Here is a 72,089-nt window from a genome sequence, read left to right as displayed (position 1 = left end):
CAGCCATTGAAATGCCACTGTGAAAGCATGGCCAACTCATAATTACAAAAATGCTTCACTTTATTAGTTTTTCCACAATGTTTCTTTTCTTTGGGGTGATACATGCTTTCTTTGGCTCAGGGTTGAAGATTCCTCTTTCTCTTTCCGCTGCTCTGGGAGTGACATCCAGGACACATAATGGTCTTATTTCCTGAGAAGCTGCTGAACAACGTCTTGTACATATGTTTCTTAAATTCAATTGAATCGTCTTTGCTTCTGGTGGTTTTCCCCATTTTCTTGTGTGAACTCATGATGTATGTTTTCCTCTTATTTCAGAAACATTTAACATAATTAAAAGGCAAAAGTCGGAATGAATCCCAATTGGTGAATTAAATATTGAAGTTGTGTTTAATCCACAATTAAACAAAATGAGATGAGTGGTTCATAAAAAGATAGAAGCAAATCCCCAACAGGCCTTTATCTCATCCTGCTCTAATTCCTTCCTCTCTAATTGAACACCGTTTTGTTGCTTTTGGGAATCCCCATGGTTTTGCCTCATTTTACAAATATGCAGACCTTTAAACTTTTTAACACTTTCTTCACCAAGACCCCTAAAAGCCTTTAAGAATTCTGCAATTTTCTGTTTTAGCTCAAACACTTTATCTGCCTTATAATTGTGTCATTTTTTGAAATTCTAGCAGTTTTGATCATCAGATGGCGCTTTTCATTGGTGGGTCAGTCTACCACTTAGGTGCATACTGAAATAGCTCATCAACTATTTGACCAATCAATCGATCAACATACTTTATTAACCACAGGGGGAATCTAGGTTTTTGACAGTTGCACAATATTGGAATACAACAACAGAAAAACGTTGATGGAAACCTTGAAACGTTGTTAGGAAAGTTGATGGAAACCTTGATGGAAGCGTTGTTGATGGAAGCGTTGTTGATGTAACGATTTTGATGGAAAAGTATTTGATGCAAGCTTTGCCCGAACAGTCCTGAAGCCATCGATGGAAAGGTTGTTGTCAGATATATCGTGGTGCAGCCATGTTTCCATAAAGCACATCAAACTACATTCCAGATATCTCGTCTGACTCCTGGCAAACAGCGTTGGATTGGTTGCTGGGAAGTTTTTTTCAGGCATTCATGGTTTCCAGAAGATGGTGCCTACCTTATGACCTTCCCTTAGCCACTGGGAGAAAGGGGGAGAGGGTTCTAGCTGATATAAATAAATTTCAGCGCACTGCCTATTGTTTAATAATAATAATAATAGATTTAATTTGTTAGCGCTTTTACAGGTGCTCAAAGACGCTTTACAGATATAGTGAAGAGAAAATAAAATAAAATAAAGGAACAACAAATAAAAATATAGTTCAAGTTAAAGTCAAATAATACAAAAACAATCACACATTAAAAGCCAGATTGAAGAGGTGAGTATTTTGAAGGTGGTGAGGTCAGTGCAGTCTCTGATGGGTTGTGGGAGTGAGTTCCAGAGGGAGGGGGCAGCGACGGAGAAGGCTCTGTCCCCCCAGGTCCGGTGATTGATGTGGGTGGGGATGGATAGGAGGTGGGCTTCTGATGAGCGGAGGCAGCGGGAAGGGGTGTGGTGGTGCAGCAGGTCTGTGAGGTAGGGGGGGGCCTGATTGTTGAGGGCTTTGTAAGTAATCAGGAGGACTTTGAAGTCGATTCTTTGACGGACGGGGAGCCAGTGGAGGTTCTGGAGGACGGGAGTGATGTGGTCTCGGGAGCGGGTGTGGAGGCGGGCAGCAGAGTTCTGGATATGTTGGAGTTTATTGAGGAGGTTGGATGGTATGCCATAGACGTAGAGGATGCTATTGCAGTAGGCAGAGGTTGCGGATGTGAGGGGGGAGATAGAGTGTGGCTGTCAATGGTGAAGTTGAAATTCTGGATGTCTTTGATACGGGATGGGGGGCCGATGATGATGATGTCTGATTTGGCACTGTTCAGTTGGAGATAGTTTGTTTGCATCCATGCTTTTATTTCTGAGAGACAGTTGGTGAGAGTGGAGTGTGTTGTGGGGGTGATGGTTTTTGTTGAGATATAAAGTTGGATGTCATCGGCGTAGCAGTGAAATTGAAGGTTGTGGCGACAAATTATTTTGCCAAGGGGGAGCATGTAGAGGATGAAGAGGAGGGGGCCAAGCACCGAACCCTGGGGGACGCCTTAGGACAGAAGAGCAGTGGAGGAAGTGCAGTTGTTGATGTTGATAAACTGATGTCTGTCGGTGAGGTAGGATTTCAGCCAGGAGAGTGCAGTGTCAGTGATGTTGAGTGAGGATTCTGGATCAGGGTGATCCTATTTCAGATCCGATCAGATTTTGAAATCCCATTTTTTGTGATCCAGGATCAGACAAGGCGGACAGATTTTGTCCCTGGAGTTCAAAGCAATTCAGGATAGGATCAGCCTGATCCAGATAACGACTTTTCAAGATGACTAGATCCTGAATATCAGTGCTTTAATCCTACCTAGTGAACATGAAAAATAATACAAGGAAGACAAGAGACCACATTGCAGACATCTATAATGTTTAATTATATTTGTAAATACATAAAGGACATCAAATCATAATGAAATTGTAATAAAAAAAAATACTCCCACTAGGGTAACAACAATAAAGCATTCATTCAAAGGCAGCTGGATCATCCAGGCGTGCTTTGAGGAGCTGAATTCTCAGTGAGGTTTCAGTTTGCTGAAGCCGGTACAGCTGTATTTGTTCTTCGGCCTGACGGATATGCATCTCTGCCCTCTCCGTTTCACGGCTCAGCAGAGTCTCGTAGGCATCATCCCTCTGCTCTGGTTTTCTGGTGCGCTTGCATTTTCTCTTTAGAGGTGGCTCTTGCAGTGTGTTATCAGGCCTGGCTGAAGGTCCAGCTTCTGGATCCACATGGGTCAGGAGGACCTCATCTTCAATGGTGTGTGTCACATCAGGTGCATTGACGACCTGAAATGAAAGTTTATCAATATACTTTATACCCCTTAATAAGAGGATCACAAGCATGCAACCTGGACAATTGTAGTACTAGGATGCTATGTAAGACATATAGCCATTGTAGTACTATGAAAATAACAATTATACAAGATAATAATTGTAGTTCTATAGGAACAAGGATAAAATCACACATACCTGCGACTCACCATCCAGTACAACGTTTGGTATTCCATGTAAAGATTGTGACTGCTGACCACCAATGATATCAAGTACCACATCTGTGTATTGTCCCCTTTTATGTGGTTTGTTACCCGTCTGTGGGTTTTTAGCCTGGCTGTGATCTTTGGTAGCTTGCTGCTTCAAATTCTTCCACCTCAACCTCACTTGGTCCACCGTCCTCTTGTGTCCAGATCCTGTGGCATTCACATTGTCTGTAACTTCCATCCATATTCCGCTCTTTACTTTAGTCGCTCCACCCTCTCTGTTAAAGCTACCAACTATGGAGTCATAATTGTTCCTTACACCCTGCAGCAGTGCATGGGTCTCAGCAGATGTAAAATTAGGCCCCTTTTTGTCCATCTTTCCAACTCAATGGTTTGGTCAGGTCAGCAATTAGTTTGATAGGTCTGGCCTTGCTATTAATTACATAATTAACCACAGGCCCTAACCAATCTGGACATTCATTCCAGGTGTGTATTTGCAATTAGTTGTTATTCAGAGACTGATGTAGGCCTACTGACTGAAACAACAGTCAGAACACAGTCATGGCAGGGATTGTTCACATCTTCCATGCTGGAAGGAGAGGTTACCGCCAAAGGGTCCACACCGAGTGCCCCAAACCTCTCCAACAGTACACAACAGAAGAACTGTACAATCGTTTTCGATTTGGACTTGATGACATCAACTACATTGCTGATCTGGTCAGGCCACAACTGCAGTGCAGAACCTTGCGGAGTCATGCTCTGACTGTAGAGGAACAGGTCCTCATTGCCCTGCGCTTTTACGCATGTGGAACATTCTATGAGGTCATAGCTGACAGCATGGGAGTCCACAGGACAACAGTGGGTGAAGTGGTGACAGCTGTGTCTGATGCACTGGCTCGCCTGCTGGATCACTTTGTGACTTTTCCCACTGATGGCCAGATTGCCAAAGTGAAGCAGAACTTTTTTCTTCTGGGAGACATGCCCAACACCATTGGGGTGATCGACTGCACCCATGTACATATTCAAGCACCTCGCCAGAGGGAGTGGGAATATGTCAACAGGAAAGGGAGGCACAGCATCAATGTGCAACTTGTGGGAGATGCTGACCTTGCCATCACCAACTGTGTTGTGAGATGGCCTGGCTCAGTCCACGATGCACGTATCTTCAGAGAGAGCCGGTTGTTCACTGAATTCCAAACCAACAGGCCGGATGGAGTTATATTAGCCGATAGTGCCTACCCACTCCTACCATGGGTGATGACACCTTTTCCCACGGCCAACACTCCTTCACAGATGCGCTACAACAATGCCCATGGAAGAACAATGTGTGCCATTGAGCGCTTGAATGGAGTACTGAAGAGGCGTTTTGCATGCCTCAACTATCTGAGAGTGGAACCCCAAGGAGCATGCCAAATAATACTGGCTTGTATTGTGCTACACAATATCGCTGTCCATCGCAGAGTCCCCCTCTCTGACATCGATGATCCCCCAGAGCCCCTCGCACCTGCTGATGATCTAGGCCCACCTATGGATTTCCCTCTAAATGAGAGACTGAGTGGTGGTGCAAGGTGAGATGCTATTGTCTGCAATTACTTTTGAAAGGTGATGACAGATGATGGACTTTTTTTTGTTGAAGATATTTTTAATTTAATCTAAATTACATTTGTGATTGACAATCTTTGTTGTGATACTTTCATGAGCATAAACATTTATGTCATCAACATTTGGTTGAAAACAAAATAGTCCACCACAAACGTGAGCAAAAAATGGAAAAATAAAATGTATTTTCCATGAAGGCTAAAAATTGTGTATTATTTCAGTTAACAAACTTTGCCATCTTATTTACATTGAAACATATTTTAAAATAAATTGTACAGTACATTTTGCTCTGGTAATCCACTGGAAATCCACTCCTCTGGTGGGATCAGGATAATCCAGTCTTTTGGGATCAAATTGATCCCAATCCTGTGTTGTCGGTTTGAACTACCCGTTTTGAAGATTTGATCCAGATTAAAGCTTGGATTGGATTTCCTGATCTGATCGGATATCAAAGTGATCCTAATCCTGTTTTTTGGTTTTGAACTCCCCAAAAGATAAATCTGATCCGACCAGATTGAGATTAAAAGTTTTGAACTCCTGGGCCCAGGGCCCAAGAGTTCAAAACTTTTAATCTCAATCAGATCCGATCAGATTTTGAAATCCCATTTTTTGTGATCCAGGATCAGACAAGTCCGCCAAATTTTGTCCCTGGAGTTCAAAGCAATTAAGGATAGGATCAGCCTGATCCAGATTACGACTTTTCAAGATGTCTAGATCCTGAATATCAGTGCTTTAATCCTACCGAGCGCCATCTAGTAGATATGAAAAATACTACAAGGAAGACAAGAGACCACATTGCAGAGACATCTATAATGTCTAATTATAATTTTTTATTTGAAAGGTGATGACAGATGATGGACTTTTTTTTTGTTGAAGATATTTTTACTTTAATCTAAATTACATTTGTGATTGACAATCTTTGCTGTGATACTTTTATGAGCATAAACATTTATGTCATCGACATTTGGTTGAAAACAAAATAGGCCACCACAAATGTGAGCAACAAATGGAAAAAATAAAATGTATGTCCCATGAAGGCTAATAATTGTGTATTATTTCAGTTAACAAACTTTGCCATCTAATTTACATTGAAACATATTTTAAAATAAATTGTACAGTACATTTTGCTCTGGTAATCCACTGGAAATCCACCCCTCTGGTGGGATCAGGATAATCCAGTTTTTTGGGATCAAACTGATCCCAATCCTGTGTTGTCGGTTTGAACTACCCGTTTTGAAGATTTGATCCAGATTAAAGCTTGGATTGGATTTCCTGATCTGATCGGATATCAAAGTGATCCTAATCCTGTTTTTTGGTTTTGAACTCCCCAAAAGATAAATCTGATCCGACCAGATAGGGATTAAAAGTTTTGAACTCCTGGGCCCTGGTGATCAGAGATGTGGAGATTGAGGCTGGACAGATGATGGATGGTGAGACCAGTGGAGCAGACCAAGTCCAGGATGTGACCACGGCTGTGTGTTGGGAAGTTGATGTGTTGAGAGAAGTTGCAGCAGTGAAAGGTTTCCTTAAATTCAGAGGCATATTTGCAGGTCGGGTCATCAACATGAATGTTAAAATCACCTAAGAGGAGAACAGATGTTTACAGTCAGATCAGCGACCTCAGATGCTAGAATGGAGTGCAAGGAGCTATTTTACAAGATAGTCAAAAGCTTCAACAAACAATAGCTAACAAGTTCCAACAAAGCACTTCGGTCAATGCTTTCAACCACTTTTGCACTCCACACCAAATGTTTATCCGTATTCAGCCAGAGCTGTCTTAGAATTGATTGGTCGATACATCTTGCCAAACAAAATGAATCCAGAACGCTTCCGATGCCAAAAATCCTGCTGCCTACAGACTACTTGCTGTTTATAGAGAGGATATTCAAATGTTAATCCGTCCAATACTTTGTTGATGTCCAAATACCTCAGCTCTAGTTTGTGCCTGGTTTAGACTAAGACCGTAGACATGGTTAACAATATACCTGCTAAACATCACAATGCTATTGTTCGTTGACATTGTCAAGTTAGCGCTGACTCAGATCGCAATAGGTCAAGTAAATCCCCAACATTCGCCGGGAGAAGATTCAAGATTTAAAGGTTTTATTGTCATATGCACAAAGCTACAGTGTAGAAATGGCAATGAAATTGTTCTGACCTGAGCTCCTCCAACAATGCAACATATATAATAAAATACAATAAAAAATAGTGCAAGAAGTCTATACCTGTCAATAGAAAATTAAATATGGTTTATTGTGGTGATAACTATTTATATAAATAAGTAGATTAATTTATAGCTGATTAGTCGAAAACGCTGTGGCTCTTCCAGTCACGTTCTGAACAGTGAATATGAACTACCATCTAATCCAGGGGTGTCAAACTAAATTTCATCGCGGGCCACATTCGCATAAAGGTTGCACTCAAAGGCCCGTTGTAACTATATCAATATATAATATATAAAATAATGTATTATATTACATTATTGCCTCTGAATTGGATTATTATCGGATAGGATAATAACTCAGTAATTAACTAAGTCTGAAAGCAGAAGTCTCTTCAGTGCGCATGTCACAAAACTAGAAGCATTGTGGGACATGTAGTTTATGGGCAACGTGCTTCTGTAAATCGGCCTGTAACCGTATAATAAACGTATTATATTCTTTGCAAGCTCTTGCGGGCCCAAATAAAATGAAGTCGCGGGCCGGATTTGGCCCCCGAGCCTTGAGTTTGAGACCCCTGATCTAATCGGAGATACAGGGTCCCTCGATTCAATAAGTGAGACTGAAGCATTCTTTGTGCTCCAGTCAACCCTCACAGTAAATACGCTAAAGACTCTTTGAGCTTGTTTTCTCTCACTGATCGTGCTGTTATGTTAAATGTTTGTTGTTTGTTTTTCATGTATTGTGTCTTGATATTTGTCTATGTTGATGTTACACATGGAGCTGCTGTGATGCAAGCCCAATTTCAGACTTGATCTGACCATTAAAGTTTAATCGTACAGTTGTCATCTGATACCCTTCTCTGTTCTTACTAGGCGCAGATATGCTGGGTGTCCTCGTCCTTCTGTCCCTCGCCTCCCTCGGGGCCCTGGTGCCCCCCCCAGGTTCTTCTCCTGTCCCCTGCAGACGCTGCTGTGATCACCTGGAGCCACCAGAGGGCAGCGGAGACCTTCCTCCCCCAGACACACAGCTCAGCCACAAGCCTGAGATCCGCACCTACATCAACATGACCATCCTCAAAGGTACTCCATGTCAGACCACCTTTTGTCTTGGTTGATGCTTTAAAAGTCTGCATTTGCTGATAAGCAGAAAACTCTAGAAGATTTTAGAGAATGCTGCCGGTTTTCCAAGTTATGCAATGACTTTCGAAACCCAAAAGTTATCTTTATGACATGAAAAATTCCTTGAGGTTGCTGCAACCTCATTGCTGGATGCCAATCATTTCTACACCCTACATTCCACTTGAAGAAAATATGTGGGAGTTAGCTTGATAAAGAAGCTTGATAAATTCAAGGAATTTTTCCCAGCTCACCCTTCTCTTTCCAAGTGTGTTTGACAATTCAATCAAAATTACTTTAACGCTTAATTGCTGATCAAAAACGTTTTTGTCTGTCGATCGACTCATTCTAGATGATCTCAACAGTTCATACAGTGTGAAGAACTCTTCAACTCAGCTTCAGTACCCAACAAGTTACTTACGTTTGAACTATTCACATCTTACACTGCACTGTAACTTGTATTCATGTACCTGTGTTATTCATGTTTTATTTTCTTTGCTTTTTAATGTTTATAATGTGTTTTATGCTCTTAATGTCTTTCATTTTTGTAAAGCACTTTGAATTGCCTTGTGTTGAAAAGTGAAAAAGCTAAAAAAGCTATAGAAATAAACTTGCATTAAAACACATCAATCGTTTTCTTAAATTAAACGTAACTTTGTGTTAACATATTCTTTATTTCTGACGGTAGTTTGACTATAATCTCTCTGTTTAGGTGACAAAGGAGAACGTGGCGACCGAGGAACTTCAGGTAAAAGTGGACCAGAAGGCCCTCCAGGTTCCAGAGGTACAATGGGCTTGAAAGGCACTAAGGGCCCGGCGGGGGTCCCAGGAGACGCCTGCAAAGTCCAGCACTCTGCCTTCTCCGTGGGCCGCCGCAAATCCCTGCACAGCCTGGAATCCTACCAGGCGCTCGTCTTCGACACGGTCTTCGTCAACCAGGACGACCACTTCAACATGTTTGACGGGAAATTCCTTTGCCGCGTCCCGGGGATCTACTTCTTCAACCTAAACATCCACACGTGGAACTTCAAAGAGACGTACCTGCACATCATGCACAACGACGCGGAGAAGGTGATCGTTTACACCCAGCCTAGCGACCGCTCCATCATGCAGAGTCAGAGCCTGATGTTGGAGCTGAAGCTGAAGGACGAGGTGTGGGTGCGCCTCAACAAGAGGGAGAGGGAGAACGCCATTTACAGCGATGATGTAGACGTCTATATCACTTTTAATGGATACCTCATCAAAGGAACCACAGAGGGGAACTAAAAAAGAGAGGTAATGCAGAAAGGCCGAGCATGAGACTGTTGAGCTCAGGTGGATGGAAAGCAAACTAATTGAAGTTTCACATAGACTCACTGAAAAATTGTTTCTTCTAAGGTTTATATTGAAATTAAAATAGAGGTTCACATCACTAAAAAACTGTAAACGTTGTCTTTAATTAAATGTATTATGTCACCAGATTACACATAACTGTATTAGGTTAGTTGAAAGCAATAATATTAAGTTTAACCTATTTAAATTGTATTGCTTTCAACTAACCTAATACAATTATGTGTAATCTGACATAAGACATAATACATTTAATTGAAGTCAATGTTTCCATTTTTCAGTGCAGGCTTCATCGTGGTGCTAAAATAAAAATGTCAATAAATTAACTGAATATGCTGTTTAAAGTATAAATATGTCAGGGTTTGTGATCTCAGGGTAATTTTTGTTATCCCTCTTCGCTTTTTTTCAGTAACTCGACATGTGGTGCAAAAAAAACGGTCTGTGTTAATGAAGCTACCACATTTATAATACTCTTGTGTATTGTTATCACACTAATGTACAGGGTTTTATACATAAAACTGTATAGTGTTTAAAATGTTATTAGCCAAACATGAATGCAGTTCCCCACTATGACCACTAGAGGGAAGTTTACACCCCACTTACGGTAAACACGTTGAAAATAAAACAAGCAAAACAGACGTCAGTGTTTCTGTTTATTTGAAAGTTTACATTGCTGTTTACGACATATTTAATACCGTTAAAGCCAAAGATAGCCGTCTTAGTAAGCTAACTCAAGTTTTTGTTGGTGTGTCTGAATTTACCATAAGGGTCAAAAGTTATTTCTGATAGTTGAGTGGAACCCTAACCCTAATCAGTTCAGCCTAAATTAAAGGTATATTAAAATTATCCCGGAAACAATATGGAGTGGATAAAAAATACATTTGCCCACCAATGCAAATACCGGTGGGTCCCACCTGTGAGGCATAAAGTGTTAGGGCTTGGTCTGTCTGGACTGTCTCCAAAAGGGTCTCATAAAATGAAGACAATGATAGTAATGAGCACAGTGACCCCTTGAGGATGTCACAGAGAGTTGCTCAGTAATAAAAGGTTTCTTCCCCTTTTTTTCTGTGCTTTCTGTCGTAGTTTATATACGTTATCTTTCAACTTTCTGATGACTGTTTGATGTCTCACTTATCATCCACATTATACTGTTATAAATGAAGACGGTATGGTTGTAGTTAGTTGGCAGGTTATTTTTTCGGAATAAATAACCAGAAGATTGCTCCACATTTCCTGTTCACATTTTTCTGGCGTGAACTGGAGCAGTTTTGCTTTCCTGTTGTCCTGATAAGAGATATTCTCCTGTGGCGGTTCTAGAACATTTTACATGGGGGGGCAAAGGGGGGGCAAGAGGTCATGCCAGGGTGGCATGGGAGGGCGGACAGTACGTGGTATTTTATACTGTATATAACCTTTTTATTGTTAATTCATGCCCTAACACAAGTGTTCTTAATGCACAAGAGAAACAAGGTGTTCAGACAAACAATCGGGTGCCCTTTGAGTCCCCCAAGCTTACCTCAACCATTTTAAATGAAAGGAAACTACAACATGTATTTTAAAGCAATGAATTAATGGAACAGGTTTTTTTGCATTACAATGTAAAACTAAATATATATTTTGTTTTTAAAAAATTGGTTTTCTTAGTATTAGACAGACATATTTGCATGTCCTCACTAAGCATTATTACATATTAATTTAATATCAAACCAATCAAAATGGCCAATTATCCCAAAATGTTGCTGCTAATATAATCATATGCTTGTCAACTTTAACTGATCAAAAATAAATTCTGAAAAAATACTTGAATTATCTATGAAATTGCAATATTGTCCCTCAGTTTGTTTCAACCCCGTCACGCCATACCATTTACCCTCCTATTAAAATAATGGATCAGTCCATGTGTGATCTGCATTGAGGGAATTACATCACAAAAGTGTCAGTTTCTTCTCTTACCTATATTTCAGTTTTTGTATTTTCAGATTAAGATTGACAAGCTCAACATTTCAACTTATAATGAAGTACACAAATGACATCACCCATCTCTTCAGAGAGCTGAAGGTGACCTGTGCAGCAACACATTTCAATCAATATTTGTCAATACTAAGAGCTGCTAGATTGTGCTGCTGTGATGGAATATGTAAGGAGAATAAGAACATACCATGTGGTCCAGCTGGAGTCTCATCTGCCTCCTGATCCCTGCCTCTGTCCCTCTTTCTGACACTTCATCTTTATTCCTCACATACATTTCTTCTTCTTCACTAATGTCTTCATCTCCTCCTCCTGCTCTGACCCTCCTGGTCTCTTCATCTCCTCCTCTTCCTCCCGCTCTGACCCTCCTGGTCTCTTCAGTGAACTCTCTTTTCCTTTTCCTCTTTCTGTTCGTCCTGATCACTTCTCATATGTCTTTGTGTTGTTGTTGAATCACTCCTATACTCTGGCCTGCAAGAGTCTACTTGTGAAAAGCACTGGTACAAATACTTGTATAACTTTACGCGTTAGGGCCATGTAGCCTAGCTAATATGTAGCATATCATAAATATAACATCAGAAAGTATTGATCAAACGCACACAGGCAGCTGTGTTTGGATCCAGTTTTTACGGTAAAGGATGTATCCTGGTTTCATTGATCTGGCCTCATTATTGTGATGTGTAGTTTACGTGGATTTAATAGTAGGCTACCGCGTAGTTTAGCAAAGTGATCGATCTCCCAGCTAATGCTGTCTGCGTAGTATTTTGTAACGTAACGCCCCAAATAGCGCCCGTCTGTTAAACGCTATCGATTCAAACGGCAGCGTTTTATTAATATTTAGTTTCAAGCTCTCGTCCTTAGTAAAAACAAAACTAGTGGAAAGGGAAATGCTCCCAGGGGAAGCTGATCCATAGGTGCTGGGAGTGGGACATCTCGCTCCCTCTCTGCAGCGGTGTGAGCCGCGGTCTGTGTGAACGCCGCTCCGCAGTTTAATGCAGGGCCGTAGCTGTGTTTTTAACGGGCCTAAAATGATATTTAAAATGATTCACTTTTAACTAATGTAATACTTGTTTTGTTGCTTGAGAAGCTTGTGGAAATAGTGTAGGTTTGTTTTAGTATAGTTTTAGGGAAACAAAAGTTAGGGGGGCAGCTGGGGGGGCAAGACTCTACAGTGGGGGGGGGGGGGGCAGCTGCCCCCCTTGCCCCCCCGTAGATCCGCCCCTGCTCCTCCCCCATTTCCACAAGGCTTTCATGAAGGGATTATTCTGCTTCGTAGTGTTGAGACAATATAATTAAATATTAAAAGGAGGTTTTGTGGCAATATTTTCTCACGTGAATTGTTTAGTTTACTGAGGTAGAATGGATGGTGAAACAAAAAGACGAATACATTTTCCATCATGCCCACATCCTTTATTTCTCTTACAATGAACAGATGACACGGAGGAAACTGAATGCTTTGCTTTTCCCAGTAGACGAGAGGAGGAACACTGACTCTTGTAAAGTATTGATATGAGTTACAAAAACATCATTCACAAAAATAGATTTGAGTTTTTGGACGTGTGATTGCATTTTATGCTGAGAACTGACATCAGGTGGTAATGTAGGACGAGGTTTGGCCTTTAAGCAGTTCAAAGCAAGAAAGCTGTTGAAGCGTCTGGTCGCTGCGGGCAAAAAACACACCACCTTTTCAAACTGTAATATTAATAAAGACTGAATTTCCCTTTTACAGAAGCAGCTTCCACAGGTTTTATTCAGCCAATAAATACATCCTTTCTATCCCTTACACAGTTCTTCAATTTCACGGTGTTTGCACTAAATACAGCCAAGAGCAACAGTAACAAAAAAAAAACACAAGAAAGGAACAAAATACAAAAGAATCTGACAATCCAAACACTGGTGAGTTGGGAGTGTGTGTTGAAATAGATCATCTGTGTGTTCACTTAGACGTACATGGAAAACAACACAAGTGATGACAGATTTTTGGGAAAACCAGCCATTAATCCCTTATAATTCCAATTTCAAATCAAGTTGTATTTATATAGCATATTTATAAACTATTTTTGGTCGAGCCAAAGTGCTGTACATAAAATAAAATTAGTCTACAGTAGAGACACTTTACAGCAAATACAACAGCACAGATTGTTCAGAATATCAGTATGAGAAAAACGACACCCTCTGTCCTTAGACCCTCTGTCCTTAGACCCTCTATCCTTAGACCCTCACATCGTACAAGGAAAAACTTCCAGAGAAAACCCACAGTTTAAGGGGAAAAAATGGGAGAAACCTCAGGGAGAGCAACGGAGGAGGGATCCCTCTCCCAGGACGGACAGACGTGCAATAGATGCCGTGTGTAAATCGAAGAGATAATACATTTTACAGCATATAGACCGAATGTTAGGAAATACATGTGTCTGTAATAAGAAGATGAATCCACGAGGATGTCAGCTACAATTTACCCAGAAAACACTAACTGAGACATTGAGGAGTAAAAAATACCCACACCGTACAAAACAAGTGAAGCAAAAGGCAGTAAGACAACACTGAGTCAAGTGTGTGAACATGTACATGTGCAGAATGATCAAATACAGTACAAAGCACACAGTAATCCTGCGTGTTACACGACACACAAAGCAACACAAGAGACACAAGCACACTGTAAAGAGTTCTCACATCATACAAACCCCCATAAAGACGGTAAAGCATTTCAGCTGAAAGGCTCTGCTGCTGTTTTCCTATTGTTTTATTTGAAGCCACAAGATAAACAAGGCCTGACATATCAAATATACCTTGTGGCTTCGTACAGATCTCACTGTATCGTGTTCAAAGTAAAAAGTCCTTCTACAAAAATACTTCTTTTTTTTTTTGCTGTGTAAACTTTTGCAACCAAAGGCACTATCTTATCTTCCACCTGTTCTGATATGAAACATGCAGCGCGATCCATGCTCGGATCACTATTTAATTGATCTTGACTCTAATACTGGCATTCATCTACAAACAACAACCCGACTCCTGGATTGATGTTATGGCAAAATACTGAAAAACACTGCCTCTTGTCACCATGTAATGTGCTCTTCTCCTTGCTACACAATACTGCGCCCCATGAAAATGCTGCCCTCAAAACATACAGTTTAAAAAAGTTCATATTTGGAGGAGATGGGGGGGCAACAATAGCTGCAGTCTCCAGGGTTACCCGATGTAAGTCAGTAACTGCAGTTTGTGCGTTAAAACACAAAGGTCCATAAATGCTAATAGTCAATAGTCATAGCAACACAACAAGCATTAAAACAAAAATATTCCCTTTGGAAATCTTTTCCTTTAAATACAGAGGCCGACCTGTGTTCATGCAGCTGGGATGATTTTTAAAAGAATGTAGAAACTCCAGTTGTGTGCCTCAAAGTAAGACAAGCTGCTGTGCTTATAAGACAACGCCATGCTGAAACTGGTAAATAAAACAAGCTGCTAAGGAGTTGTCTGAAATGTTTCTATTGATATAATCTAATGCACTTCTCCGCTTCAAACGATTGCACCAGGTCTGAAGAAGCAGTAGGGATTGTTGTTAAGGTAACATATGAGCATCCTCTATAAGGGTCTGGTCAGACAGAGTGCTTTTTGCAGGTTTCAAAACACACGGTGCACCTCGTTGCCTTTTTTTATAAAAGCATACAATTAAAAATGATTGTTGTTGTTGCTACGCCTCCACTGGATCCCCCGCCTTAGCCTTAATTTGTCTCTGAGCCTAGCAAACTCTAAAAATGTTAACCTTTAAAAAAAAATGTAATTAGTTAGCGAGTTGTTAGCTAGCTACCTTACCTATCCTAATAGACAGGCATAGTAGTATAGAGATTGCTTCCAGTAAAACCAGTTAAAATTAGTTATCAAACAAGCATCTTGTGGATTGATTGAATTTAACAATGCTAACGGTTCACTTTTGATAGCTAATGCTAACTGGCTAAAATGTATCGGCTTAACAAATGGGTTGAGTTAGCAAATAGATAGTTAGCTGCATTGAGCTAGATAGCTAAATAAAACAAGCTGCAAAATAGTTTCTATTAATATTCTCCAATCTGAAACGTATATGAATTATCAAGCAAGCAACGCTAACTGGCTAAACAGGTTAACAAATGGGTTGAGTAAGCTAACAGTCAGCACAGTTAGCTTCATTGAGCTAGGTTGCTAACATTGACACAACCACAGAAGCCCCGCCTCTTAATTCATACGATTAAACAACTAGGGTGAACCAGAGCCCTAGAGAGATATAGTATCTCTAGGGTGAACATTTGCAGTGCTTTACTGTTCTGAGTTCAAGTTCTTCATCAACAACAGTACTGCAAAAAGCGCTGTGTCTGATCCCGTCCTAATCTGTGTTTGAGTTATAACATATTTCCTCCAGGTTCTCATGTTGATAGTCATTGGAATGCATTTTAAAAAACATACATTAAATCCCTTTCAAGCCTCACATAAGCATTGCACAAAGTGTAATAAATAAGATGACAACTAGTGCAACTAACACTTACAACTAATCTAATAACACCTTGTTTTAACTAACTGCAAACATTTCCCTGTCGCCTGCATCTGGGTTGGTGTTGCACCAAATACAGTTTGGCTCTGTGACATCACATCCTGCTACGTATGACATCACAAATGACAGGTGCTGCATGACATCAACGTTTTGAGTTAAGGTCTACACTGAATGTACAACATGTAAAAACACACATCCTGTTTTCCACAATCCATATCTGTGTTTCTTAATTGTGTGCTTCTTGTTATCTTTATGATTTAAAAAAGAAAAACAACAATGGATATTAACCTGTCTCCACCTCATTAATGTGCTTCCTTAGAGCACTGAGTGTCCTTGATCATGTGTACTAGGGCTGCACAATTCATCAAAATGTAATCAAAATTGCAATTTGGACTAGTCTAATATTCAAATTGCAGGAAGAACAACTTTTGTTAAAAGGCCAAATATGTGTTAAATACAATTTTTGCTGAAGTATTGCGAAGCTGCAGAGATATCCGGGCCTAAAAAATGGTTTACTACAGAACCAATTACTTCTTGTAGATAGCTGTCATTGGTATGTATTTCTAAACACATTTCATGCTTTACATAAGCATCACACTTCGTTATGGACAATATTAAATAATTGATATGACAACTAGCGCATCTAACAAACTAATTTTGAATGGCCTACGTACTTCTTAACTCATCCGCTCACCAATATCGTGAATCAGATCGCAAAAATGTAATATTGGTCAAAATAATAGCAATTCTCTTTTTCTTCTTACCCCCAGTTTCCACTGGGTCCGTCTGCGTGGCGTCACGTCTGCGTGGCGTCACGGCTGAGTCGCGGTTTTGGTCCGACCTCCTCTAGCGCCATAACCCACCGGACGCGTCCCAGAAGTGTTTCAGAAGCGTAGCGTCGTGCGTGCAGGCTCGCAGTTTTGTTATTGATTCGGGCATCCTGGACATTTGTACTTCTACAAGAAAGTAAGTAGGCTACGTAGTTAAATGTTTTATTTTTGTGTCTGTTTAAATTGTGTTTATTGTTGTTATACATTTCCTATTTTGTTGTGTTGTAGTCTACAGACACAGTTAATAATAATTGTAATAGTCCACTTCCATGATGAAAACCTCGTCGTCCATTGTGCGTATCGTAGTGGAGGTGTTGTGATGAAGGAGGGGGGTCTGCTAAATTAGTATATGTGGGGGATGGGCCTGGCCCGGATGCTCACCTTTCCACTTCCTGCGAGGGGGGGCTGCCTGCCCGACCTTATGTTACGGCTGCGGCGCGGCAAAAATAGGCTTCATCCTAATTTTAGAGAAGCGCTGCGCCGAGCCGCTTCTGGGACGCGTCTGAGCCGTAACGCGGCGCGTGTGGTGGAATAGCACCCATTGACTAGAGTGGCCGCGATCCTTACAACCGCCGCGGCGCAGCCGTAACGCGGCGCAGACGGACCCGGTGGAAACTGGGGGTAAGTTGTGCAGCCCTAATGTGTACATTCAGTGTAGGTCATACAAGATTGGAGGACACAAAGCCCAGAACAAGGGGAGGTGTGTCTGCTGTTGGAGTAAAAGTATAAAGACACATTAAAAAAAGCACGTTCTGTGTGTGTGTCACTCATTGAGGATGGAGTCCGGCTTGTCGTATCCAAAGAGTCTGAAGTCGGGTTCGTACAGCTTGTACAGTTCTTTGCGGGTCTCCAGGGGCACGGTGTTGAACCAGTCCGCCTCCAAGGTGCTGGCCGTGAAGTTCCTACGGGATGTGGGGAACTCCACCACGTTGTCCACCTTCAGCTGGCGCAGCAGATGCTCGGCGTCCTCCTCCGCCGTCTCCAGATGGCCCACGAAGTCATACTGGATCTGGCACGGGTGGCAGAGGCGGTACACCTGCCTCCAGTGCTCGTTGAAGGGCATCTCCTTCTCCGTCTGCGGGTCCAGGAGGTACTGCAGGAAGTTGGGGAAGGACGGGTGGATGCCCATGCCGAACGCCTCGTCCACGGAGGCGGGAGGCGTCGGCTGGTTGGCGTAGCGACGCAGCATGACCTGGGCGAAGCGCAGGTAGAAAATTTGCGTTGGGCAGCTCAAATTTGTTCCGGTAGGCGGAGATGAGACGCACAAAGGGGTCACGAACGAAGATGAACTTGGTGTACTTCTTCAGCTTCACCTTCAAAAAGAATAAGAATTGTATTAATGCATAACATATATTCATTTGTATATATTATGTATTTAATTCCCAAGGACCATGCATACAAATACATTAATCTCAGAAAAGAGAAGAGATTAATTATGCCAGATTTGAGTTATAGCTAATTTCCATCAGTCCACTCCTTACACAAACAGGGGATTTAATCGAAAAGGGGCCCTATTATGCTTTTTGGAGCTTCTCTTTACTGTAGTGCGTTTGAGTGCATGTAAATGGTCTTCAAAGTCTAAAATCCCAAAGTTTCTCTCCAAAAATAATAAATACATAAATACACTTTCTCTAAAAATACAACTGACCACCAAGAATGAATAAAAGCAAGCTGTTGTGATAATATTATGATGTTTATTTATTAATTATTTTATTCTGATTTAATGAGTGTTCAATTATGTTTTACTGTTTTTAACCTGATTGAATTGTGTTGTGTAATTGTGTTAAAGTGATAATTTCTTATTATGCAAAAAGAAATACATGGTGGAGGCTAGGGATGCTCCGATCGCCAATTTCGGGGCCGATCGCCGATCACCGATCGCCGGAATCAGTATCGGCCGATACCGATCGCCGATCCGATCGAGTGGGCGGGGCCTAAATGGAAGATTTCAACATCACTTTAAATCTTCCATTTAAAATGATGTTTAAAACTGAGTTAATGGGGCTCATTCAATGGAGCTTCCACAAACAACAATCAACTTAATTATTACATTCAAATGATGTACATTATTCAAGTTTACATTCACTTTGGATAATAACACGGGAGAAATTAGCGGAAGCGCTCTCTTTTCCTCTCTCCCTCTCTCTCTCCCCCCTCTCTCCCTCTCCTGACAACCTGTCAGTATCTCATGCAGCTCACTGATCCAGTAATGAGTGACCCGACAATGAAGAATACATATATTTATAATAACTAGTTTAGCTTGTTCCAGAGGTAGATAAAATAGCTAAGTGTGTTAGGTCTAACTCTTACGGTACGTCCACACAGCAGCTTTTCAAAAATCTTGAAAATCTTGGAGCTGGGCGTGTCTGAAAGCTTGGGGATTTTTTGCGAGCAACGCGACCAACAACCAATCACATGAATCTCCCGCCCCCGACATACAAAGCAAAAAACCCCGGGGATTTTATGCGAGCAATATATATATATATAAACTCCCCAAACAGGCGAAAACTTACCAGTTTCACCCACTGTCTCTGCCACCTCCCTCCATGCCTGGTTCCTCCGGTTTGTATCCCGTTAATAGTTCTGGTCGTAAAGAACCGGGTGATTTGCTACCGTTTGCTACCGTAATTTCTCGTTTGGAATATGAGGAAATGAACTGCGGTCTGGTTCTCCCTGTGTGTGTGTTTCGCTGCGCTTACCGGTCCGGCGGGCGGAGCTGCAGGATTTCTGCTTCACACACGTTGCATATCTATGGGCATAGATATGTCTCATAATTATTTGTGTGAACATAAAAATAATTTGTGTGTAAATATGTGATTTGTAAATGTAAAACAACATCCACAAATGCATTTAAAAGATTTGCAAACTCACAAATACATTTGCAAGTGTAAAACGGATCTGCAAATACGCTAAATATGTTCACAAATAAAAAAAAGATCTGTGAATATCTCTTTAACATTTACACCTTTCGATCAGGCATTTGTGAATCCATTTTGTATTTGTGGACCAAAAATGCGCTTGCGGATCTCAAATCTCTGTTCACGGATCTCAAATCTCTGTTCGCGGATCGTCTTTTTACACACACGGAATTTTGAGACATATTTTCCGCCGGTCTCGGCTAAAATCTACTCGTGTCACTCGGTTATTTTCGGAAACCACGTGATGGCCCGCTGTTGACGACATTTCCGCATGATTTCAAAGTAAGAGCATGATGGTTTGTTTAATGCTCTGTTTTTGTATTATAATGAACAGCGGAACGTTAGATGCATTATTCATCACCATCACCATCATCATCATGTTATAGTGATACAGTTAGTTTGTGTTATTGGTTCAATATAGCATATATCGAGCACTTTCGTTGATGTTGAAGTGCAGGCTATACGCCACTTTCGGGTCCCGGGGGAGCAGCTGGCAGCGAAGCAGCCCAGATAAAACTCTTTCTTCATTGTTTGTTGTGTATTCAGTCAAGCGGGTCGAAGTTACAAAGCACTTCACATCTTATTAATCGGCCTAATTGTACCTTACCAGTGCAGTAATAAAGTAATCTGTAGAAAAGCACCGTATTTAGGTCAGGGTTATGGTGATAAAGAATGCATCTAACGTTCCGCTGTTCATTATAATACAAAAACAGAGCATTAAACAAACCATCATGCTCTTACTTTGAAATCATGCGGAAATGTCGCCATCAGCTGGCCATCACGTGGTTTCCGAAAATAACCGAGTGACACGAGTATATTTTAGCCGAGACCGGCGGAAAATATGTCTCAAAATTCCGTGTGTGTAAAAAGACGATCCGCGAACAGAGATTTGAGATCCGTGAACAGAGATTTGAGATCCGCAAGCGCATTTTTGGTCCACAAATACAAAATGGATCCACAAATGCCTGATCGAAAGGTGTAAATGTTAAAGAGATATTCACAGATCTTTTTTTTATTTGTGAACATATTTAGCGTATTTGCAGATCCGTTTTACACTTGCAAATGTATTTGTGAGTTTGCAAATCTTTTAAATGCATTTGTGGATGTTGTTTTACATTTACAAATCACATATTTACACACAAATTATTTTTATGTTCACACAAATAATTATGAGACATATCTATGCCCATACTTACCGCTATTTTACTGTCTTTTTCGGACACCTTAAAATAATGCCAGACCGGTGAAGCCATTTTGGCGAGCATGTTTTGCCGCACACAGAGAAAAGTGTCATGTATTTTACATCATGCGATCGGCTCTCGCGATCGGCATGTTTAGAGAGCACCGATCGATCGGTAGAGAGTGAGTATCGGCCGATATCGATCGGTGACCGATCGATCCCTAGTGGAGGCCATTGAAATAAAAACAATTCATTTACAGAAACAATTGTTTACCGTTTGGTGAGAGACCTTTAGTAAATAATGACTTTTCTTTGCTGTAGCCGCAGAAACACAGTGGTTCAGATTGGGTTTAATTTGTTTACTTGACCTCTGTAGTTCCAACAAAGCACTTCTCTTAGAGACACATTGATTATTCTGCTGGCACATTAATACTACTTAAGTGGGAGCCGACAACAGCCTCTGCTTATGCAAATTGGACCAGAGAAGCACCGGCACATTTAAGCTGCAGCCACACGAGGACGGTAACGGTCGTATCCGCTACAGTTCTCTATCAGATAGACGGTTCGGCCACACGAGGCCGACAGGGAAACGCAGATAACGATAACGGGTCCCAAGGTGGGTAGATCTGCGGACGAAACGCTCTGGGGGGGCAAACGGCTCCGTGTCTACGCCCTATAACGATCATTTCCTGATAACGATGACGCAATAGCCCCAGTGTTTCGAGCCAGGTCCCGGTATCTCGTAGGACAGCGCATCCAGCAGGAGCTTCCAGCTAGATTTGATCGATATGGACATGAACGCGAGTGAAGTCTAATCGGACAGGAGAGGAGACACGCAGCTCTGCATGATAACCTGCAGCTCGATGAGCGGAACAAAACACACACTTCAAGTTAGATCATCACCCTTAGCAATTTTAATGACCTCTCAAACTACCTAAACTAGTTATAAATAGGTTTATTTTTACTGTCGAGTCACTCATTACTGGATCAGCAGCTGCATGAGACCACGATACTGACGGGCTGTCAGGAGAGGGGGAGGAAAAGAGAGGCTCCGTCCTCCGTGTATTATTCTTATATTATTATATAGAGTCGTTATTCATTTGTTTTAAAGCTCAATAAATAACAAAGAAGAAATTTGACCATTTGTTCGGAAGATTTAAACTTTAACGGAATTGTTGATCGGCGAAACCCCATCTCTGCTGCTAAATCCAGCGCGGAGAATAAACAGGGGCAAATAATTCCCTAACAATTAATATATTTGAACTTTTTTTATTTATTTTGATACTTTTACAACTTTTTTGAAATTACGTAAAAATGAAATAAAAACGCTACTCTAAAAATAAAACTGATGACCCAGAATGAATGAAAGCTGGCAGGTGCGACAACATGATATCAGGTGTATTATTTGTACAGACCTTCATTAGGTGCTTAGCGAACTTGCCGTAGCGTTTCCAGAACTTGTTGAAGGTGAAGTGCATGCTGCTGTTGTGCACCAGGTCTTTCGGGATGGAGAGCGGGTCTCTCTGAGGAACGCCGTCCCGCAGCAGACTCTCACTCAGGACGATCATGAGGCGCTTCCAGTTACTGCACGCCACCTGAGAGAGGAACAGGGAAAATCTGACGTAAATACTCAGTAGAGGGGTGTGGGCGGAAAGTGGGAAGAAATAGGTGGTATTATGTCAGCTTTTCGGTAACCCTAACCCTAACTGGCAACTGTGTCCGGAAAGTGTTTTAGGTCGTGTAAAAATTGAAGAAATTCCAGTTAAAAATTCTCTACATTTATTATAAAAAAACTAAATGATTTAAATCAAAAGAAAGTCCCATCAATAGACTTGTGCATAACGCAAAAAAATAATGAATAGACATTCCCTCAGCTTTAGGCTTACATATATTCTCATATAAAATAGAAATTAATAAAAACTGAATAAACAAAAAACTGATTATTGCAAATAAAAAAACAAACAGTAAATATACAAATATTAACAATAGAAAGATAAATGAGAAAACACCATAATAGACGGACCTACTAAATACAGTACAAACGTAAGAAATATTAATTATGTGTGCAAAGTAGTTGTAGTTTTAAATATACTTTTTGTGTGTTGTATAAATTAAATGTTTGCAAAGCACACAGGCATTTGCGCACCTTGGGAACGTAGCAGTAGATGATGCCGTGCCGGTCGTCCACGATGAGGTGATCCAGCTCCTTGTTGGGAATGTCGTCAAAGGAGCGGTTTTTGCCAGGAAACACAACGCTGTCATTAGCGCACATCTCCTGAAGTAATCTCCGCCGCTGCTCCTGGTGTTGGTGAGGCACAGAAAGGTTTTTATTATTAGTGGTGCAGCTTTTTTTCATGGCCATAATTTGGACTGGAGCTGGAATTAATGATGGTTCTGTTGCTATTTAAGTATGCCAGTGAGCGAGCTGCAGGCTGACCTGCATACTTAAATACTATTTATGAATACTGAAATATTATCTATTAATTATTGTACATCACTAGGGATGGGTATCGTTTGAAATTTATCGATTCCGATTTCGATTCCGGTTCTGCTTATCGATTCCGGTTCTTATCGATTCCCCGTTTCGATTCAAAAATTGTAAAATAAAGAGGTCAAACGTTTAGATAACAAAAATATATTTATTCTTAAAAGCTTTAACTGAAATTGTTACTAAAAAATATACATGCAATACAAATGTATTGCACAATAGCTGTGCTTTATTTTAACTGAGCTATGCCTGTGGCAAGCTATTAACAGGCATTACACTTTGCCTTTTATTTTTATTTTTTAGTGTAGTGGAGCCTCACTTCAGAGTGTTTACCGCGACCTATCTTTGGTGTTATGAAGTGACTGAGCTCGTGAAATGTCTACGGGAGGGCGGGGGAGCATCGCTGCGGGGCAACTGTGGACCTCTGTCGCCTGTCAGCGCAATTTATATGATGCCGTTTAAAAAAATGAAGGGCGGTGCCGGCCGTCAGCGTACCGAGCCGGCCGTCAACGGCCCGCTGACGACCGGCCGTTCTGTGATTCTCCAGGTCCGCCCTGTATTCCACCGGGTCACCGCAACACCGCGGAGCAGACGGACCCGCTGGAATACAGGGTCTACCGCGTTTAGGAACCGTTAAGCAGAACCGAAATTGTGTATTTTGTATGGGTACCCGGTACCCGGCATTTTCTTATCGGTTCTCATCTGGAACCGAGTTTCGGTTCCCAACCCTATACATCACTGGCATATGAATTTGATTTTAAACCTTCCCTGCAGTGTGAACAATTCAAATGCATCCAATAAACCCAGCCAACTTTAATAATTAAACATTTACTACTACGGTAGGCTACTGTTCATTGTTTTGTATTTATTTAATCAATTTTGTATATAGTAATTTTATAATTATTCAGTATCCTTATTTTAGTCCACCAACACCCCCCCCCCCCATACATTCAATCCATGAATCCAGTCACACCTGAAAGGCCAACACTCTTGAATCATTAAAAAAGAAATCTCTCAAAACTCACTTTTTGCTTTCAATCTCTAATCAACAACAACAACAACAACAACCACACTTTACTTGCACTTGGATTAGGACTACTGTTTATTTATTTTTTGTTTTCTTTGTACGGTTTCTGTTTCTGATTGTATGTAAAGCGTATTTGAGCTCCAGGAAAAGCGCTATTAAAAATGATATGTATTATTATTATTATAATTTAAAGTCAACTTTATAGTCAATCTTTCCGTTTGTGTGTACAGACAGAGAGATCAAAATACCGTTTCCCACAATCCCGAATACAAATATGTATAAAATATGTAAATCCTATATATACACAACCAACAGACACATTTACACATGTGCACACATTAAGAAAAAAGCCGAACAATCAATATATACAAAATAACAGTCAATTCAATATCTTTGGGATATATAATGATAAATTCAGATATCCACCTGTCTCTCTCGGAGCTCGGCTGCCACAGGACTCAGGTGGATCTTCCACTCCCTCCGTGGAATGTACCGCTCCTCGGCCTTCTCTGATTGGTTACCAGAGTCGGCGGGGGCGGGATCAGTGGGTTCTCCGGTGCCCGGCTCCAGGAACTGGTTGACGAAGGCGTCAATGTCGGACAGGAAAGATGGCGTCCGCGAGGTGTGAGGCTGCTGGCGGGGGGGAGGGGGCGGGGGGATCCTGGGGCCCGGGGACACGGGGGTGTGCAGGTACAGGTGAGAGGCCCCCACATCGTCCCAGTAAATGATGATGAGGAGGATCATGAAAACCGAGCCCAGGACCACGAAGATGCGGAACATCCTGGAAGTTCCCATGGCGACTGTTGAATATATATTGAAGTTTTCAAATATATACATGTAACAGTTGTAATGAATATGCAGTGGTGTTTAGTGTTAAATATTTCTTTATAAATAATTTAGTATAATCACACAAATTCTGTGTTTTCTATTTAATAATTCTGTGTTCTTTATTAATTAATTAATTGTTCAATACCTAGGTCTAGAATCAATGGGCGGAACCTCCAGAATGTATTTACTTTATTTAGGAGACTATTTTTGTGGGACTTCCCCTTTCATATTGTGTCCCTCACATTTCCTCTTCCCTTTTTGTAAATGTTCCACGTGAGAGGAGTCAGTGTGAGGGATAACTCATTTAATACTGATTTGATGTAAATTGTCAGTGAATAAACGGAGATCGCCTCGACTGTATGCTGGTTCTGCTCTCATCCGTGAACAACACAAACACAACGCAGACACCGCTTACACACACACACATAAAACGGTCAGTCTAGGTGGCATATACAGTGTACAATCAAATGAATAGGCATGTAAATAAACACAGGTCAGTATACAGATGATACATGGATAACAAAGTACATAAATCTTCAAGATATGACGTGGGCTACTACACTTTATAATCTCCCATGGCGACTGTTACTGGCTACAGGATAACCATAGCAACTGGTAAGACTTCACAGGGGGAGCCTCTCTACAGCATGGCGGCGGCGGATTGGAGTAAGTTACCTGGGTCTTTTATTCATGCGGTCACCGGGGCAACAGATTGTTACAGGGTCACCATAGCAACAGAGTCCAGTAGCTCTCTCTCACCATGGCGATAGATATAAAGATGGAGTCTGTGGCTGGTTTGTTATCATCATGCTGCTGCTGCTGCACTGCAGGAAACTGGACATCCATGGATCGACTCTCACCTCTGCTCCATGCCTGCAGGAAGAAGTTATTTATTCCATCTTTATTTAAAGATAACATACAATGCTCATTTGCAGGTTCATATCAGTATTTAGTGTCTCTACTACATGTCTCCATGCTTTAATGTTCAAAAAGCTCTTCATTTTTCTCATACTGCCTGTGCTGCAGCACCTCTTTTCACCCTCTGTCTGAAACCAGAGCCCAGTCTGCTCTGATTGGTTAGCTGGTGTGATTGGTCAACTGCTTAGAGATGTCCCGCCCCTTAGCCTATCACATACAATATGTTGGAGCACTAGCCAATAGAAGTGCAAGTGTTACTGAAGTAAACAACGGAGTAAAATGGAGGCGTTTCAGGCTGGGATTTTAGCCCACTTACATGCACAAAAACCTATACAACACACTACTAACTCACAGTCCTCCTAGCACAATTGTTTCTGCAATCCTAGCAAAGATTTTAACATTTGGCATCAATTAATCGGTAAAACTTAGTGAGTAAAAAAAATGTAAACAGACAGCTTCAGTTTCAGTAATTACCGAGTACAAATCAATAGCGTTTTGGAGAGCAGACAAAACAAAATAATAGAAAGCAGGATTTCAAAAGCATGCCGATTATCATGCAAAAACAACAACAAAGGAAAGGCTGATATCAGAGTGAGGTTGCTCTTGCTCTCTGTTAATAAAAACATCTTGAAAACTGGAGCAATACGTGGGCAGGTCTGACATTTTATTGGCTTCAAATATTTGTACTGAACCTCCTTCACCTCTCTGAGTCGACTCTACTCCCACTCTCAGCAGTAAAATCACAAGTGCTTGTCAAAAGTTTGCATGCCAGGGGGCTCTGCATACCACAAAGTAATAACTGCTGCACTGCACAAGTATCCCGCTGTATCCATACCAGGCTTCCTATGGATTACTGTACAGCATCGGCACACTAAAATACTCGAGCTGAGGTAATAAAGGCCCCACTTTATACACCTAAAGATACGCTCTGCATGTACGAAAACACACTGAAGCTTACTGTGCTCATGCATTGCTGAAAAATGCCTATTTGTTTATAGAGCTGCAGATAAATGGCCAGTTCTACCTGTGGCTTATCTCAAACCCCAATCCATGTTTCCTAATTCCCACTTCATCTCCCGTTTTCTCCTTTCTGTGCAGTGTGAATGTCACAGGGCGTCGCTTTTCCATTCCGACACTTTTTCTAAATTCGGAGCCTCCGTGCAACAGTCCTCATATTATTCCCTCTTTCCTGGAGCTGAGAGGAGACCATTGACATGGAAAATCATCATACCCCTCTCCAGAGGCGGCAGACTACGCTCCTCTTCCTCTGTGCACACCAATGAACTCGATGCTGTGACATAACGAACATTAAATCAGGCGTTTTAAGGGGTAGAATGTTCTGTACGTTGAAAGTGAAGTACTCATTAAAAGCAGGGAAAGAAACTACTCTAGTTTTGTACAATTGAGATGAACTAGTACTTTAATAGAGTAGTTTCACTGCATACTAGTATGTGCATGAACTTACAATTCAGAGGAAACACTGCAGATCTTTAAATCAATGTTATTTTGAGATTTACTTTCAAAAATTATTATTTTTAAAATAGCAATAAAAATGCCTGTTGCAAGTTGATGCTTTCAGATGCCTTTTTTCCAGCCAACAGACCAAAATTCCATATATTTAATTCAGTTTATAGTAGGGGTGTAAGGGTTCACAGAATTCACAGTTCGGTATGTACCTCGGTTTGGGGGTCACGGTTCGATATGGGTTCGGTACAACAAGAAAAAGCAAAAAAAAGTCCCAAATGCATAATTCCAGGTTTGTTTTTTATTTATTTTGAACAGTAGTGCAAGTTTCAGTTCAAAAATAAGGAACTCTAACATTTTTAATAATTAACTTTATTACACAGTTAAAAACAAACCACAAACAGTAGCACACACACTCAGAAGGCCGTATTATCTATAATGGCTGAAGTCAAACAAAAAGGTTCAATAAGCTGTAAAACTCAAAAGAATGTCTTGAAAATATTACAAAATAAATAATAAGAAAGTGTTTCAATCACTTGCAATCACAATCAATACAAGCTGGGGTCCCCTTTTCAATAATGTACCCCCTTTGAAAAACATGTCAGCCAAGTACCCCCTGATAAAAAACTATTTGTTAGGGACAAAAAGCCTATATAAAGAGGTACAGTACAGCGATGCACCATCAGTGTCTGATTTATTAAAACAACAACCTTGTAACTGAGAAACACTTAGAGCTACATTTCAAATGTTACAATCCATCACTAAATTCATGGCAAACCAATTTTAACATCATGCAATAACACTAAGACGACATTAGTTGCATTGAACTAATCTTTTGAATAAGTTGTACTAACAATTTTGTGAGAAACATGGGCTTGTGCTTCACTGAGGGCTTTGTCATTCTGACAGGGAGGCAAACTGCAGTTATTACACTTCACGTTTTGAAATATGTACAACTTGACATTTAGCTTGAGCTGGCTTTAATACTTTCTTTATGGTATTCAAATTGGGCTCAAGTAGAACCTTTACCCATGTATTTTGCTAGTTCTGAAAGAATAATCAACATTGTGCATTAAATCATATACTGGTTTGTTTAACACCTTAATGTTTACCACATCATTCCATATTATGTTTTTTCATAGATTTGATGTCTTCGGTATTAATCTACAATGTAAAAAATAATCTAAATAAATCAAAACCTTCGAATGAGAAGGTGTGTCCAAACTTTTGACTGGTACTGTATGTGATCAAAGATTTTCAAATGCTGCAGCAACTGTCATGGGGGGGCAGTGTGTGTGCATGTGTGTGGGTGTTGTACATTCCTTCTTTTTTTACACCATAATTATTTCTCAATGTTCTTTCAATGAAACTGTCACCCTGTCATGGGGCGTGGACTCATTTGGCTTTGGTGATTGTTTTGGCATGAATTCAGTATCATTTAATTGAAATATGACTCATACCAGGTAATGATTGCACAATTGCATCTCTGTTCTCTAAGTCTACTATTGCATAATGGCGCAGCACAGCCGTTGAAAAACATATGCCAAAAGCTTCTGTTATTTATTTTGGTCTCTCGGCTTTCATGTCTATTGGCTTCTTAAAAACAGAGGGGATAAGCTGTTGAACTGCTGTTGTCTTTTGCCGGGCTCCGGTGATTGCCAAATATGGGTGATGCCTTCTGATAAGATTTAGCATGTTTGGCTTGTGTTACATTAGCATACCGCACCGCTGTCGAACAACGCCGGTGTTGTGTCAAATGATGCACCCCCGTTGTGAAATGCACCCCCTAGCCTGCCGTAAAAAGCACCCCCCCAAAAAAGATGCTTCTATTAATCCCATCCTCAAGCACTTTGGAGGGTATAGTTGTAGGACTAGTACCAATTAATGAAGCAAGTTTCCTGTATGTGACACGTTTATTGTCAGAGATAGCAAGGGGTGCATATCGTGGCAACCAGGCTGTTCATAAAAAGCACCCCCCAAAACAAAAAAAATTATATTAATCCCACCCTCAAGCACTTGATGTAAAAATAAACAATACATTGTAAAGCACAAGTATACAGACAGGACGTCACAATTAAATAAAAACATATATTAAAAAAAATTAACTGAAAAATAAGTGACGAATGAATGCAACATCCAGGATTCGACAACCCAACCATCAAAAAGACAACATAGAATAGCGTATACGTTCAAATGCGCGTTCCCGTGTCAAGGGGTGCATTTCACGACTGGGGTGCATCATTTGACACAACACCGGCACACCGTCCTCGTCCGAACCACCACTCGCACTTTATCGTTATTGTAGTCCACAGGGAACCCGAAATGTTCCCACACAGCTGATTTAAAAGAAGCAGGTGGGTCTTCTAGCTCCTTTGTGTTATCCATAGGTGTTATCTGAACTCGCAATACTAACTGTTCTTCTTCTTGTATTTTATTCGTTTTGTTGTGTTTTCTTCTTCTCCTTCATTTGTTGTTTAAGGGCGGCTGGCAAACAGCTTTTAGGCGCAATACCGCGCACTGGATTATAGTGTAGTGGATACTGCCCTGAATGACAGACTTTTTTCCCACTCGTTAAAAAAAAGGCGTATTCGTCGTGTGACTGCATGCACCGAACCGTGACGTCCGAACCGTGACGGTACGGGACGAATACAGTTACCGTTACACCCCTAGTTTATAGTGATAAGAAAATTTGAAAAAGCTGTAATACTCATATTGTAGAAGTAAAAAATGCTACACCTCGACCAACCATTGGAGTACAAATGTACTGACATATGAATGAGTTGATTATAAAGTAACCATGATCAATATCAAGGGATATTAGACTAGATTAGATTTACTAATCCCAAATTGAAAAAAATGTGTTTTGACTGCAGCATGTTAGCATGCCATTGAACATGATGAGTTAAAAATAGAATAAAAAACAACCAAACAAATCAACAGTAGAAAGATATCTCTATAGTAGCTATAGAATAAAATATGTTGAATCTGACACTATATTAGACCAACCTACTGCTAAAAATATGAACATAGGAGGACACTATATACAATGTGGAAAGCAGTTGCAGTTTTTTAATTCAATTGTAAATGGAAAATAAACCTTAAAACCATTTTTTCCGTGTTTCCATTATTTTTTCGGTATGTTTCCTACACTCGCAGTGCCAACACCATGTCAACAAGTCTCACATATAATTCAAAGTCTTGTTGCAGGCTATTAATAACCTGTTTTTCCCCTGGTTATTTCCCTCATAACTCGTCCATGCTTGTTCTGTTCATCTCCACCTCAACATACAGCAGGACAAGCGGTAAAAAGCAGCCGAGCAGCAGGATGTGCTCACCGGACAGAACAGATAAATATCCCCGGCAGGTCCGCAGCAGACCCGGGCACAATGTCGGCTTTGACGGGCAGCAGCACCGCGGGAACGGGCTGTTCGACGCTCTCTGCATGTGGAGCTTTTTAGTCACATTTACGTGGAGAACATACAGAGCATCCAAAGAAAACAACGAGATTCCTGACGTGCAGCCGCGGGTTTAATGTAGCCGTGTATCAAAGTAGTGCACAGTCAAAGAGCAACGTGCAAAAAAACTAAAATAGGCAGCATATGTTAAATTAGTTTTCATATTTCTTGTTAGTATTTAAGTTAAAAACCTCCTCACCTCTTTTTGTGTGAGCTCCCAGCGCCGCGTCATCCGCCTGTGATGCGAGACGAGTGCCCGTTTTTTTCTTCCAGGGAGATGGAGCGGGATCAAGTAGAGTATCGCGAGAGTTAGTACTTAATGTTTCTGCAGAGTGAGCTCATGAGGGGGGAAAAATCCCTTTTCTGGGTCAGCTCCAACATAGCATGTCTCAGAGTTAGAGATGATGTATGTAGACAGTCTCCCAACCCCTCCCTCCCCCTCCCTTTCTCCCCCTGTCTTCCAATATGAGCAACGTGCTGAAAATAACCTGCTGTACCTGCAAAAACAAATGTCATCTTCACTGAGAAAAAATCAGACTAAAGGAATTATAATTAGGAAATGTTGCTGTGGGGGATCTGCGTCTATTGCTGTGGCCTCAGGCTGAGCAGGCGGTTACAATCCTGTTATTTGTGAACTCTTTTCATCCTGTGACATCAAACACAGCAAGGAGCCCCTACAGAGCAGCTGATTCATTTGCACCCACCACACACACACACACACACACACACACACACACACACACACACACACACACACACACACACACACACACACACACACACACACACACACCACAGATCATTATAATCTGCATCCAATCAGCGTCACAATTTCACCCCTCTCCTTTTTTGCCTAATATAACTCTGTACCCTGGCATCAATTATACTCTGAAACACACACACACACACACACACACACACACACACACGCACACACACACACATACAGCATGAACACAGCATGAGCACATCAGATAAGAAAGCAATCTTAACAGAAGGAAGAGAAGGTGCCATCAAGATAATTTTTTCACAACATCATTTCAAAAAGATAACGGACATATTTATCATGTTTATAATCATATTACATTTTTACTTTTATATATTTTATTATTTGACGATAATGACTATGACATTGTACCATACAAAAGTGTGAAAGTATATTCAAAGGATTATATATATTAGCCCTTGTGTCTCAACACACAGAGCACAAATCTAGTATTGACTAAAGTAAGGCTTATAGTGCTTCTGATAGCAGTGCGTTGCAGTATGAGTGTTCACATCGCTGTATGCAGAGATTATACCACAAACAGGTTATTCTTAATCCCCCGCTGGCCAGCCCGTTTCACTCAATTTGAACCATCTGGTGGTTATGGCTTTGAAAAAACATCTTTCTGAAAATAGATTTATAAGCTGCAGAAATCAACGAAGTGACTATAGCCATACGGTTCAGTGAGTTATGGATGATACTGCTGGATAAACCCAGAAGGAGTTTTGAACAAACTGATTACATTTCACAGCTGACTTTAAAACATCAATACACTTTCAGTATTTGAGTTGATTTAAAGCTTATTTAAAACTTCAAATAACACGTTTTTTGGATGAAATACAGTATTTACAATCAATAGGATCAATGCAAAAAGTAAAGAGTAGTCTTTAGATCACATGTGTCAAACTCAAGGCCCGGGGGCCAAATCAGGCCCTTGGTGGATTTAATTTCGGCCCGCAGGATCATTTCTAATTACTATTAGATCTGGCCTGCCAGTATATTGCACGCACCCCTTCACTCCATCCTGAGGGTCTCCTCAGCTCAGAGCCTGAGCCCAAACATTGATGACCTTGCACCCAAGATGAGATGCCAAGTATCTGAACTAGCATCACAGAGCAGCACACTGAGTTTAATGGATGTTTCCTTCTGCACTTTCTCTCTCACGACAACAGGGCATGTTTGGTTTTCTCTTTGAGGGGAATAGTTTTGTTGAAGCTGTTGTTGGCCTGTGGAAAAATGTACTCATAAGAAATGACTCTGGAAAAGCTGCAGATAGAGCCATAAGAAATGAATGCAACTGATTATTTAATGTTTAATGTTGTTTTTATAGGCAATCATTTAAGCTTTGTTAGTTCCAGGTTTAATATGTGCAATAAGTTCATTTCAATAAGTTTTGCAATAAACATTGAACCAGTCCGGCCCTCGACTGGCACCCATTTTTTTTATTTTGGCCCACTGTGTATTTGAGTTTGACCCCCCTGCTTTAGATAAAGGGGTAATTCATGATGTTATAAAACTAATGTATAAAGATCATGATCCTTAATATGCAAAACATGTTCAACAAACTTGTATCCAATGTTTTATTCTTTATTTTGAATCTTGTGTTGGTCAATTTGGTGCCCCTAAAAATAATGTGTTTATTTTAAATAAGTTGCAAGGTGTCAAGATGACTTCTATTCATGCCAACCCCTAATCCCTCCTTAACATTAGTATATAGTAGCATGTTGTTGTTGTTGTTGTTGTTAAGATAAAGGGGTGAATCTTCTCTCTAAACGGCATTTCAAAAATATCTGCTTGCCTCTCTTGGCTTTTTTTTAAACAAAATTAAAGCTCAGACATTATTGATAAACTGTTGTGAGTCGTAGTTTCCTGTTGCCTAATGTGGGGTGAAGTCATTCTGTCCTTTTTTTTGTAAATGTGAGGTTTAAATGTATTGAAATGCGAACGACTTATGAGGTTATGTAACACTCCTATTTCTGTACATGTTTCGGGAGAAGCAATGCAAAGCAAATAGGTTAAAACAAAAAAGGTGTCCTATATAAATAGATAAGGTTGATGTGATTTAATTTGAAGTGACTTAAACCTTTAAAGTGTGAAAGCATAACATCTGCCACCAGAGGACAGTATAATCAAATTTCAGTCGGATGTAGCTGAAATGGAAACACACACGTGCACTTTGAACACTTCCCCTTTTACATTTTCCACATTAAATTAAAACAATAACCCTTTTTAATGTTTTCCATTTATTTATTTATTCTAAATCAAGGTAAAGACACACATTTACAAAATATATAATGCATTTATTTGAAGTCTACTGCAGTGCGAGTGTCCACACGTGCGTTTCGGAGCATAAATATGTATGTATAAAAGCACGATGTACAAGGGAGTTTTTATTGTTATAGAAGCTCATAGGGGACTTTATTCAAACTGAAAAAGGAAAATGAAATTCTATAAATAAATATATAAATTCTAAAAAAGCATTATATGGAGGTTATTTTAGTGATTAGGAAAATGAAAATCCAATTTGCATTTTCATTTTCACCAAGTCATATCATGGCTGTATTTAAACTAAAATGGAAAGAAACTATTTAAAATATCTTATTTTCTTTTAAACCTAATTTACTGCACAGTGAATTATTTTCAAATTACATAAAAAAAGAAAATCCAATAAAAAAAAAAAGTGATTTAATTTTTCAGGTTTAATAAAAATGATAATAATAATAACTTAACGCCTTTCAGGGGACCCAAGTTCACCCAACAGAAAAACAAGAGTAAAACAAACAACAGTCTAAAACAGTCTAAAAGTATAATTTTAATAAAGTCCCCTACGGGCTTCCATAGGGCTCAGCTACACACGTCTATCGTTGTGTACAGACAGTTGTTGTGTATCTGTGTGTGTGTTATTTTGTGTATTTCTGTGTGTGTCTACAGCAGGTCCTGCTCCACCCACACGGTCTTCTTCTGCTCCTCCAGGATGCGCTCCTTGATGACCCTGATGAGGTCGTCGGGTCCCGCCCAGGCCTCCGGCTCCACGCTGCCGTACAGACACGGGACGCCCTCCAGCTCCTTCACTTTGGCCCGACACGACTTCACAAACCCGTCCTCCGACTCCACGCGCAGAGGCAGCTTCCTGTGTGGACAGGAAACAGGAAGGAAGCAGCTCTGCGGTGTGAGCGGTTGGTTTGGTAATGTTTGGAGCACATGATCTCTGTACAACACTGGTTTGTACTTTACTTATAAACGTGACAACAGCGCAGTGTAAAAACATTCGGTTGCAAGTCCTACATTTGAAATTCTACTTAAGTAAAAGGACATAAATATTGAAAGCTAATTATGCACAAAGTAACTAAAAGTACTAAATGTACTCTTTCAGATGCTCAATAAAGTCTTCAAGGGGATGAAGTGGGATTTGCATATGCACTAAAGATAATAATGTGTACACACAGATGAATGTTGTGTGCAATAGAATTAAAAAAGTGTTTTCCATGACTCCACTGGTTCGCTTGCTTTGTTGCGAAGTTCACTATATTTTACCTTATCATTCTTACTAATAAATGATGCCTTCAAGCAAATCCATGCAAAACTTCATAAATAAAAAGTTATAAGCAACCGGACTGACCAGTGAGGGTCTTTCATTTATTACAATTCATCTAATGATTGTGATCATATGATGAGTTGTGATGATTGATCATGTTTTGTATTTGAAATCAAAGTATCTACAACAGATACATATATATAAATATAAATATTTCCCTCTGACTTTACTTAAAAGTACAATAATTCCCTACTGGCTTTGCAGTTTAACATCATTTCTTAGTTTAAGAGCTGAGCAAAGAGGACCTTCTCCTCCTTGGAGGTAAAGTGTCATGAAAGAAGTGACGTGCTGGCCTTTGGAAAAAGGATGTGGTTTGGACTTGTGGGTAAATATGTGACAAAGACTGAGGTTTGTCGGGCTTACCGTAACTTCTTGACATTTTTATCACAGATCTTGACGTAGATGATGATCGGGTAGATTTCTCTTCGCAGGAGATCTTTGACGCAGCTCAGTTCCGCCTCCAGCAGGCAGTGTTTCCCCTGGTGGGAGAAAATGGGTTTTAAAGATAATACAGATACTGTGACGTGAGACATGTGTGTGGCATGATTGAAAACATAGATGAATACGCAACACAGATTTAGAAAGTAAATAGTGGTATCATAACAACGAGAAAGTCCCCTTTGACACTTTTTACTTAAATATTGTCTTGTATGGCTTTTGTAAAAAACGTAGGAATGTGTGGTCATTCAAAGTCAGCGTGATAAAGTACAGAAAGACAGTTCATATTTATTTTATAATAATACATGTGTTTGTTTCCCTGGCAGAAAAAAAAGAGGATAACTAACATCGAAAAAGTAATAAAGAAAATCAGCATTGGCAAAAGTGCTAATCTAAACATCGACAGACAAATCTGTTCTTGCTAGGCATGGGATTAGCTGGTGTGACATCAACATCTCAAAATGGCAGCTCCTGTACCTGTTATCTTTTTTCAGTGGGAGGAAGACGAGACATAACGTACAGTCTATGGTGTTCACACACACACAAACACACACACATTTGTCTCAAACAGCCTACCTTAGATGCGACAGCCTCTATGTTTTCTCGGGTGATGCATTCAAACGTGGCTTGTTTCTCTTTGTAGTGAATGAAGGGCTCCACGTTCTGCTTCAGATGAAACTCTTCTTTTGACAGGGTGTCTAAACAAAATAAATGTCATGGTTTTAAGTATGCCTTCTTTTACTTAAAGAGTCCTCTCCTGCTGATGTTCAGGTGTATATCAGTATGTAGTGTCTCTACTTTAAAGAGTCCTCTCCTGCTGATGTTCAGGTGTATATCAGTATGTAGTGTCTCTACTTTAAAGAGTCCTCTCCTGCTGATGTTCAGGTGTTTATCAGTATGTAGTGTCTCTACTTTAAAGAGTCCTCTCCTGCTGATGTTCAGGTGTATATCAGTATGTAGTGTCTCTACTTTAAAGAGTCCTCTCCTGCTGATGTTCAGGTGTATATCAGTATGTAGTGTCTCTACTTTAAAGAGTCCTCTCCTGCTGATGTTCAGGTGTATATCAGTATGTAGTGTCTCTACTTTAAAGAGTCCTCTCCTGCTGATGTTCAGGTGTATATCAGTATGTAGTGTCTCTACTTTAAAGAGTCCTCTCCTGCTGATGTTCAGGTGTATATCAGTATGTAGTGTCTCTACTTTAAAGAGTCCTCTCCTGCTGATGTTCAGGTGTATATCAGTATGTAGTGTCTCTACTTTAAAGAGTCCTCTCCTGCTGATGTTCAGGTGTATATCAGTATGTAGTGTTTCTACTTTAAAGAGTCCTCTCCTGCTGATGTTCAGGTGTATATCAGTATGTAGTGTCTCTACTTTAAAGAGTCCTCTCCTGCTGATGTTCAGGTGTATATCAGTATGTAGTGTCTCTACTTTAAAGAGTCCTCTCCTGCTGATGTTCAGGTGTATATCAGTATGTAGTGTCTCTACTTTAAAGAGTCCTCTCCTGCTGATGTTCAGGTGTATATCAGTATGTAGTGTCTCTACTTTAAAGAGTCCTCTCCTGCTGATGTTCAGGTGTATATCAGTATGTAGTGTCTCTACTTTAAAGAGTCCTCTCCTGCTGATGTTCAGGTGTATATCAGTATGTAGTGTCTCTACTTTAAAGAGTCCTCTCCTGCTGATGTTCAGGTGTATATCAGTATGTAGTGTCTCTACTTTAAAGAGTCCTCTCCTGTTGATGTTCAGGTGTATATCAGTATGTAGTGTTTCTACTTTAAAGAGTCCTCTCCTGCTGATGTTCAGGTGTATATCAGTATGTAGTATCTCTACTTTAAAGAGTCCTCTCCTGCTGATGTTCAGGTGTATATCAGTATGTAGTGTCTCTACTTTAAAGAGTCCTCTCCTGCTGATGTTCAGGCGTATATCAGTATGTAGTGTCTCTACTTTAAAGAGTCCTCTCCTGCTGATGTTCAGGTGTATATCAGTATGTAGTGTCTCTACTTTAAAGAGTCCTCTCCTGCTGATGTTCAGGTGTATATCAGTATGTAGTGTCTCTACTTTAAAGAGTCCTCTCCTGCTGATGTTCAGGTGTATATCAGTATGTAGTGTCTCTACTTTAAAGAGTCCTCTCCTGCTGATGTTCAGGTGTATATCAGTATGTAGTGTCTCTACTTTAAAGAGTCCTCTCCTGCTGATGTTCAGGTGTATATCAGTATGTAGTGTCTCTACTTTAAAGAGTCCTCTCCTGCTGATGTCCAGGTGTATATCAGTATGTAGTGTCTCTACTTTAAAGAGTCCTCTCCTGCTGATGTTCAGGTGTATATCACTATGTAGTATCTCTACTTTAAAGAGTCCTCTCCTGCTGATGTTCAGGTGTATATCAGTATGTAGTGTCTCTACATGTCTCCATGCTTTAATGTTCAGAAAGCTCTTTATTTGTCTCATACTGCCTGTGCTGCAGCACCTCTTTTCACCCTCTGTCTGAAACCAGGTGGGAGACAAACTGGATTTTTGTATAATTGTTCTACTTTTGTAAATTTAGACTTGATTTTTGTACCTTTTGTTGAGTCGTACTTTGGTTGTTTTTATGTCCTTGTGCTGTGACAATAAGGTAATACAATAGTATGGAAAGTTATAAGTATCTTTTTTAAAGTAGAAACTGTTAAATGTATGTTAGCTGTAAAGTGTCTCTACTGTAGGCTATTTTTATTATATATACAGCACTTTGGCTCGACCAAAAATGGTTTATAAATGTGCTATATAAATAAAACTTGATTTGATCTGATTTGATTTAATAGTCACAACCCATTTAATACAGAAGGAACAGAAACTGCTGAGGTTTTTGAGGGAATCTCAACTAAACCAAGACATGACAGTCCATTGTCTTGCCAGATGTTAGACTGTGACCCAGCATTTAGTCCGACCCCACTGTGTTGCTCTCTGTATCGCTAAAAGAAGATAAATGAGGCTATAAACCCCAGTGTGTTGATGTCATCATCATCCTAGTTATCAACTGGGCCATCTTTCTCCCTGCCCCCCGTCTCTCTGGTTTCACTTATAACATTAACACAGTGCAGTACAATACCTGACCCAAATCCTGATAGTAGCTTTCTTCCCCCCCCCCCTTTCTACTCTTCTTATCCACTATCTCCCCGATCTTTGACTCACAATAGTTGGACACATACACCAACCAGACTGAAACCTTCCTTATGAAGACTGCGATGACATGTTTTACAGTAAATGTAAATGTCCCCTCATGTGTGTGTTTATTCCCATCACACACTGACCTGGTTTGCAGATATTATAGTATAGCTTTCTTCTCCCCCCTTTCTACTCTTCTTATCCACTATCTCCGCCATCTTTGACTCACAATAGTTGGACACATTGGGATTACACCAACCAGACGGAAACCCTCCTTATGAAAACACTGAGATGACTGTCTCAATCTTCTGCTCCTTACAACCCACTGCCTGTGTTTTAACATGTTCTTTTGTTTTGTTTTGTTTTAATGTTCTGTATTTTAAATTGTTTTATTTAAGTATCCCAGTAATGTCTGTTGCATGTTTTAAATGTATTGTATTTACTTGTTTAAAATTAAATGTGTTTTAGGTTGACTTTTAAAATCTGTCCAGGGACTACAGATGAAAAATAGCCTCTTGGCTAACTCTGGCACATTTACAGAAGTGTTCATTAATGTGCACTGTCCCTGTTAAATAAATGAATACACATGTTTTACAGTACATTTGCTTGTTTATTCCCATCTTACACTGACCTGGTTTGCAGGTATGATAGTCCATGGCTCCCCCACTGTTGAGTATTTTCTGGATGATGGTTGTGCCAGAGCGGCGGGAGTGAAGAGGACGGGCCTCCTCCTCTGGGTCCGCTGGGGAGTGACGGGGCTGTAGGGGATCAGGTTCAGACCCCGGCTCATCTCGCTGTCCGGGTCCGCAGCGTCTGTTAGCACACACCCACACAACAAGATTCAAGACTCAACATTCAAGGCTTTTATTGTCATTTGTACATAGCTACTGTGGCGGCTCAATTTCCAGTTCAGTTTGAGTCGCCGAGAGGCTAAGCTTTGCTATAAGCTGTGACGCGTTTTCAAAGAGAAAGTCCATACTGAAGCAAGATAGTTTGACGATATTTAATAAACAAAATCAAAACACAGTAACTATAGGGACCAAACGGTCAACAGAAAAAATGACAGCACAAGCTGACCCTCTGTCATCCGCACTCGACATGAAACAGGTGACCTACAGTATATACACAAACCACACCCATGTGACAATTACCGGAAGTGCTCAACAAACAAATAAAAGTGACGTAAACAAATAATAATAATAATACAAATATAAACTCAGGCTAGGTAGCATTTTGGCTCCTACAGCTACAGTGTAGATATGTCAATGAAAATCTTAGCTCACAGTAATAGAAATAAAATAGAAGACCTGTATAGACTAAAATAAAGCTTTGAGCCACTGAGGTGCCGCTTTGTTGATGTGATTGACACACTAAGAAAACTTGTCTGATGAATAAAAGGTCCCATGTGAAAGTTTCCAAATAAACAAAGTCCATTTATTTATTGTAAAACTGTTTGTCCATTAACACAAATCAGCTTTTCAGTACCCGTACAAATTTGACACTCAGAAACACGATAACTTATCTTCAGAAAAGTTACCTCTGTATGTGTGGTGTGTGTGTGTGTGTGTGTGTGTGTGTGTGTGTGTGTGTGTGTGTGTGTGTGTGTGTGTGTGTGTGTGTGTGTGTGTGTGTGTGTGTGTGTGTGTGTGTGTGTGTGTGTGTGTGTGTGTGTGTTTGAGGTCAAAAACTGTTATACTTAACAGCGCAACCTCTGTATTTAAACAGACATTGTTTCTTACTAATATCATGAGCGCTAAATGGCTCCCACAAGAGGTACACATGAGGGTCGACAGAGAGAAAATGTAGCCTGGCTTAAAGTCTACGAGCTATGTTTTTTTTAAATGTATATATTTCAACCAAGTGCCAATTTTCCCCTGTGAAAAATGAAAGCAATATGGAAGTAACAAAAACTGCAGTGCCCTTAATGGCCAATTGGGGGTGGCTCCAAAAGGGAGTCAATGTGCTGTGTGTAGAGTGTATCTTAAAAAAAACATTTATTTGTGTTGCTCGTGCTCGTGCTGAGTCCTGGATCAGTTGTACTCACCTTCTGGTCTCAGCGCTTCATAACCCTGCCTGGGTACCGTTGAGCTGCCTGAGCAGTTGATGATCCTCACTCTCTCACTGCTGTTCATTCGCTTATACTTGATATCCACCCTGCTCACAAACTGCAAATCAAAACAGACACGGACAAGTATTATAGAACACAGCAGTGAGACTATTCATTGTTCAAGACATGTATCCTTAAGAGACCAAACTGTTTTTCCTTTTTGATATCTCAACTGCAGTACCTGTAGTATCTGTGTGAGGAAGATGCTGGCTCTAGAAACTCGTGGAATGGCTTTAGGATCAGACGACGGGCTCACTTCTTCTGGCTGTAAATTAGTCTACGTATTAACTCATTTGAGATATGAATGCCACATATTGAAATATAATATGTGTCGATTGTTTTTGCTTAAATAAAGGTTATTTCTTACCTTACTGTTGCGCTGGATTTCATTCTCTTCCTTTCCCCCTCGACACACCAGCTTCTGGATCTTTACCAGGAGCAGCTGCTGGGCCCTACATTCACACACACACACACACACACACACACACACACACACCACACACACACACACACACACACACACACACACACACACACACACACACACACACACACACACACACACACACACACACACACACACACACACACACACACATACACACACACCACACACACACCACACACACACACACACACACACACACACACACACACACCACACCACACACACACACACACCACAGCATTGAGAGGGAGTTTGAGACTCTTAGGTGTGTGTGTGTGGTGTGTGTGTGTGTGTGTGTGGTGTGTGTGTGTGTGGTGTGGTGTGTGTGCGCGTTTGTGTGTGTGGGTGTGTGCGTGTGTGTGTGTGTGTGTGTGTGTGTGATATTGTAATCAGTGAAACTTTACATTCTGCAGGTGTAGCCCACTAAAGACCCCTCCTAAACTTTGCATGGTTGCTCATCTGTTACGTTTGCTCAAGATCCTGTACTGTACTAGAGCAGAACAGATGTCTGATACTCAATTACTTTAGCATTGCAATGGTTTATTACACCATCCTGGTTTGTAACATGTGCTTGAATACGAAACAAAAGGTTTTATCTAACTCTAACTCTCGGTGTTAGACGGTGACATACAACAGAAGCGCTGTTTTTGCCCCTGACACGCTCAGATCGTTAGGAATGAAAACGTTTTGATTTAATTTTTTACTTGATCTTGCCTCTCTGTTTTTGGAGAAGCATCATTTTCAGATCTTGTTTATTTCCCATCGTTGCAATCAGCTTAACCATACTCAGTATTTCAGCGGACTTCCACAATATGGATGCAATGAGTGATTTCAAAACGGAAGTTCTTGAGCAAGACCTTGTTACGCACAACAACAAAAAAGTAAAACAACATCTTTTTCTCGCAAGGGTCCTTCCAAAATGAACAACAATATGAGCTTTTAAGATGCAAATACAGGCACCTTTGTGGATTGATATCGCAGCGATTACATTGTAGACAGTTCAAGAGCTCCCTGATAAAGCACTTAGGGTCAATAGACAGTAGCGAGGAAGAACAATTCAACATAATACGGAACACAATTTACGAGGCTCTGTAGAGAAGATGAGCCACAGGAACACTTGAACATCTCAAGCGTGTTTGTCGTGTGTGTGTGTGTGTGTGTGTGTGTGTGTGTGTGTGTGTGTGTGTGTGTGTGTGTGTGTGTGTGTGCGTGTGTGTGCGTGTGTGTGTGTGTGTGTGTGTGGCCTAGCATTACTATACTTGTGGGGACCTAAATCTGTTTACACAGTCACGTATGGGGACTCGCCTCCCTTATGGGGACAAATTGGAGATCCTCATGAGGGGAATAATTAATTTTAGGGTGAAGACTTGGTTAGGTTTAGGATTAGGGTTAGGGTAAGGTTAAGGTTAAGGGTTAGGGTTAGGCATGTGTTGGTTATGGTTAAGGTTAGGTTAAGTCTCCAGGAAATGCATGTAAGTCAATGTAATGTCCCCTGCAGTGATGTGTGTGTGTGTGTGTGTGTGTGTGTGTGTGTGTGTGTGTGTGGTGTGTGTGTGTGTGTGTGTGTGTGTGTGTGTGTGTGTGTGTGTGTGTGTGTGTGTGTGTGTGTGTGTGTGTGTGTGTGTGTGTGTGTGTCTGTTTTTTGTCATTTTGGGAAGGGAGGCACGTGGGAGGGGTGAGGGGAGGTTTGGTCGGTGTTTGTTTGTTTTGAAAAAACGAGTGGGGATGAAGTATTAATTGGTACTATCTCATTTAAGTCAAATTGTGTTGCCAATTAATTTATTGGTGTCATGAAATCTTGTATGTAATGTAATTGTACCCTTACTCATCCTGTTAAAAAAAATATATATATACAAAAGAAAAAGATAAATCACTTAGGGTCCAGTTTGAAAAACCCCAAAGTTGACCTTAAATATCAGAATGCCTCTTAGATTAAGCAGAATTTAACTTAACTTTTCTTAATTCTGCATTATTATATTATATTATATTGTATTTACTTGCACTATTTTATCTGTTTTATTGTGTTGCACTGTTGGAGGAGCCTGTGACCTAATATTTTCATTGTCATAACTACACTGTAGCTACATTACAATAAAAGCCTTGAAAAGCTTAACCACAAGAGAACTTGAGAGACCTTCTCCATACCGTGAGTTGCTGGGTATGGTTCCCCGCTCGGCCAGGTCCAGGCCGCTGTACGGATCGACCTGAGCGCACAGCCACTCGCAGCGGCCCAGGTGCCGGGTGTCCAGCACGTGCACCACCTCGTCACAGTGCACGCTCAGAGAGCAGCTGTCCGCCTGGCCTGAGATGCTGAGGTTGACCCGGATGTAGAACGAGTCGCCGGAAACCATCGGGCCTTCAGCCAGGTTACTCTGAAGGCGACGGTAGGCTAGAACACACACGTTTGAATTTAAAGGTCCCTATTATGCTGTTTTTCATCAATATATTACAGGTCTCAGATATATACAAAACATGTCTCTGAAGTGTTTGGCTCCAAATACCAAACAGATCATTGCAGCATTACCCATAATCCCCTCTGTTTCAGCCCTGTTTCAAAAGTGCTGATTCTCTGTCTGTTACTTTAGATGAAAATAAGAAGCCCCTCCCCACGCCCCTCTGAGAGAGATTTGGTTACAAAGAACTCAATGGTGCTCTAGGAGGAGATTCAGGTGATAAGGTGGGGGGGGGTTACCTTGGTTGCTGATTGGCTAATGGTTACACAAGACAAAACATCGTTATGACATCATAAAGTGGCCAAAATCTGATCAGCTCATTTTCAGACAGGTTTTTATTTAAATGGATCAGGACAAAAAGAGAGAGAATCTTTGTTCCTGAAACTTTCAGAGTCTCTTTCCACAGAGAGGAAATGTTGATGTAGAAGAGACATGAAGAAGAGGGGACACATGTTGATGTAGAAGAGACATGAAGAAGAGGGGACACATGTTGATGTAGAAGAGACATGAAGAAGAGGGGACACATGTTGATGTAGAAGAGACATGAAGAAGAGGGGACACATGTTGATGTAGAAGAGACATGAAGAAGAGGAGACACATGTTGATGTAGAAGAGACATGAAGAAGAGGGGACACATGTTGATGTAGAAGAGACATGAAGAAGAGGGGACACATGTTGATGTAGAAGAGACATGAAGAAGAGGGGACACATGTTGATGTAGAAGAGACATGAAGAAGAGGGCACACATGGTGATGTAGAAGAGACATGAAGAAAAGGGGACACATGATGATGTAGAAGAGACATGAAGAAGAGGGGACACATGTTGATGTAGAACAGACATGAAGAAGAGGGGACACATGTTGATGTAGAAGAGACATGAAGAAGAGGGGACACATGTTGATGTAGAAGAGACATGAGGAAGAGGGGACACATGTTGATGTAGAAGAGACATGAAGAAGAGGGGACGCATGTTGATGTAGAAGAGACATGAGGAAGAGGGGACACATGTTGATGTAGAAGAGACGTGAGGAAGTGGATTTTGCACAATGGGTGACCTTTTAATACATTGTATATTGAATACTATACAAACACAAGTCTGAAAAAAACATCACTTACAGTCAAAGTTGGCTCGATAGTGCAGCTTGACGGGTCCGGAGCAGTGCTGCAGCGTCCAATGAGCTTCTTCCTGAGTGCTGGTGTCCAATGAAATGCTTTGGTTCTCCTCACGTATGCATCCCTCAAGCTGATACGCCAATCAAACACAAGAAAGATCAATACATAACAGATTAAAGCATTCACGTTTCTGTCTGAGAAAGAAGCTGTGCAGTTCTGTCTGGAATAAGAACATGTTTGTTTTTAGAGTTTTTAAGCATATTTTAAACATAATTTTGATGAAATTATGAATTGCAAGATGTTGGCAATGGTAATCGTGACATTATATTTGAAGTCAAATAAAAAATAATTGAATCAGGAAACACGAAAAACTAAAATGAATCTAAAATAGAAACATTTAACGATAAATGATGGTAGAAATGTATTTTTTACATATAGCTTTGGCCTCTGAGACTTGTACACTTAATTGAACCTTTGTCAAAAGTCTACAGTACGTTCTCATTGGTGCTTTTCCATTTGTACAGCCAGTTTTAATGGGCCAAAATGTAAACACTCATCTAACAACGACCCTGTTTGTGAAGATAAACTTCTGTTGTTGCAATGTTGAGGTAGAATGAAGGAGTCTGGAACCGTCGTTAGCCAAAGCACTGAGAGTTTTATTGATCACAGTACATTAATACGGCCGGGGAGATCACTTAGTTTCACACCGTCCCGTGCTCCACCATCATGATCTCTGCCCCAGAATAGACCCAACACGCATCAACATGAGGAAAGGCGGGCTCACAGAAACCCGCGTATACCTAATTAGCTATTAAATGGGAGACAATAATCTCCTTGTCTCAAAGAGATGCAGCCAGGTCTCAACCCTCCCCCACGGATATAGGAGAAGCGTTTGACCTGTGACCTCAACTTACAGAGGAGTCTTTGAGTGACTACAAGCAGATGTTTGCAGTATCACAGATTCTAAGAAACAATAAGAAGCTCTATAAACAGATCAGATTAAAATATTCTCTTACACTGTTAAAAGCCCTGTGTGAACCTTTGTGGTGTAATCATTTTGTCTTAATTTCATATTCTGTTCTTGTTCATATCGTACCATATTCTATTGACATGTATATAGACTTTTTGCACTACTTTTTATTTTGTGTTTTTGTATTTTATTATATATGTTTCTACGCTGTAGCTTTGTGCAATAAAACCTTTGAATCTTTGAATGCAGGAGTAATCTACGTACCATCAGGATGTGGTGGCCCTCCCGGAGCCCCGCCTTCTCCGCGATGGAGTCCGACTGGACATGTGAGATGAATATCCCGCTGTCGTTTCCACCGACCAAAATGATGTCCTTCAGCAGGTTGTCGCCGGGCAGAGATAACTCCTGCACCGGCTTCAGAGAGCCACTGATCCTCGAGAAGGAAGAGAGAGACGGACGAAACGGCCTGGAAGAAGAAGAAGAAGATGATGAAGAAGGAGAACAACAACAACAACAACACAAATAACTAAGAAGAAGATGGTGTGAGTAGTTGAATACATGTATAACTGTCTGATTGTTTGTACTGTACCGCTCCAGAGAGAGTTTCCTGAAGATGTTGTTGACCTGCTCCAGGTCGTACGAGTCCATCCCTTCTGACTGATGGGACGAGGAAGACGAGTGGACAGAAGGTGCTTCGTCCTCTAAGGAAGGGATGGAGAGACAGAAAGTTAATAAAAGTGTCACTCAGTACAGAAATGTCCTTAGTGTGATATTGGGTAATGTGTAAAAGTATTCTTTACCAAACTCCATGGTGTCACTATCAAAGTCCGAGAGGCTAAAAGAGAACAAGCGTCAGTATATTTGAAGCCACATAACAGGAAATGAAGTACAAACCAGCACAGATTTATAAAAAGGATGAAATAAGAGTTGCACATAAGCATCTATATTTATTAAACAGCAGAGATTAGCTGATGATCCTGTGTGACTACCTGCGGGGGTTGAAGTCGTTTTCCTTCTCCCTCTCTCGGCGATAGAGCGATGCTTTCTCCGGAGGCTCAGGCAGCGTGGACTGGATGCTCTGGTTACGGTAACGCAGCTGGAGATTTAACAAGTGAACAAAGCAGAAAATCCAAACTGAGACTGAGAAGTCAAATGGACTTAAAAAGTTCTATTAAAGTGGTCCGATTACACTCATTTTCAGGTTCATATTAATCAAATCAAATCAAGTTTTATTTATATAGCACATTTATAAACGATTTTTGGTCGAGCCAAAGTGCTGTACATAAAATAAAAATAGCCTACAGTAGAGACACTTTACAGCAAATACAACAGCACAGATTGTTCAGAATATCAGTATGAGAAAAACGACACCCTCTGTCCTTAGACCCTCTGTCCTTAGACCCTCTATCCTTAGACCCTCTGTCCTTAGACCCTCTGTCCTTAGACCCTCTATCCTTAGACCCTCACATCGTACAAGGAAACACTTCCAGAGAAAACCCACAGTTTAAAGGGGAACATGGGAGAAACCTCAGGGAGAGCAACAGAGGAGGGATCCCTCTCCCAGGACGGACAGACGTGCAATAGATGCCGTGTGTAAATCGAAGAGATAATACATTTTACAGCATATAGACTGAATGTTAGGAAATGCATGTGTCTGTAATAAGAAGATGAACCCACGAGGATGTCAGCTACATATTAGTATATATTAGTATGTAGTGTCTCTACTCCTGTGACATGTCTCCATGCTTTAATTTTTAAAAAGCTCTTTATTGTTCTCATACTGCCTGTGCTGCAGCACCTCTTTTCACCCTCTGTCTGAAACCAGAGCCCAGTCTGCTCTGATTGGTCAGCTGGCCGGCTCTGTTGTCATTGGTCAACTGCTTATAGATGTCCCGCCCCTTAATCTATCACGTACAATGCGTTGGAGCGCTAGCCAATAGAAGCGCAAGTGACAGAGAGTGATGTCATTGGGTTACGGAAGAAAACCAAGGAGTCCAATGGAGGCGTTTCAGGCAGTGTGAGGGAGAGAAACTTTGGGATTTTAGCCTTTTCAGACTATTTACATGCACAAAAAACCTATATAACACACTACAGGAAAAGGAAAACCCCCAAATAGTATAATAGGGCCTCTTTAACCTATGATATAGGACTATAGTGATGTCTGCAAAGCTCACCATGTTTGGTCTGTTGAACTGGTCCATACTGACGGTGAGAGGAGAGGGGGACGGGGAGCAGGAGAGGGAGGCGGCTGAGAAGGGAGGATACGAGGGGGAGGCAGGGAGGGACACGCTGTTGGAGTTATAGTTTCGCATCTGGATATCCAGGAAATCTCCTCCGTTGGCTGACAGAGTTGAAAGGTGGAGAGAAATTAAAATAAACTTGCGTAGACAAACGTTACTGTTATGGTGGAGTAGAAAAACATTTCTGAATGAACTTTAGGATCATGTGTTACCTGCAGATTGAGAGGGCTCATAGTTGACTTCTCTGGGAAAACAGACTGGAGACTTTACTCTGTTCTAAAATATAAAGAAAACATGAAAGCTAATGTTAAAAAAAAAGTACGCTTCTTAAAAATATAACGATATCATCTGTTTACAAGCTAGAGCTGAAACGATTAGGCGACCTTTTGATGAGTTAGTAGCTAAATGTGTGTTTTGGTCATAAGTAAGAACATCGTTACCACTTAGCTGTGTCTGAAGTAGGTTGCTCAAAACAGGCAATGGTGTCTGCTATAATGTCCAATACATTTGTTTTAAATAAGTAACTAGGTGTGAATAATGTGTAGTGACTGACTGCTTTTAGGTTGGGTCTTCGTTTCAGACGAGGCTCCTCCGATGGAAACTTCCCCTCATGGGATTCATCGCTCGACCACTCTGATTGGCTGGGTTTATAATCCCCCGCCTGAGAAATAATGGTGGGAGGCATGTCCCTCGGCAGACTCTGCAAAAATAAATAGAAAAATGGCATTTAAATATTCACAAAAACGGAAATATTGCAAGTTCCAGTGAAGCATTCTCCACCGTGTCTCACCTGGTCCAAAACGATGTCCTTGGCCAGCCGTCGTAGGCGAGACTCCAGAGTGACCAGACGGGCTTCTTTGCGTACGATCTCGATCTGGAGTTCGTCGCTCCTCTCCTCCAGCTCTCTGATCTGTTTACGATATTTGTCCTTGTCGATGAGACTCTGGGAGAAATTGTGCTGGGCCTCGTCTCTGGCTCGAAACGCCTGTAGCAGTGGAGGAGTGGAAGTTAGAACAACAACAGAAACAACAACAGAAAACCTTTCAATCCTTTCCTGATGAAATCAGAGCAATGTAGCAAAGCGACCAAGATATAAATGCAAGTATTCAGGGGATAAAGCGAAGCATAGTGTCTAAAAAAACGGTAGAAAATGACACGTAGACAGATTAGGGCTGCACGATATATCTTGTCGTGACGATAATCGCGATATGCGCATTTACATTACGTGGACGTGCGATTTGTTTTTGTTTTTTTTAGGACTTGTGATATTAAGTAGGCAAATTAACTCAAACACGTCATGTTACAATTATTTTTGCTGCTTGCTATAAAAAAGGGGTACTTGAGTGAGTGACAGCAAACCACCAATCACAATCACATCTCCAAAGCAACCGGACCCGGTGATTAAAGGTAAAAACACTGAATGAAGTCGTTTCATGTGTTTCTCCAGGGCAGTTCGGCGCATGCTAACCGAGCTAGCTCAGCTTGCTGCTCTGATAACTTAAGATCCAGACGTCCGTGACTAAAATCCTTCATCCGGTTAAATATAGTTAAAGAAATACCAATTGAGCATTAAAGTTCAAGAAAGGATGGTTTGCGGGGGAAAAAACGGTATTTTCTTCAATTCCTGTATGTTTTCATATCGCAATATATATCACACACAGGTAACATTAGAACAAGGAACTGTAGCAGTAAATGATCTGGTATACATGTCACATATATTTCACTGATATATAAATACAAACAGTGGCAGGTTCATTCTGTGACCAACTGAGGAGGATCAGATCCATTTAGATTCAGGAAGTTTTTAACTAGATGAGAATATCAAATTATTTCCTTAATCTGATTACTCTTTTTTTTAATATATATACACATATATTTAGTTTTTAAAGAGGACATACTCTCTTGAACATGCAAATGTTCAGGTTCATATTTGTATGAAGCCCCTTTAATTCACACAGTTATGCTTGACTACGCGATTATTCCATACAAACCATGTATTTATTGATACTGGTTGAGTTGTTATATGGGGGATATTCGCAAGTCTGCATGTGTGTGTTTTCACCTGGTCCCTCTCCTTCTCCACCTCGTCCAGCTGCACAGTGATGGTGTCCATACGGTTGCGATACATCTCACAATCCTTCTGCAGCGTGGACGACTTCAGCTCCAGATCCTCCTTCTCCTCCAGGTACTACACACACACACACACACACACACGCACCATACACACACACACACACACACACACACACACACACACACACACACACACACACACACACACACACACACACACACACACACACACACACACACACACACACACACACACACACACACACACACACACACACACACACACAAACTTACTTAATGTTGAGTTACGAAACACATTTCATTATGTAAATGAACTGTGCAGTGGCCCTGATGTCATTGGCTGCCCATCCTCTGGTCCGCCCCGGTGATTGGAGCTGACGGGCCCGACACATGGCAATCCCAGCGCACAACCAGCGCACACCTTCCGGGGGAGGACTATAAAGCCGGTCGACTGTCATCATTCGGGAAGCTCTGTGTGAACAGACGCCTCTCGCAACTGTCTTAACGTTGTTAACTGTGTACCTTGTGTGGTCGTTGTTATTATTATTGTGATTAGTGGTGTTGTGTTAGGTTAGCTTTATGCTGAACTGTTGTCCTACTACACGATAGCTGTGTTTGGTTACAGTCTCCTTTTGTTGGTAGGTTTTGTTTGTAAACCTTTATTCTTATTTGATCAGGCTCCCTTTGTTAGAGTCCTCCTTTTGTTTGCTCTTTAGCTAAACCTGCGCCCTTTTGGCCACTTTTGTTTGTGCCTGGCTGTTCGCCTACCTTTTTGTTCACTTGTTGTATAAATAAACACTTATAACTTGACCAATTCCATACTGGTGTATGTTGATCTCCTCTACCCTAGAGGGGGACGTAACAGGCTGTTACAGGAAGAGAACCAAGAGAAAGAGGAAAGACCAGGTTACAAAGAGAAACGGATGATATGGGTTGTTTTTCACAGATCATGAGTGTCAGAGAGAGAGCCTCTGGTCATGGGTTTGTGTTTGAAAGGTCTGTTTTTGGTAACCTTTGTTTGTTCCCCATACTGATTCCCACTATAAGAATCTACAACATATAGAATGGATTGGAAACAAATAACCATCCTCGGAAATGTAGTGAAGCAAAAGTATAAAGAGACATAAAACAGGAAAACTTACAAATACAAGTACTTCAGAATTGTGTTAAACTTCAATACTTGAGTAACTGTGCACAGCTTGTTTGTGTGTTAGTTACCTTATCTCGTAGTTCCTCTGCCTGTCTCACTTCTTCGTGTAGGTTGTAGAGGCGGTTGACCAGATCCTGTCTGTCCTCCAGTGCTTCCTGTCTGTCGTGCTCCAAAATGTCAAGGATGGCCTTGTCTGATGCAGGGAGCGGCATCGGCTGTGCATTAAGAACAACTTCATCATTATTATGTTACGGACAATGTTGTAGTTAGTTTACACTCAAAGTCATTTTTGCATCCTTTGGTAGTTGTGTTCAAGAAGTGTGCACACAAGTTGGATATGCTGTTACACACAAGATCCTATTTATAGACGTACAAAACAGATTAAATCTGTCATGAAAATGAACAGATTTTGATCTCAGTAAGCAGCACAATGATTTAGGGCTGCTCAATTAATCGGATTTTAATAACGATTACGATTATGCCTTTCAATGATTACGAAAACAACGTAATCGAAATAAAACGATTATATTTTTATTATTATTATTACTTTTTTTTTTTTTTTTTAATACTTTTTTTTAAATTATACTTAAAGTTCAACTGTTAAAAACATTGCGTTCACATTTTTTTCTCCAATAAATGGATGTTTTCATAGTCAATGAATAATCGCATTTAATAATCGCAATTACAATTATTGAACCAAATAATCGAGATTATGATTTTTGCCATAATCGAGCAGCCCTACAATGATTTTGGTTTGGCAAAAGCATAGACTGAGGTATAAAATAATTCCTCCACCTGATAGTGTTCCACTGAACAATTTAGTTTACTGTTTTTCAATGTGGTGTGTTTGTGTGCATGACAGCAGGTCGTACCTGTATGATGGACTGCAGCTCCTGTAGTTTGATCTTGAGCATTTCGTTTTCTCTCTCCAGCTCAAAGATCTGCTCTCTCTTCGGCCGGTTCTCGATGTCGTTCTTCAGCTTGAGACTCTGCCTCCTCTCCATCTTACACTCTTCCTCCACCTTGTTCAGCCTGTGCTTCAACTGATCAACCTATAAACACAGCAAGGATGCAGAATAAATAGAGCTACTAAGTCCTTCTTAAAGGTCCCCTATTATACTGTTTTTCATCAATATATTACAGGTCTCAGATACAAACATGTCCTGAAGTGTTTGGCTCCAAACACCAAACAGATCATTGCAGCATTACCCATAATCCCCTCTGTTTCAGCCCTGTTTCCAAAGTGCTGATTCTCTGTCTGTTACTTTAGATGAAAATAAGGAGCCCCTCCCCACGCCCCTCTGAGAGACATTTGGTTACAAAGAACTCAATGGTGCTCTAGGAGGAGATTCAGGTGATAGGGGGGGGGGGGGATACCTTGCTTGGTGATTGGCTAATGGTTACACAAGCCAAAACATCGCTATGACATCATAAAGTGTCCAAAATCTGATCAGCTCATTTTCAGACAGGTTTTTATAGAAATGGATCAGGACAGAAAGAGAGAGAATCTTTGTTCCTGAAAGAGACATGAACAAGTGGATTTTGCACAATAGGTGACCTTTAATGTCCTCAAACTCGTTGTGTGTGCATACAAGTTTGCAAGAACATAATGCAATGACAATGTTTCCATGCATTCACACGTTCATCAGTACCACTAGCTGCAGGTCGCGGCTCCTCATCACCGCCATGTTCTTATCCTCGCTCAGCGTGGCGTACCTCATGGCCAGTTTGTAGTTTTCATCCTTCACTCTGAGCAGCTCGTCACTGTAGCTGTTTCTTTCCTCTCTCAACTTATTGTTCCCTGGAGAACACATGTTGAGTCATTAATACAGTAGACATGAGGGTGTTAAGCAATAATTGCGAAATCCATGAACATGTTATTCTTAGACAAACAATAGTGTCACTTTTCATGGCAGTTTTTCCACCTTCCCTCCATCTAGCTTAAATTGTCAGATTTAGCCATTTAGCTCGTGTTAGCTAAAATAACAACAAAGTCATTCTAAATCCACAAACTAGCTTCTGTAAATAAACACAAAGGCAGGAAACTAAACTTGTTAAACTTGATTCCTTCACTTAAAAAGGCTCTTCATGCTATCTACCTAACTGGTTATCAAGTGCTATTATTTTGCCGTCCGCGAGGAAAATAAATGGCTCAGAGCCTCAGAATACTGAAATCTATATATTTTTTTCCTTCTAATTTGTTATTATTTGGTGCAGGCACGAAACATACTACCAATAGAAATACATTGCTTCTAAAATCGTTCTGTGTCAGAATACTGAAATCTGTATTTTTTTTAATCTCTTTTTCTTTCAAATTTGTTATTATTTACATTGCTTTTAAAATCGTTCTGTGTGACACGAAAAAAAGGCGAAAATCGTGTTGGTGATTAATTTCGTGACTATAACACGTGTTGCAAGTGCTAGTAGTGTTAGCCAGCTCATGATGACCTGTGTGGTTTTGTTCCCATTTCAAGCCTGTAGTGAGTTATTAAAATGTAAGAAAGTAGCAGTTGCTCGGTGGTTTTTGACCCCCAGATAGGCAAACGTTTTTTCACCGCTATAAGTGCTAACATTTAGCTTTTAATATTGTGTATTTTGTTATCAGGGGAAAGCCTAAATTGAATGTGTTCATGTTCATGCACAATGAAGCAAATAACATTGTGGTTATGCTACAACAGAAGGAAAATTCTGTTTTCAATAAAGCACAAAGCAGAACGTAGCGTATGGTAGGCTAACAACTAGAGAAGCACTTCAATACGTAGTTAACAGAAGGCTACTAATAGCTCCAATGACAATGGTTCTTGTGCAATAACATCACAAGGGGACAGTCTTAAAGTGTAAATGACCACCAAGATGCACTGTGTTCCCATCACTCAAACCTCTTGCAGAGGTAATCTATTAGTCACTTGACCACATGTCTTTTTTTGTGTGAATGCTAATGCCGCCTGACGCATCCCCAACGAGGACTTAAAGGAAAACATGTCATAGGTGCCTGATGTGGTGGCTATTTTTAGTGTCAGCGCACCAATGAAAAATTATTTTGTCATGACAATCTCGAAAACTTGAATAGCCCAAAATATACATACAGACTGATGTAAAGACTGAGCACTTTAACCTTATAGCGAAAGTGACAAAGGCAGTAACGGAATCTGAACAGACGCATAATAGACATTTTGAAAGGAGATGTGTCTTGTCTGACCACTTCGATCACCGCAACACATTTAAAACCAAGTTTAAACAGTGTCTAAGATTTCTCAAATGTACCCAGACCAGAATTTACTATAAGAGAAGTTAATTTTGGCAACAACACTATTTCCAGAGAATTTCAGCATTTGTTAAAAACTTGTTCCAACAACACAGGACATGGTGAAACATTAAAACCTCAGTGTCCTAGTGTACTGAATAGGCTATTGTAGACAATGATATTGACAACCTAGGCTTGCAAAACCCAACTGCCGTGCAGAGAGCAGGGTAAAAGAAAAAAGCAATGTGGTGGGGGAGCAGTTTCAGTATGGTTTGGAATCAATGATCAACCATTTGAAACACTATTGCGGTATTTCTACTGAATAGCACGGCTCTACAGACCGCGTTGATGTTCCACTGCGTGATCAGAACATATTTAAAATAAAATAATGTTGGGAAAATACTGAACTTTCATTATCAGAGTAGCACATGATAACAAAGATCCTACGTAGCTGAGTACATGACAGGATGTATGATTAGCTAGAAGAGCGTCAGGACTGTTTTTAGGCATATGTGATTAACATGATGATTCAGCCTCTATGGACATATGACAAGCATGATCATTTCTGACGTGGGCCTTAGCTAATCTGAACTAAACATTGTATACTGCTTTGAACCGGTATTCCTCCATCTTGTGACTGTAACACTCTCTTGTATATCAGCATGTGAAGGACACGGTTCAGGAACTAGTTGTCCCAAATGCTCTGTATGTGACGACTACTTCCATTCTTGAGAGGATAATAAATACATGGATCCTGATTATTGAAGCTCAAGCCGGTGACGAGTGATATTTTTCTAACAAATAAGATGTATTTTTTACTCAGTTGGACGGCCTGGAGCTCCTGATTGGTCAGCCTGAGCTTCTTCTGCTCGTCCTCCAGGGTGCAGTTCTTCCTGCTGAGCTCAACCTGCTGCAGGGTCTTCACTTTGGACTGCTGCTGCAGCTTCATCACTTCTTCCATCAGGAACTGGGTCAGACCCTCTTGACCCTCCTCGACTGCAGCGAGGGGGCAGGCGAGAAGAAAAGGAGTAGAAAAAGAGACATCACACTATGGTATAAACATATTTTTACATCATCTACTCTACATAGTGTAATCAGGCTTCAGGAGTAACGGATTACATGTAACGAGATTACGTCATCAGGATACTAAAAAAAACGATTCCATTACAATTATATTTTTTTTTAAGTAATCAGATGACTGCTACATTTAAAACATTTAAAAAAAGATTACTAGCAGGATTACAGTGGTACAATACATTTTATAATGAATATCGATATATTATAGGTAGACGTACTGAATTACTTTTCATTATGGTTTATATTTAGGCTACTTTAATTCTTCTTTATTTGAAATCCATGTCTTTTTTAATGCAGTAGGTGGACACCTGATGTATTCAACAAAAATAGAGGCCGTTTCTCAATCGCGAGGAAACTAGCTTCCAAGCCAATATTTCAAGGATGCTACGTCATCGAGTGCCGCCGAAGGACTGTTCCAATCTCCAGCATACTTGGAATTCCACCGAGGCCGCGTCCTTGGTTTGGGGGTAATTTCGAGGCTGCACTAGACTTCGCATCCTTCAAATCCCCACAATGCTTTGTGCACGGACCAATTTCCCCAAATCTGTGGCGGAAAATTTAAGGCGGGAACTCTCATATGACGCACACCTGCACACTTGCTAGCCTGTTCCACTCTTCGTTTTCCGAATGCCAGGAAGGATTCTTGCCTCGCTTCTGAAGCAAGTGACTCGGAAGACATGTGCTACCAAGCAAGCATCCTCGCGATTGAGAAACGGCCACAGTCTGTGCTTTTGATGTATTAAGCTTGAACAGAATTTGTAAACTTTTACTACATTTTTTATATGAAATATCTTGGTTTCTTCTTTTCTAAGGTTGCATTGTTACATACACTTAACTAAAAAACATCTTATTGATATTCATTTTCTCTTATATTTATTTGCATTGCATTTGATATTGAGTTAATCCAAAAGTAACAGAAGGTTATATTACGTTCATATTTTGATACTCAGATTACGTTACCGATTACATTTCTTTGCAGGTAACTAGTACTTACGAGTTACGACACAACATGTTTAAGAAGTAACCCTGCCAACTTTGCTGAAAACGGATTTGGATACATGTCAAGTTCTTCTTAAAACCAGCAGAACAAGATCAATGTAAACTGTTCGTAGGTTAGGCTGTATTGCCTTCTTCCTCATTGCGTTACTTTGGGCAAATGTGCAGTTGTTCTGCACCCAGAGGCGTGTGTCTCACCTACGATGGTGGAGAAGCGCCGCGTGGGTTCCTTCCCCGTGACCAGCTTGTACATTTCAGGGTAGTAAAACTCGAGACTTTCCAGAAAGGCCACATAGCCCCGCTCTCCTTTATTGTACAGGATGTCGAGGAGACGGCCTGATAGGATAGGATTGATTGACATGATTGAAATTCAACACACAGAAACATAAACACTATCTCCGGCTGAGAGAGGGAGGAAGCTATTGCATGAAACACATCATGATATTAAATAAACTACAAAAGCTCAATCAGTAGAGTGCAGATCCTCCCAACTACCTTACAGACATAAAAGGAAAGAAAATGACAATTATTTATCTTGTATGGTGCCCAAATGTAGTGGATGATTACATAGGTCAGGGGTGTCAAACTCAATTTCATCGCGGGCCACATTAGTATTAGGGTTGCACTCAAAGGGCCGGTTGTAACTTTAAGACTATATAAAAATACATGTATAAATAAATATATATAAAACAATGAATTATATTACATTATTGCCTCTGCATTGGATTATTATCGGATAGGGTAATAACTTCATAATTAACTACGTCTGAAAGCAGAAGTCTAGGGCAAATAATTGCAAGTCTCTTCAGTGTGCATGTCACAAAACAAGATGCATCGTGGGATATGTAGTTTATGGGCAACGTGCTTCTGTAAAGCGGCATGTAACCGTATAATAAACGTATTATATTTTTTGCAAGCTCTTGCGGGCCACAGAAAATGAGGTTGCGGGCCGGATTTGGCCCCCGGGCCTTGAGTTTGACACCCCTGACATAGGTATTGAATAGGGTTGGTCAATATATCAACATTATGTCGTTACTGTGAAATTAAACTGGAATCTACCCGATGTTTTAATTATATCTACATTATTATTATTTTATCTTTTGTATACATCTTTGTGAAAGCACCAACAGTCAACTTTCCAATATTAACGCCATATCGTTCGTTATCGAGGTATTTGATCAAAATATCATGATATTTGATTTTTTTCTCCATGTCACCCGGCCTTAGTTTGGTATTAATCTGCAGGTGATGCATCTAACATTTGGACCAAATTAAATTTGCTATAAATGTCAATTCTTGAGTCACGAAGAAGGTGACCTGGAAATATAGGATTTTCTTTGTATTGCCTATAGCAATGCATCTGTAAACATTGCTAAAGAATAAAGTCTTTAAAAGCCAAGGAGATGCTGACCTGGATTTATCCTATGTGTAAAATATGATTGTAGATATATGCACACCTTAGATTGCAAAGGTGAAATCTTGTTATAGGAAACAATGTGTGGGTTATGAATTGTTTTGCTAAAATATGTGTCATCTGGTTAAGGTGACTGTAAAATGTAATAAAAAAGTTAGTCACAAAAAACAAAATGGTGAATCACTGCAACCATAAGAGGTCTTGCGTCATAAAGTCAGAAATGAGTAAAAAAAGATAGGCTCAGTTACAGTAGTATAACATATTTGCTGAAGACAGATGAGGAAACCAAGTAAATGACAGGCCCACAGGATAACATATACAATCAGGAAACACCACAATGAACACACACACACACACACACACACACACACACACACACACACACACACATCTGTTTGCAACTCACATATATCATATCAATACTCCAATTACTGTATATAGTCAAAGTCAACTTTTATGTCAATCTTACTCAGTTTGTGTGTACAGACAGAGAGATCGAAATGACGTTTCCAACAATCCCGAATATAAAGTTATACAATATACAGATATGTATAAAGATATGTATATCCTACATACACAGTCAACAGACACATTTACACATATGTACACATTAAGATAACAATCTTAGACTATTCTGCACAGTTTCTATCATATTCTGTTTCTACCATATTCTATTTTATTTTATTTACTTGTACTATTTTATCTGTTTTATTGTGTTGCACTGTTGGAGGAGCCTGTGACCTAAGACCTTCATTGTCAGAACTACACTATAGCTATGCACACATGACAAAAAAAGCCTTGAAACTTGAAACTTGAAACACACACACACACACACACACACACACACACACACACACTACCTACTTGTGCGGTTTGCTTTGGAGACCAGCAGCATGGAGTTCAGGATCTCGTCCTCGTCCTGCTCGTCCAGGACTTTGCACTGCCGGAGGTACGGGGTCAGCTTGGCCGGGGAGATGGTGCGACACAACTCGTACCGTTTACTCTGCGCCTTCTCCCACTGCGCCTCAGCGTCGCCGTACGTCCCGTTCTCCATCTCTCACACTCTGAAAGGTAGTACAAATCAATGTGTGTGTCCATCTATGACAGGGGTGTCCAAAAGAAATGACCAAATGCGGCCCGCAGGCCATTTTGAATCGGCCCTCAGCTAATTCAAATAGTATAATGGAAATGTGGCCCACAAATGAAACTTGTACTTCCTAAATACACTGAACAAAAATATAAATGCAACACTTTTGTTTTTGCTCCCATTTTTCATGAGATGAACTCAAAGATCTAAAACATTTTCTATATACACAAAATAACCATTTCTCTCAAATATTGTTCACAAATCTGAAACAATCTGTGATAGTGAGCACTTCTCCTTTGCCGAGATAATCCATCCCACCTCACAGGTGTGGCATATCAAGATGCTGATTAGACAGCATGATTATTGCACAGGTGTGCCTTAGGCTGGCCACAATAGAAGGCCACTCTGAAACGTGCAGTTTTGCTTTATTGGGGGGGTCCGAAAACCAGTATTTATATTTGTGTTCAGTGTATATATGTACAAATATAATACACAGTATTCATGTCATCCCACTTTCCACATAAATTCAAGCTGAAAACATTTTCTAACAAATCTAAGTTGATGAGAAAAAGCCCAATAACTTATTTACATAACAAGCCTGAAATAGACCCTTCATATGTCCGCTTATGATAAGCAATCTTAGGCGTCTGTGTTAAGGGATGAGCTGCAAACAAGATAAATGAAACCCTACGGAGAGCTGTGATGGAGGCTGTTTTTTTCTTAAAGCATATTCAAGTATCAATCACAATTTTCCTACAACTTATAACTTAACTGATAAGTGAGCGGCACAGCCCTTCATATATTTTTCTGGATGTGGCGCCCAGTGAAAAAGGTTTGGACCCCCTGATGGCATTGTATTGTACTCAAAACAGATAACATGGCTGCATTACACTCGAGCATTAAAGGTAAATGTTGCTTGAGAATTTGCGACTGACGTTTTCTGATGTTTATCTCTGGTACAAAATATGAAGAAAGCAGAAACAAAGACGTCATTTTTGCAGGAACCACAATCAAATCTTATGTCACATGAGGTTAGTTGTCTGCAAGACTAAGGGAGATCAAAACAAAATCAACATCGGCCCCTAAACAATCTGGCATGATTTCTTTTTTGAGCTATGCTATTTCTAAGGGCTCATCCTGCCTCATGGGAAAGCAGCTCACAATTACACATATTTTTGAAGTATTTGTATGTAAGTCGTTATTAAGAATTGAAAAAAGTCATTATTTTCTAAAACAATTAAGTAGTTTATTTTAGACTAAGTCAGTTGTTATTTGTGAGATAAATAAGTCAATATTTTTAAATAATGAGTCAGTTTATTGAAAAATGTAAGTCACTATTTTCTATTACTAAGTCATATTTTATAAATAATTATTAAGGTTATATTAAACTACTTTCCATCACATTTGTCTCTTTAACCGTCAGAAATGGGCTTCCGTAGAGATAGCATTTAACTAGAAATGAGATGCCTCTTATGATATGATATTAATTATTATCTGCAGAAGCATGTGAGGCTTTATGAAGCGCACCAACACACACACAACAGCACACACACAACAGCACACACACACCAGCACACACACAAGAGCACACACCAGCACACACACCAGCACACACCAGCGTACGGCTCTGCACATCACACAATCCCCACTTCTGCGGTTTCTCTTATAAACAACATCAACTTTAACCAACGACGTCTTTCCATTTACCTCTGCTTTTTTATATATTTCTATATTTATCGTCCTCCCACTCCCACTTGATTTCCTCTCTCTTATTGTATCATTCACACATATACACCCACACACACGCAAACACACACACTGCCTGTGCATCTGCAGGATTTGCATGCTGCCTGGTCTCCTGGATTCTATCCTACAATCCCACAGTCCCGCTTTGTGACTTGCAGCCTACAGTTATGCAAATCAACGCTATCTCATGACTTATGTAAACAAACACAATGAATTACACGTTTGCATGCAACTGTCATCGGCACCGCTCACGTGGAAATGTTCACTTGTTCAGACTAACACACTGTTAATCTCTTCACTTCCTTCATTTGTTTCCATCGCTTTCATATTTAATATCACTCAATAAGCAGTATTTTTATTCCACTGCATATTATTTAATTCAAGTTTCATTAAGTACCGTACATTCTGTTCTTAATGTATCTTTTTGACTTTCACTTTCAAAATTCTCTTGCACTATTTTATTTATTTATTTTATTCTTATTTATTTTTATTTCGCATGGCTAGATGAGTCTGAGACATAAGGAGGACATATTATATTAAGCTCATGTTAAGGTTCATATCAGTATGTAGTGTCTCTACTGTCTCCATGCTTTAATGTTCAAAAAGCTCTTTGTTTTCTCATACTGCCTGTGCTGCAGCACCTCTTTTCACCCTCTGTCTGAAACCAGAGCCCAGTCTGCTCTAACTGGTTAGCTGGCCGGCTCTGTTGTGATTGGTCAACCGCTTAGAGATGTCCCGCCCCTTAGCCTATCACGTACAATGTGTTGGAGCGCTAGCATTTCTGACCTCCTGCTAAATTATGAACCATCCAGATCTCTCAGGTCTTCAGGGACTGGTCAGCTTTCTGTCCCCAGAGTCAGAACTAAACATGGAGAAGCAGCGTTCAGTTATTATGCTCCAAATATCTGGAACAAACTCCCAGAAACTTGCAGGTCCGCTGCAACTCTGACTACTTTTAAATCCAGGCTGAAGACTTTTCTTTTTGTCGCTGCTTTTAATTGAACTATTCATATCTTAGACTGCACTGTAACTTTTATCCATGTACTTTTTTTCTTTTAATGTTTATTTTATTAGCTTTTCTTTTTAATGACTGATTTTAAATGCCATTTTCTTAATCTCTTTCATTTTTTGTAAAGCACTTTGAATTGCCTTGTGTTGAAAAGTGCTAATAAACTTGCCTTGCCTTGCCTTGCCTAGCCAATAGAAACACAAGTGATACATAGTGACGTTATGGAAGTAGACAAAGTATCCGTAAATGGAGGATTTTCAGGGGGGGGGGGGGGGCTTTGGGACTTTGGGAACTTATCCTTTGCAGACCATTTACATGCACACAAACACCAACACACTACAGGAAAGGGAAAACCCCAAAGCATGATTGGGCCTCTTTTAGATGTTCCTTGACCAAACTACACTGACAATAGAGCCTTTGCAAAAACAGACACATGGTTAAACTCTCACTAAATCTCAACCAAACCTCCAGATCAGCTCACTTCATGACTCTTCTCCATATTTGATGATACATCTTTGAATATTTCGACCATCCGACAGTCAGACATCGACATCGAGGATAAGCTTCTTTTCAAACGCAGACAGAAATATCTCACCCCTCGACACTTCTGTCTACAGTGTGTGTTAAACTCCTGCCACAGTCACAGCAGATGATGAGAACCGCAAGCGCTCACACCAACACACACCCTGCAGAAGAACTACACAGTGCATGCACACACACTCAACACACACACACACACACACACACACACACACACACACACACACACACACACACACACACACACACGGACCCCTTCAGTAACCACATACAGGTTTCCTCTTCTCTCTTCTCTTATTTTTGACTTCATTACCGAGAAAGCTCATCCTTGCTTCCTCCTTTTCAAACCAGATGCGAGTACAATCTCTCTTCCTCTATTCTGCTTTAGTCCTCGCACTCAGACACTTTTCTTTATAGTATTGTGGTCGGGGGAGTAGTTTTTTTTACAGTGCATGTCCTCACATTTAAACTTGTATTTTCCCCTTTCTTTAGGGGCGTCTGCAGACTTTTAAAAAATCAGACACAGCTACAGTACATACTGACTCGCAGGACTGATGCAATGAGCAGGGTGTTAGAAATAAAGGAAACAACCACGCAACCCGTATTTAAACTGTGTGTCTCCTTAAAAACACCATTAATATCAACATTAGTTACCCTGCTAAGTAAAGTCATGTTTAATTAATATAGTATATTAATGGATTCCTGTTCTAATAATAATAATAATAATAATGGGTTCCATTTATAAAGCACTTCATATTTGATTTCAAATCCTGAAGTGCTACAAGTAGTGAGCATGAACAGTATAAATAAACATTACACAACACGGTAGAATTAATAAAAAGCAAAACAAAACATAAATAAAAGGGTGATAAAAAGGTCTAGGCAAAGGCTCTTTTGAAGAGATGGGTTTTGAGGCCTTTTTTAAAAGCCTCCACGGTCTGTGGTGCTCTCATTTGGTCGGGGAGAGCGTTCCACAGACTGGGAGCAGCCGAGCAGAAGGCCCGGTCTCCCATAGTATGGAGCTTAGTCCTGGGGGGTTTGAGGAAGTTGGAGTTGCTGGAGCGGGTGGTCTGCAAGGAGGTATGGGGGGTGAGGAGTTCCTTGGGGAGGGGCAGTTCCATGGACACACTGGTGGGTGAGGACGGAGACCTCTACTTCCTGTTTTTGTATTGTTAAATGATTGACTTAGTTCATTAACGGATAGACTTCGCTCAGAATAAAAGAGAATATCTATAAATAATCACATGGGAAAATTAGGTTTAGTTGCACCATAATGCATATTTATATAAGAATGTATATTATTGATGTATAAATGTGCAGTAAAAGTCCCATCAAATACAATAATAGTAGTTATTTAGCAGCATAATTTGTTTACGACTAGAATGTTTGTAACAGAGACATACGCCACAGTCCCTCCATGTTATTATTGCTTTTCATTTCTCGGGTCGACATTTGATTTACACCTTTACTGTACAGTTAATCAAGCCTTCTTAAAAAGAGGCAATAGGTTTTGTGTTATTGTTTTTATAGGAGACTTTAGAGTAGATTTAAACGTTTGCTACTTTCTGTTGGTGATGAATGAACATCCTCAGGGTTTAGTGGAAATGGCCCTTGTTTCCATTGACTTTCCTCTTAATGCTGATTGTATTATCCCAGCTTATCTAAATGTCTTGTTATGGACTTAAGGTGTAAACACACATTTTCTTGTGACAACTCTATTCATTTCATTAACTTACTTCGACAAGTCCAAATGATTCGAGTGGAGTTACGAAACACATTTCAGTAGAAGGTTCTTATTTTGGTTTTATTTTGTAATACCAGACTTGTATGGACTTGTATGTATTGAGTCTCTGCAGGTTTATTAGATTCTCAGACAACCATAACTATGTTCTACACACACACACACACACACACACACACACACACACACACACACACACACACACACACACACACACACACACACACACACACACACACACACACACACACACACACACACACACACACACACACACACACACACACACACACACACAGCTAATGATGTTAGTGGGTCGCTCAGACACAGCGAAAGTAAATAAGTTACAATTGAAGTGCAATCCAGCTAACTATTGACGATGTTCTAAATATCTGCAGCACATCAATGATCACATCTTTCAGGGTGGTAAATATTTGATTTGGGAAGGAAATAAGGGTCAATGATCTTATAAAGACTCTCCCATGTTAATGTTAGTGACCTCAAATAACTGAAGTATACTTAATAAAGTGATTCATTCAGCTGTTGTTAACCAAAAATGTCAAAGTTACTTTGCTCTGAAATGCGTTTAATTTGTAATACTCTGTACTTTAAAGAGAATCTATCAAGCTTTTTGGGAGTTTCCCTTTCCTGATGTGTGTTATATGGGTTTTAGTGCATGTAAATGGTCTGCAAAGGCTAAAATCCTAAAGATTGGACTCCCAGGGACATCATTACCTAACACATGCGCTGTTATTGGCTAGCATGCAACACATCCAACACATTGTACTACGTGAGGGGTTAGGCTAAGGGGGCGGGACATCTCTAAGAGGTTGACCAATCACAACAGAGCCAGCCAGCTAACCAATCAGAGCAGACTGGGCTCTGGTTTCAGACAGAGGGTGAAAAGAGGTGCTGCAGTTGAGGCAGTATGAGAAAAATAAAGAGCTTTTTGAACATTAAAGCATGGACACATGTCCCAGGAGAGGCATGAAATATTTGTGTATCTTGTAAAGTTTCTGTAAAATGCATTCATTCTTTCTAATTCTAGATGTTAGTGATATATATTGTAAATACTTTGAGTGTCTGGGCCCCTATTCTAACGCTGCGGATAGTTTGTCAGGGTGTCCCATTTCCTCTCCATTATATCTTAAGGTTGTGTTTTAAACTGTTTGTGTGAATGAATGAATTGAAGGTTGAAAGTTGGGGTGGGATTGGCTGGTGGTTGCACTGATGGTCAGATATGATTGGTTCAGGTGTACCAACCATCATAGAGGCTCCATTGTGCGGCAAAATAGCTGAAGCTTATAGAAATGTGATCCGGGGCTCTGTCCATGCAGAGAGAGGAAGGACAGATCGGCTCTTATAAAAGCTGAGATATGCAGCTGTATAATTTACACAATAAACACAGTCTTTACTTTATTTGCATACAGAAAAAATTGTAGTTATGATGGGTTTTATTTTCCAGTAAGGACATTTATGAATAGACTGCATTTACATCCTGAATTGTATCATCCTATTTAGCGTTTTCTGCTTAATATTGTTTAAACATATGTTACTCTACTGAAAGAATGCTACATTTGTTCAGCATCTACCTACTTAAGTTCAACTTTACTAAAAATTCAACACGATACAGAGATGACGAAAGTACACACACCCTTTACTCAAGTAGAAGTACAGATACTCATGTTTAAAAATACTCTATATATATAAATACTGTAAAAGTAGAAGTACTGACTAAACTTCTTTACTCAAGTCAAAGTAAAGAGGCTTTGAAATGTACTTCAGTAAAAAGTATCCATAACTAGCAGCTGTTTTAAAGAGTACCTGACCTCCCTTTATATTAATAGAACAATAATGTCATTGTTAGCTAATGAATGTGTCTCGTCAATTGTGTTAGTCATGTTTGTTTTTATGTCACTTCATGTTTAGTCAGGTATATAATTCCAAGTCTAGTCAGGTTTCTATGTAGAGTCAGGTTTTCTTGTTACTTCATGTCTTGTCTGTCTATTTCATGTCATGTCTCGTTTTCCCATTTCCTGTTTTATTTTGTACTTACCTCTTGTCTTTCCTTTCAGGTTAATTCCTCACTTTGGGTGATTTTCTGTCATCGTCAGCGTCTGCCCCGCCCCTGATTGTTTCCACCTGGTCCCTATTCCCTCATGTATAAATAGTCCTTGTCTCCATTTGTCTTGTGCCAGTTAGTCTTGTTTCAGTGTGCTTCCATGTCCAGAGACCCAGCGTTAAAACCAGAGAGGAGAGTTTTGTTTGTTTGAAATCGAGAAGTTTTGTTTTGTCCTCGCATGAGTGATTTTTTGTTAAAACTTTGTTTTATTTTTTCATTAAAATCTGAGCCGTCGCATTTGAGTCCAGTATTTTTGTACCCCGTTCTAACAGAATGTTTCCATGCTGAACAACGGCAACATGACAACGTTTCCATTGGTCCCTCTTCTTTAGAGAAGACCAGGAAATGATGGATACACGGATCGTGTTCAAATCAATAGGCACGCAATGACTCTAAAGAATAATGATCACGCCACCAAACACACATTCAGACTAAAGGAACCAGCTGTTTGGAAAATGAGAGAAGTAGAAAGTACAGGTATTTGAGTTCAACATGTAAGAAGTAGAAAGTACAGGTATTTGAGTTCAACATGTAAGAAGTAGAAAGTACAGGTATTTGAGTTCAACATGTAAGAAGTAGAAAGTACAGGTATTTGTGTTCAACATGTAAGAAGTAGAAAGTACAGGTATTTGAGTTCAACATGTAAGAAGTAGAAAGTACAGGTATTTGAGTTCAACATGTGAGAAGTAGAAAGTACAGGTATTTGGGTTCAACATGTAAGAAGTAGAAAGTACAGGTATTTGAGTTCAACATGTAAGAAGTAGAAAGTACAGGTATTTGAGTTCAACATGTGAGAAGTAGAAAGTACAGGTATTTGTGTTCAACATGTAAGAAGTAGAAAGTACACGTATTTGTGTTCAACATGTAAGAAGTAGAAAGTACAGGTATTTGGGTTCAACATGTAAGAAGTAGAAAGTACAGGTATTTGGGTTCAACATGTAAGAAGTAGAAAGTACAGGTATTTGGGTTCAACATGTAAGGAGTAGAAAGTACACGTATTTGTGTTCAACATGTAAGAAGTAGAAAGTACAGGTATTTGTGTTCAACATGTAAGAAGTAGAAAGTACAGGTATTTGGGTTCAACATGTAAGAAGTAGAAAGTACAGGTATTTGGGTTCAACATGTGAGAAGTAGAAAGTACAGGTATTTGGGTTCAACATGTAAGAAGTAGAAAGTACAGGTATTTGTGTTCAAAATGTAAGAAGTAGAAAGTACAGGTATTTGTGTTCAACATGTAAGAAGTAGAAAGTACAGGTATTTGAGTTCAACATGTAAGAAGTAGAAAGTACAGGTGTTTGTGTTCAACATGTAATAAGTAGAAAGTACAGGTATTTGTGTTCAACATGTAAGAAGTAGAAAGTACAGGTATTTGTGTTCAACATGTAAGAAGTAGAAAGTACAGGTATTTGTGTTCAACATGTAAGAAGTAGAAAGTACAGGTATTTGTGTTCAACGTGTAAGAAGTAGAAAGTACAGGTATTTGGGTTCAACATGTGAGAAGTAGAAAGTACAGGTATTTGTGTTCAACGTGTAAGAAGTAGAAAGTACAGGTATTTGGGTTCAACATGTAAGAAGTAGAAAGTACAGGTATTTGGGTTCAAAATGTAAGAAGTAGAAAGTACAGGTATTTGTGTTCAACATGTAAGAAGTAGAAAGTACAGGTATTTGTGTTCAAAATGTAAGAAGTAGAAAGTACAGGTATTTGTGTTCAACATGTAAGAAGTAGAAAGTACAGGTATTTGGGTTCAAAATGTAAGAAGTAGAAAGTACAGGTATTTGGGTTCAAAATGTAAGAAGTAGAAAGTTCAGGTATTTGTGTTCAACATGTAAGAAGTAGAAAGTACAGGTATTTGTGTTCAACATGTGAGAAGTAGAAAGTACAGGTATTTGAGTTCAACATGTAAGAAGTAGAAAGTACAGGTATTTGAGTTCAACATGTAAGAAGTAGAAAGTTCAGGTATTTGTGTTCAACATGTAAGAAGTAGAAAGTACAGGTATTGTGTTCAACATGTAAGAAGTAGAAAGTTCAGGTATTTGTGTTCAAAATGTAAGAAGTAGAAAGTACAGGTATTTGTGTTCAACATGTAAGAAGTAGAAAGTACAGGTATTTGTGTTCAACATGTGAGAAGTAGAAAGTACAGGTATTTGGGTTCAAAATGTAAGAAGTAGAAAGTACAGGTATTTGTGTTCAACATGTAAGAAGTAGAAAGTTCAGGTATTTGTGTTCAAAATGTAAGAAGTAGAAAGTACAGGTATTTGTGTTCAAAATGTAAGAAGTAGAAAGTACAGGTATTTGTGTTCAACATGTGAGAAGTAGAAAGTACAGGTATTTGGGTTCAAAATGTAAGAAGTAGAAAGTACAGGTATTTGAGTTCAACATGTAAGAAGTAGAAAGTACAGGTATTTGAGTTCAACATGTAAGAAGTAGAAAGTACAGGTATTTGTGTTCAACATGTAAGAAGTAGAAAGTACAGGTATTTGTGTTCAACATGTAAGAAGTAGAAAGTACAGGTATTTGTGTTCAACATGTAAGAAGTAGAAAGTACAGGTATTTGTGTTCAACATGTAAGAAGTAGAAAGTACAGGTATTTGTGTTCAAAATGTAAGAAGTAGAAAGTACAGGTATTTGTGTTCAACATGTAAGAAGTAGAAAGTTCAGGTATTTGTGTTCAAAATGTAAGAAGTAGAAAGTACAGGTATTTGAGTTCAACATGTAAGAAGTAGAAAGTACAGGTATTTGAGTTCAACATGTAAGAAGTAAAAAGTACAGGTATTTGTGTTCAACATGTAAGAAGTAGAAAGTACAGGTATTTGTGTTCAACATGTAAGAAGTAGAAAGTACAGGTATTTGTGTTCAAAATGTAAGAAGTAGAAAGTACAGGTATTTGTGTTCAACATGTAAGAAGTAGAAAGTACAGGTATTTGTGTTCAACATGTAAGAAGTACTGGTCAGCTTTCTGTCCCCAGAGTCAGAACTAAACATGGAGAAGCAGCGTTCAGTTATTATGCTCCAAATATCTGGAACAAACTCCCAGAAACTTGCAGCTGCAACTCTGACTACTTTGAAATCCAGACTGAAGACTTTCCTTTTTTCCGCTGCTTTTAATTGAACGACTGATATTTCAAACTGCACTGTAACTGTTACTCATGTATTTTATAGATTAGCTTGTTTTTGGTTGATTTTAATCTCTTTGCTTTATAATGACTGTTTTTAAATGCCATTTGTATTGTGTTTCCGCTGCACTAGTTTTCATTGTTGTAAAGCACTTTGAATTGCCTTGTGTTGAAAGGTGCTATGTTAATGATTTGCCTTGCCTAATCATTAACATAGCACACAAAGATTTATTAAATGTATTTTTTTATCTTTTTGATGTCCCAGTTAGGACTTATTTAAGAAGTTGCTTTAAAATCAAAGAGTCATGAGTTAAATATCTTTACTATATTTTCTTTCTGCAATAACGTTTATGTTGTGAGTTGTAAAGGAAGCAGTTTTGTCGTGCATAGTCCTATAAAGGGGTGAAGCCTGCGAGCTAGTTCAGGCAGTAAACTCGAGCACTTGTGCTGCATTCATACATAACGTCCCTTGCCACTCTACAGCCAACCAAACTCCTTAATATGCCGCTCTATTGAACCTGCCAGATCTCTCTCTATGCTTTGCTTGCTGCTATTGCTGCAGCTACTCTACGTTGCTGCTGCTCGCTGCCCCACCACCACCCCAGCTTCCACCTGTAGGCTCGGGGGTTAGTTATTTAATCATCACTCATCGTGCTATGTATATCTGTGGAGTGATGAGGCCCGAGCCTAGTCGCCAAACTATATGCTGCTTCTAATAAACATGTCATTTTACACCCTATATCAAAAGGGCATTTATTTTTAAAGTTTAAATCAATGCAGCCAAGCAGAATGAAATCACATCAACAAAGACGGATTAAACTGATCTATATAGGAAATAGTATAGACATAGATTTGTTTTATATCATGGACACATCAGCTTACTTTAATATCATACAGGAACAAATGGTTGACCCTACTTTTAATGTATTTTATATTCCAGTAAGGACGTCATTTAAAAGTTGCATTAAATGAATCATATAATCCTATTTTTTATTATGAATTGATAATTATATGCAATGCCTTGTTGTTTTGTATGCCGCTGTAACAGAAACATTTCCCAATTTGGGATTAATAAAGTATATCTTATCTTTTTCTTTTGCTAAATAATATTAGATTTAACAAGTTAATGCACTTCTTGCACTATTTATTGTTGTATTTGTTTTATAGTTGTATAGCCTTTATATATATTATGTTGCATTGTTGGAGCTCGGAACTTAATTTTCATCGCCATATCTAGCATCTGTATCTGCATACTTCTTAAAGGAAGCATGTATACTACATATACATATTCCAGCAAGTACATTTTAAAATCAACACAATAATAATAAACAATCAGAATGAAATCAAATCCTGATTCCCCGCTCTGTGGATCCCATTGTCTCCTGCACCTGCCGCTGAAATCCCAACCATGTTTGATGATGACTGCAATGAGTCCATGATGAGAGAAGGTCAACTATTGTGTTGCCAAATATAATAGCTTCTTTAATTACAGGCCAAGAAGATGTCAGTGCATTAACAACATGATCTGCTACGCTCAGATAAACAGAGAGTCTGTGCCGAAAGGATTGCACAGTGGATTAAAGTAGCTAAAGAAACCTCGTACATCAAGTTCTGAGTGTGTTTAAGTAGAATTTGAAATTCTTTGCGCGAGTATTTCCATTAAATGCTTCTTTATTCTGGTACTCCAACACATTTTAAACGCATACAATGAATTTTACTCATCTACATTCATTTTAAAGCTTTAGTTTCTTTTCAGATTAAGATTTTGCATTAAAAACACGTGATAAACGTTAACCATAATGCATCTCTTAATATTAAACCAGTGAAATAACTGCAACAAAAAGGTTAAAATATCCAATATTCAACAACAAATTTAGGAAGAAAGTCCAAAACCTCAACAGATTTTGTAACAGAACTACAACACTTAAATGCTACCTGATGCAATAAAACTAACAATCTAATAATGTCATATTTATGAAAATACATCACATATGGAGGCCCTTTTTCTGCAAAACCAGTACTTTTACTTTTTACTTTAAGTACTTGTTGCTGATATTACTTCAGTAAGATTTTGAATGCATACTTTGACTTGTAATGGAGCGTTTTTAACATTATCTCAATACTTTTTCCACTAGTGCTGTCAGTTAACCTGAAACTCTATATGTAGCTGTAATAATACTAACAGGATATTGCAGATGACACACGATGGCAGGCTGTGATACGAGGTGTAATTTCACTTCCCTGCTTATTTTTCCATTCAACTGTCGCACTTTATAAACCCATTTGGCCACTTAAAATATTTTGTAATTTCTAATCGGATCGACACTTGCATGTGTAGAAAAGAGCGATACTGAGTTTATCTTCACATACCTGAGATGCAGCGGGGAAGTTGTCCGAACTTTGCTCAAGGTGTGGTGTTTGTTATTGTTGTTTTTAAACCGGTTGGTTCATCCAGAAGGCTCAGGTTGTCTCCATTTATCCGAAAAGATAGGAGACTATGAGAGTGAAAAGTGAGGAGTGTGTGTGTGAGCTGTGGTCCTGACAGAGAGAGAG

The 72,089-nt window shown here is 39.9% G+C and overlaps 5 protein-coding genes across 5 annotated transcripts in view; 2 read left to right on the top strand and 3 right to left on the bottom strand.

Annotated features, from left to right (window-relative positions):
- Positions 1-9,962, top strand: part of c1qtnf6a (C1q and TNF related 6a) — a 14,031-nt gene extending 4,069 nt beyond the window's left edge. Inside the window, exons 2-3 of the mRNA XM_034200012.1 lie at positions 7,771-7,977; positions 8,726-9,962. Coding sequence (XP_034055903.1) covers positions 7,779-7,977; positions 8,726-9,279 — 753 coding nt within the window. The 5' untranslated portion in view covers positions 7,771-7,778 and the 3' untranslated portion in view covers positions 9,280-9,962. The remainder of the gene's footprint in view (positions 1-7,770; positions 7,978-8,725) is intronic.
- Positions 2,626-3,555, bottom strand: LOC117535540. The gene is made up of 2 exons (XM_034200053.1): positions 3,130-3,555; positions 2,626-2,946 (listed from the first exon to the last, which is right to left on the bottom strand). The coding sequence occupies exons 1-2, from the start codon at positions 3,511-3,513 to the stop codon at positions 2,626-2,628; spliced, it is 705 nt and encodes a 234-aa protein (XP_034055944.1). The 5' UTR covers positions 3,514-3,555.
- On the top strand, positions 3,699-6,321 carry LOC117535520 (putative nuclease HARBI1). The gene is made up of 2 exons (XM_034200024.1): positions 3,699-4,705; positions 6,132-6,321. The coding sequence occupies exons 1-2, from the start codon at positions 3,699-3,701 to the stop codon at positions 6,319-6,321; spliced, it is 1,197 nt and encodes a 398-aa protein (XP_034055915.1).
- A 6,963-nt stretch (positions 9,963-16,925) lies between the features above and the next one.
- LOC117535512 (carbohydrate sulfotransferase 12-like) lies at positions 16,926-31,272 on the bottom strand. The gene is given in 7 exon segments (XM_034200011.1): positions 16,926-17,872; positions 17,874-17,972; positions 22,173-22,352; positions 22,904-23,056; positions 24,699-25,072; positions 25,776-25,973; positions 31,137-31,272. Coding segments are annotated over 5 exon segments (1,251 nt in total). The 5' UTR covers positions 25,068-25,072; positions 25,776-25,973; positions 31,137-31,272; the 3' UTR covers positions 16,926-17,422.
- Positions 31,273-33,929: 2,657 nt separating this feature from the next.
- Positions 33,930-72,075, bottom strand: LOC117535526 (caspase recruitment domain-containing protein 11-like). The gene is given in 26 exon segments (XM_034200032.1): positions 33,930-34,833; positions 35,662-35,777; positions 36,313-36,434; positions 39,503-39,565; positions 39,568-39,684; positions 40,916-41,036; positions 41,160-41,243; positions 41,346-41,430; positions 43,572-43,815; positions 44,996-45,122; positions 46,227-46,428; positions 46,552-46,663; positions 46,763-46,797; positions 46,952-47,058; positions 48,137-48,303; positions 48,415-48,478; positions 48,756-48,902; positions 48,993-49,187; positions 50,265-50,390; positions 51,515-51,661; positions 52,319-52,498; positions 53,099-53,247; positions 55,510-55,686; positions 56,962-57,099; positions 59,042-59,241; positions 71,907-72,075. Coding segments are annotated over 25 exon segments (3,420 nt in total). The 5' UTR covers positions 59,232-59,241; positions 71,907-72,075; the 3' UTR covers positions 33,930-34,628.
- Positions 72,076-72,089: the final 14 nt, after the last annotated feature.

Source organism: Gymnodraco acuticeps, unplaced genomic scaffold (genome assembly GCF_902827175.1).
Source record: "Gymnodraco acuticeps unplaced genomic scaffold, fGymAcu1.1, whole genome shotgun sequence".
In the NCBI taxonomy this organism is placed as follows: domain Eukaryota; kingdom Metazoa; phylum Chordata; class Actinopteri; order Perciformes; family Bathydraconidae; genus Gymnodraco; species Gymnodraco acuticeps.
Note: the sequence above shows the minus strand (reverse complement) of the source record. Positions and strands in the feature narration are given on the sequence as shown.

Coding starts and splice junctions, on each gene's coding strand:
- LOC117535540 (XM_034200053.1), bottom strand. CDS start 3,513: ATGGACAAAAAGGGGCCTAATTTTACATCTGCTGAGACCCATGCACTG. Junction 2,947..3,129: donor TACTGGATGGTGAGTCGCAG/GTATGTGTGATT, acceptor CTTTCATTTCAG/GTCGTCAATGCACCTGATGT.
- LOC117535520 (XM_034200024.1), top strand. CDS start 3,699: ATGGCAGGGATTGTTCACATCTTCCATGCTGGAAGGAGAGGTTACCGC. Junction 4,706..6,131: donor AGACTGAGTGGTGGTGCAAG/GTGAGATGCTAT, acceptor CCTGGTGATCAG/AGATGTGGAGATTGAGGCTG.